Consider the following 72,089-nt stretch of genomic DNA (forward strand, 5'->3'; position numbering starts at 1 on the left):
GGCTGCTCCTCTTCTAATATCTGCCCGAAAGATTTCCTTGCAAATGTCGTTACACTGTCAACAAAACATTGTAATAACCGTGTAAATAAATAGCACTACAAAACTTTAGCGTAGTGACCAATGACTTACACATCATAATTCAGTAATGACATATAGATTCACTAGAATAAAAAGAAGGCTTAATGGCCCCCTAAACTTGCCCTTTTTTGTCATTTTGACACCTCAACTAAGCGTTTTTCCTATTGAACCCCTTAACTCATCCTCAAGTGTGTCTATCAAACCTCCTAAATCTAACTTTTTATTAGAAGCATAAATTAAAATAGGGAAATTAAGGTGGAGTAATTTTTAAACATGTGGAAAGCTATTCTTTAGGTCATGGATATGTCGGTCTCTGTTGGTTCTGCTCTTCTATTGCCAACTTAATTAATAGCTACTCTTTTTTTCCCTCGCAATTGCTGCTAATCTTAGCTAAAAGTGGCATAATTAAATTACAATATATATTAGCATGTTGCTACATTGAAGATAAAATACTATGTAAGACGGATTGCATTTGATAGACGCACTTGAGAACAAGTTCAGGAGTTCAATAGGAACAACACTTAGTTGAGGTGCCAAAATGAAAAAAGGGGCAAGTTTGGGGGGCGCATATGCATTAAGCCTAAAAAGAAACATTGACAAGAAAACTACACCATTGTAAAATGACAGCTTGACGTGAGAATCAACTCTAATGTAATATTTTCGAGCCCTCCTGGCACATCTATATAATCCATTCAGAATCCAAAAATTAAAATCAACATTTTCCTTGGTTTCCCTTTCAACTCCTAAACAACGAAAGAACAAAAGATCATTAAGAAAGATGAGTAATTTATTATCTCCTCCAGCTGGTTTTAACTTTTCTCAACTCCCTTCAAACTTGATTCCGGACGATGCGAATCCGCCATGGATGAGCAAAGGTGACAATGCATGGCAACTAGTTGCAGCCACCCTAGTGGGGTTACAAAGTGTACCAGGCCTTATAATACTGTATGGAGGTGCAGTAAAAAAGAAATGGGCAGTGAATTCAGCTTTCATGGCTTTGTATGCCTTTGCTTGTGTTCTACTTTGTTGGGTTTGCTGGGGATACAGGATGTCGTTTGGGGAAAAACTTATACCAATATGGGGGAAAGTAAACGTCGCGTTGGAACAAGATTACCTATTTCACCAAGCATTTCTGGGGAAGTTCCCTAATGCAACTATGGTTTTTTTCCAATTTGTTTTCGCGGCGATCACTTTGATTTTGATAGCGGGAGCAGTGCTCGGAAGAATGAATTTTTATGCTTGGATGCTGTTTGTTCCATTGTGGTTAACCTTTTCTTATACCTTTGGTGCATACACCATTTGGTCTACTGGTGGTCGGCTATCTGTTGCGGGTATCATTGACTATTCTGGTGGCTATGTCATCCATTTGTCTTCTGGGGTCGCTGGTTTTACCGCTGCTTATTGGGTAAGGACACAACATTTCCCCACTAATAGAAAAACCAAGATTTCCGATGGACTTTCAGTAGGAAATGTACTCTCGCTGTTTCCGACAAATTTTCCGACAAATATCTGGGATTTCTGACCGAAAGACAAACTTCCCGTTGGAAATTGATTGGTTTCTAGCAGTCTCGCGAACTCAAAAAGAATGATAAGTTTTTTATATGTGGAAGTTCTTTAACTTTAAACTTCCTTAGTAACATATTCTTATAGCCATAGAATTGTCTTGCTATGTTTTAGACCACAAACTTTAAGGGTACTTTTGATGTGCCAAAAATCCTTTTTCTTTTTTACTTCCGCTCAGTCAAACAACCCCATATATATATATATATATATATATATATATATATGAAATGAAATGAAGGGAATAACTGGGCAGGGATGAGAAGGAAGAAAATGAAAAGGGTAAACTGTAGCTCTCTATTAAAGGGTTGCCTATGATTTTATTTTTTGTTTAATATTCCAGGTGGGTCCAAGGTCAACAAAGGACAGAGAGAGATTTCCCCCAAATAACATACTTTTGATGCTGGCTGGGGCAGGACTACTGTGGATGGGGTGGACAGGGTTCAATGGAGGGGATCCATATCAAGCCGGCGTAGATGCATCCTTGGCTGTATTAAACACACATGTTGCTGCTGCTACAAGCTTGTTAACATGGCTCATTCTTGATGTCATCTTCTTTGGAAAGCCTTCCGTTATTGGTGCTGTCCAGGGCATGATCACTGGCTTAGTTGCAATCACCCCTGCTGCAGGTACCAGAACAATTTTATTTTCACTAATAAACTTTAAATATATTAAAACTAGATAAAATATTATGAAATTTTGATTGTCATAAACAGTATTATCTTTACAAAGATTAAGCCAAAAAAGAAGAAGAATAAAAAGTATATCTTGAGAATTGAAATCAAATAGAGATGGTAACTAATAGAACTTACTTTAGTATTTTCTATTTTAGAAAGAGCTATGTTGTGACAAACATCTTTCTTGCCTTTTTAAAATAACAAGTACTTTAAAACAACAATTTTCTAGCAAATGTGACAAGTATTATGGGGAATAACGTGTTTTACTTGTTTAATAATACACAAACTTGAAGTACTAGTTCTTGATAATAAATATCGTTGCATTATATTTTATTTGTTTCTAAATATGTAACTTCCATATTAGGGTCATTGTTGTCATTTCAGGCACTATATAATCAGAAGCTTAAGTTACTGTATGCTGACGATGTATAAAACATTTACATTATCAAGTTAAGTTGCCTATACTAAGAGTAACCATCTCTAACAAAATGATCTGATAACCTAGCATATGAGTAAATCGTGGTATAACATGATAAATTATATTGATCGTGTTAGTGTATACAACTTAAACCCAATATATATTTTAAACCCTTATATATGTTGATGCGTAGGTGTTGTACAAGGATGGGCAGCCATAGTCATAGGACTGTGCTCAGGCTCTATCCCATGGTTCACAATGATGGTAGTACACAAGAAGTCTGAGCTTCTTCAAAAAGTGGACGACACAATGGCTGTCTTCCATACCCACGCGGTGGCCGGATGCCTAGGAGGAATCCTCACAGGACTCTTTGCTAACCCAAAGCTATGCTACCTTTTCTACGGCAACTATAACAATTACTATGGCCTCTTATATGGTTTTCACGATGGACAAATCCACAAAGGATTCAGGCAAATGGGTCTCCAGCTTCTCGGGATTCTGTTTGTCGTGGTGTTGAACGTTGTGATGACAAGCTTGGTATGTTTAATAGTGCAGCTCTTTGTGCCACTGAGAATGTCAGAGGAAGACATGGAAATTGGAGATGAAGCTGCACATGGTGAGGAAGCTTATGCAATTTGGGGACAAGGTGATAGACTTGAGAAATCTGCTGGATTTTCAGCTTACAATGATGACACTGCTGGAGCTGCTAGGTCCACTTATAATACGTCTAGAAGTCAGGTCGAAATGGTCTAATTGAAAGTAATTTCACAATATTGGTGATGTGCTGATGCATTTCTTTTGTATTGTTCTTTTTATGTTTTGGTGTAGTTTTCTTTTGTCAAAGGGATATAACTGATGATGATGTTAAGTCATCTTTCGCACTAGCTGCAGGCTGCAAGAGTGCTTTTTGGCATTCATTAAATGTATTTCCTAAGGAAGTGATAATAATAAGAAATACAAGGTTTCAATTTCTTGTTATACAAGAATAGTGGCAAGGAAATTGCTTTGTTTGTTCACATATTATGTTTTTGTCGCTTTTATTCTTCCTGCATTTTTCCAATAAAAAGAAAGGTGAAAAGTTCAATCTAGAGATTGAATAGTTTTCCTGCCATAATGAACTCGCATTTGCAAGTCTAATTTTCCAATCACAATTTACAACTACTATCTATTGACCAAAAAAAGGGGGGCGACATAATGCATGCTCACCCTTCAGGAAGTTCATCCTAACTGTTCTGTTCCTGCTTAAGCTGTGGACTAAGACAGAATGTTGCAAACTAGATAACTTGGATGTTAAATGCGGTCAATCAACTTCAGGGAAGATCGTATAAATCTAAGGAATTAACTGAGAAGACAAGAAAAGCAGGGGCAAAAGATTGTACACGCAGATAACTAGCTAGACATTTGCACCTCTTAGCTTCGTGTTTGTTGACTCAATAATAGAAGTCTACTGCTGCGCTTTGCTAGTCCAGATCCATTTTGATTAACATCAATTTAATTTTGGTGACCAAACATGTTCACTTTGCCAAACAACGAGGATAAATTCTTGTTCGGTGTGCGAACAAAGTAGACACACGCAGAATTCTTTGGAAAGAAAAAAGAGCTACTTATAAGGAGTTGGATACTCTTAATGATGTGAGGCCTTTTGGGGAAAACCGTACGGGCTTGGCCCAAAGCGGACAATATCACATCATGTTAAGAGTATCTTTGGACCGTTTAGCCCAACAACTGGTATCAGAGCCAATGGTTTGGCGGGACGAGTATGAAGATGGGGAGTGTGGCATGGGGCCCGGCTTAGTGCCTTTGCCCGTCTATGAGCCAATTTACAACCTTTACCCGTAGCTTTGAAGACGCATACACAGCCTTTGGAATTCGGTGACCGTAAATACTCTAACGATGTGGGTGGCACATTGACACGTTGAATCTCTGACCCGTAATGAGTCATGTGGAACTTAGTTCGAGGGGGAGATTGTTGGGTGTGCGAATAAAGTACCACATTGGTAGCTGGAAAGAAAAAAGAGTTACTTATAAGGAGTTGGATACTCTTAATGATGTGAGTCGTCCGGGCTTGGCCCAAAGCGGACAATATGACATCATGTTAAGAGTATCTTTGGACCGTTTAGCCCAACAATTCTGTCATATGGAATTATAAGGATTCACTTAAGGTTTGGGGTAAACATGAGGGGTGATTTAAGCCAAAAACTCAACACAAATCTAGACAGATTTAGCAACGCTTATGTCACTTACACGTGCTCTTAGACGTATGGTCCACAAACTCATCATTTGCCTTGATATGTGGCTCCCTCAGAAGCTCGTGTGGATGAAAAACTTTACAATGGGTGAGGCATAAATATGACATGGTGTGTGAGGGAGTATTTTATTATAATTATATTGTGGGCCCCACCACTTTATGCTCTTCCTTTCTTCTTCCACGTTTTTTTGTCATTTCTATCTCCTCTTTCCTATTTTTTCTCATTTTCTTTTTTTTCATCAATTTTAAAACCAATTCTATTATACAACTCGATCAAATTTTTTAAAGATATTCTTCCGTTTTATTAATTAGCTTTTCAATTTTTTTTAAAAAATCATTTAAACTCCGTACAAGTTTAAAATAAAATAATTGACACTCCAAAACAAAAACAAAATTAATGTAAAAACTGATAACCAAAAATGAATGTAGGATATTTTTAAAAGTAAAAACAACTTAGGAAATTTATTGAAATTCTTTTTTTCCTTTTTCCTTTGGTATATATTATTCAAAGTTGCTACATTCTGTACCCGAGAAATTCAAAGTTCTAAGTGTCATCAAAGTAGACCCTGAATTTAGTGGTGTGCAAAAATCTGTTTAACCGATAAACTAAACCGAAAAAAAGTTATTGGTTTAGCAATCTATTTGGTTAATGATTTTTTAAGTTTTATGGACTACCAGCTCGATTTCAAATTTTAAGTTCTATTAACAGGAAATTTATTGGAATTCTCTTTTTTTTTTTTTTTTTTATATATATTCAATTCAAAGTTGCTACATAAGAGGTTTCTTTTATTTTTAGTATATATTCAATTCAAAGTTGCTACATTCTATACCCGAGAAATTCAAAGTCCTAAGTGTCATCAAAGTAGACCCTGAATTTAGGGGTGTGCAAAAATCGGTTTAACCGATAAACTGAACAGAAAAATGTTATTGGTTTAACAATCTATTTGGTTAATGATTTTTTAAGTTTTATGGACTACCAGCTCGATTTCAATTTTTAAGTTTTATTAATGGTTAAACTGATAACCCAATAAGGACATAGGTTCAAACACGTTACTGGTTAAACCAATTGTCTTCGAACACAATTGGTTTGGCCTTCTACATCTTTCACAGAGAAAATATCACTAAAACATACTTACTAAAGGTAATTTTAGTAAGATCTTATGTCCTCATTGGGTTATCAGTTTAACTGTTAATAGAACTTAAATTTGAAACCGAGTCGGTAGTCCATAAAACTTAAAAAATCATTAACCAAATAGATTGCTAAACAGATAACTTTTTTTCCGGTTCATTTTATCGATTAAACTGATTTTTGCACACCACTAAATTCAGGGTCTACTTTGATGACAGTTAAAACTTTGAATGAATTTCTCGGGTACAGAATGTAGCAACTTTGAATAATATATACCAAAAGAAAAAGGAAAAAAAGAATTCCAATAAATTTCCTACGGTGTTTTTACTTTTAAAAGTATCCTACATTCATTTTTGGTTATCAATTTTTACATTAATTTTTTTTTTTTTTGGACTGTCAATTATTTTCTTTTAAACTTGTACGGAGTTTAACTGATTTTTTAAGAAAAATTGAAAAGCTAAATAATAAAATGGAAGAATATCTTTTAAAAAAAAAATTGATCTGCGTATAATAGAATTGGTTTTAAAATTGATGAAAAAAAAGAAAATGAGAAAAAATAGGAAAGAGGAGAGAGAAATGACAAAAAACGTGGAAGAAAAAAGGAAGAGAAGGAAGAGCATAAAGTGGTGGGTCTCACAATATAATTGTAATAAAATACTCCCTCACACACCATGTCATATTTATGCCTCACCCATTATAAAGTTTTTCCGTGTGGATAAGGTTGTCAATCCTAGTTTTGTAGCCTAAAATTGAAATCACATTTACCACATTTAATACATAAGGAATAGCTTTCAAGAAATTGTAACTTGGTTAAATAAAAATGAATATACCAGTTGTCTTGGTGTTCTCGGTGAGTGATAGATCCTCTTGTATCGTGTGAGGGTCCAGATCCTTTGCCACATCTCTCACTTGGTCGATTTCTTGAGCACTGTACAAACTTTGGCTATAACAGTCTCAGTCTCCCAGTGAGGCTTTCACCTCTCCCAAATATATATCGGGATATATGTGCACTTCTTCTCGGAGGATCTTGCTTCAGATAACATACCCTTGTATCGTTTCTGCACATTTGCTCATAACTAATCCTTTAAGGCACTTTCAATTGCAGTATTACATTGGAATTGTTTTTGTTTAACAACGGAAACTTTAGATGTATAAAGTCCATTAGTGAAATGAATATTAGTACCATATTTTTACCTTAAACTCCTTCCTGTATGAGTCATAACTGACTTCTAATTATGTCCTTACACCTTCGTGTTACAGTTTGTCCATAAGGATTTTCTGATAACCCTAGCTACTTTATATTACTCGGCTCAAGACTTGAATAAACAAGAAACTTAATTATTTTATTACTCGGATCCATTTAAATCAAAGAGAAACGAAGAGATGGGATTAGGGGTTGGGTTAAAATGGAATTTGGGTTGGGGTATAGTGTTGACCGGTTAGAAGTAAGGTCATCTCCAACCTTGCACCATTTTTTACACCAAATGCTATTTTGGTGTAAAAAATGGTGTTTTGGAGCTCCAACCTTGCACCATTTCTTACACCATTTTGGTGTGTGAATAGTGTTGCACCAAATTTAACATATTGGTGCAAGGTGCAACACTATTCATCAACACCATTACTATTCATCAATATTTTATTATTATTTTTTAATTATATAACACTTTTAATTTAACATATTATAAATTTTAATTTTTTCATTTAGGTCCCTAATATACCTAAATATTTTTTATGTAATATCTTTATAATATTCATTTACATCTTAATTTTGGAGTGTAATTTTTATAAATTAATTTTCGTATATATTATTTTTATATAAAATTGTAAGTTAATTTTATTATAAGTTATAATTGTATAAAAAAATACCTTCACAAAAATGAAAAGTGCAAATATAAAATATAATTATTCCAGGGCCGTCACGTTTTTGGAGAAAAGAAGTGCTACATGATATATTAACTACATGTATTATACTGCATAACATGATAATCGAGGATGAGCATGATCTTAATGCACCAATTCAAGATGCTTAGAAAGGTCTAACTCCAACAGTAGAAATGGCAGTAGATGAAAATTACCGATTTGAACAATTTTTAGCTAGACACAAAAAAATTAAGAACAAAGATGCTCATTTTGCACTTCGTAATGCGTTAATAGAACATTTACGGGAGCAACATACTAATCGTGGAAGTTGAATATTTATGTAGAAATTAATTTTTTTTACCATAATGTAATATTTATTTAATTATATTTTATCAATGATTTCACTTTTATTTGAATTATCCATTAATATGTATAACGTATAATATTTTCTTACAATTTATATTATTTAAAAATTTATGGTATAAAATAATTTTATATTAAATGGTTATATAACAGAGGAATATGAATTACATGGGATTAATATGTAAAAAAAAAAAGGATTTGTTTTATGAAATAAAAAAATAAAATTTAAATAAAAGAAAATAATATAATATAGAAGAGAGAGAAGAATATAAAAGGAATATTCTTTTTTGGTGTAAAAAATAGTGTAACGCGTTGGAGTTAATTTCCACCATTTTGGTGTAAACACTGGTGTACAAGGTTGGAGATGCCCTAAGGGAATGGATTAAAATAGAGAGGATGTGTTAAATGATATGCGGGGGTTTAATTTAACGGATAATTAATGACACGTGGTAAATTTGTTATTTAAAAACTGAAATTAGCTTATAAAATTGGATGTGTAAGCCACTAGTGGTTAATGGCATGAAGGGCCAAATATGTCATGGCGGTGGCATTTTTGTAACAACTATTAACTAGTAGCATGGATAGGTCATTTCTGATAAGCTTTTATTCCTTTTATTAAAAATATTAAAAGATTGGCGACGAAATCTCTGCCGCTAAATCCACCTAATTTCTTTAAAAAGATATATAAAATATATTATAAGAGTGGCTCCTAACTAGATGCATCAAGGTATATATCAAGCAATTCTTGGTTAACCCAACAATGATCCCATCTTTCTAAAACAAGCTTATTCTTTATTTTATTTTCTATTAGTCCATATAAATTTATTGTCCCTAAATCCTAGATTTATCATGCTATAGTGGTTAACAAATTCCAAAAGAATTAATATTTTGTTGTTATTCACATGAATCCCTTAAGTTTTTCATTAGTCTTGGTTACTTCATAAAAATTACCCCGCGGCATGTTAATCATACACCATTATAGTCATGGTAAAAGGCATAAAATGCCCTTGAACTTTTAGATTTAATACAGAAATACCCTCCGTCTATCTACCTGCTCCTAAATATCCCCGACGTCAACCAATTGGACCTACTTTGCCCTTATTTTTAATGGCTCCATTTCAAAATCCAATTAATCAATTCACTTTGTTACGTGGCACCCTATCATTAGTCATCCCTATAATTAACTTAAATTAACTAATTCCCAATCCATTACCTGGATCTACCTACTAAATCCCGACCCGCTCGAATTAAATCCCATTACATCAAATGAAAACTTCTCCGAACCCATTTCATTTCCAATCAGCTCTATCTCTTCTTCCTCTTCTTATTAGGGTTCTTAGAAAATGCAATTTTCTTCTTAGTTTTCCTCAATCAATCAGGTACATTGTTGTTTGTTTCATTCTTTTTTGTTGAAATACCGGCATCCTCTTCTGTTTCTTCTCCTCAACAAGTTCAGTCATATGCATGTAAGCGCAGATTGATTGCAAGACATTTCTTGTTACGACCCCTGAGAATGGTGGACGTCGATTCTACAAATGTAGTTGTCCTGGGTCAAACTCTTGTGGTTATTAGGATTGGATCGATGATAAACTTCCACCTCACGTGTCAGTGATGACCCACAATAAAAAAATTGAGTTGGACTCGATTCGGAAGGAAAAAACCATTTGAAGAAGATCGTGATGGATATGAGTGGTATTGAAAGTCAAGAACTCAACAAAGTGTCTAGCAATGATTCAGATTTGAAGGATATGGCTGCTACTTACTAAAATTTCTGATTTGAAGAAAGTTTCTACCTTGGAGGATAAAATGTCAAACTTGGAGTTGAAGGGTGGTAATGAAAGTTCAAATTTGAAGAAAGTGGACACCTTGGAGTTGAAAGGGCATCAATTGATAAGCCGACTTCTAATTTCTTGGGTTGTTTTTGTTGGTTTTGTAGTTGCCAAGATGATGTAGTGTGATGATATTGTTTGTTTGTGTTAGATTAGTATTATGAGTTGGTTAGGTTAGTTTTATGAGATGGGTTTGTTGTCCAATGAAAGAAATCTGCAGATTTAGTAGTTTAGGAATCTGTAGGTTAATTGTAATGTAATGTTTTCCATCTTGGTGTTTTGCTTACTAATGAACAATATATGTCAAGAATTTTGCATTTTGCTCTTATTTGCTTGCGTTAAGAATTTGCATTTAGAAATATATGGTGCAACCCACAAGACACAAGTAATGTAAATCAACAACATATAAGACATCTTCATAGATGACTAGCAATAGCATTGTCTACAACCCACAAAACACTTAAACATTGTTCAACAACTAAAAGAGTACTTCATTGCCATTGACATACATGGCAACCCACAAAAACTAAGCACCCAAAAACTTTTTGGAGTGAATCAATCATCCACTTCCAAGATTGATTCACAACAAAAAACAACAAAATATGAAGTTTCATTGTGCCATTACATAGCATTGAGAAAACTGGAAAACAACTACATAATGCAACGACTTCTGCCCTAGTGCTTGCTCCTCTTTGCCTTCAATCAATCTTTTTCTCATTTTCTGCTGCCAACTGATTTCAGGTCGCACATGGTTTGCTTCTCCAAGCAAGCTTTCTTTTGCCCTAATAAATGAAGTGCATATTTTTTACTATAATATTCGCGCCTATTAGCATTTCAAAAATTCTCGTGTAATGATTTGAGAAATTAGTAGTTAATTATAAAGGTAAAACATAACAAATAGATTTTTTTTTTATTTTTTTGAATATGCTAAATTGGACAAGTAAAATTTAAAATTTATTTTTAATATAATAAACAAATAAAATGAACAGAGTAGTTTAAAAGACGAGCAATTTACTTCCTATTCTAGTTCTAAGAAAAAAGGCACTCCAATTTGATACCATGTGGATTGTGGGGTATACTTGGGTGGTATATTGACAATTATGCCCCAACTAGAAATGTTCGCATCTTCCAAAATACAGTATTGTTTTTTTCCCTATAAGATTTTAATCAAAGTAGAAAATTTGGAGAAAGATAAATTGAGACAGTGAGTGAGGTAGAAACCCTAAAGCTGCATAGCTTTTATCGCCGCTCTCGTCCTTACATAGCGTACTTCCATCTTTTTTGCTCTTTCTTTTTATGTCTAATTTTCAGGTACCCATCTTTCTCCTCTGCTCAATTTTCAGATTATATCGCCTTTTTATGCTATAATTAACTATGAATTTGTGCTATATATGTGTTTTTTTTTTTTTTTTTTTTTCAAATTGTTGTGTCTAATTGATTAGTTTTTGAGCTACTTGGCTGGTGTTAGTTGAGATTAGGTACAAGAGAAACAGTAGGGTTTTAGGTACTTTGTAGGGCTTTGGCAATGTTGATGTTATTGAGGTTTTTGGTTGCATAACTGTTGAGATTTGTCTTGGTGTTCTCGTGTTTGAAATTTATCATAATTTGTGGTTTCTGTTTGCAGATCGTTCAAATTATACCCAAAAAAAAAAAAAAAAAAAAAAAAATTAGCTAAACTGATTGAATGAAATTTAGGGATATTTATGAGGCGTTTGCCCAAATTTTTTTCCAAGTTTTTGAGTTTTTTTTCTTTTTGAAACCATATCTGTTTGAGTTAAATTTGCTCTCGTGTGACCAGGAGATCACGGGTTCAAGCCGTGTAAACAGGCTCTTGCAGAAATGCAGGGTAAGGCTGCGTACAATAGAACCTTGCAGTCCGACCCTTCCTAGGAACCGCACATAGCGGGAGCTTAGTGCACCGGGCTGCCCTTTAATTTTATCTGTTCGAGTTAAAAAAATAATATTTGTCAAGTAGAAAGTGGTTGAGGGAGTTTATCATCTAGTTCCACTCGTAAATCTTTAGAAAAAAAAAAGTAAAAGCTTCGATAATCCAAGGACATTTCATCTTCCACAAACATTTTCTGGCTCCTTAAGCTGGGTGGTGGGTCTTTACTAGATGTGTAAATGTACCCCAGTCTGTGTCGATGTAACACAGGTAAGATGGTTTCTAGTCCATTGAAGCGGTCTTCTCTCTTGGGATTTGCACTATTTCTTAGCGTTTTTGGGTAAATTTAGTGTTCCAAAGATTATAAATAATATTGGGACCAAGTGGCTCGCTTTCCTCTTGTCAACAACAACAACTTACCCAGTGTAATCCCACAAGTGGGATCCGGGGAGGGTAGAGCGTACTAGTGTTGTCGAAGCCATGCTTAAAGCGCGCTTAAACCCTGAAGCGGGGCTCAAACACATTGAGAGCTTCAACTCACTTAGTGAGCGCTTTTGTGTCGTCATCAAGGCCCTAAGACATACTTTTGCTTGCCAATAAGTGATTCCTGAAGAGGCTACACTAAACAATTGATATTTCACTTTACCCTTTTTTTTTCCAGCTTTGTTGTCCATATATTTGTTATTCGTATTTATAATTATAAAACTTGTTCTAAACGTATATATTTGTATTTTTTTTTCTATTTGTGCTGTTTTTCATTAAAGCTCACTCTTTATTGCGCTGAAAGCCTCAACAGCCGTTAGAACTTGTTGTGCTATTCTCTTTTGATAACATTGGAGTGTACGCAGACCTTACCCCTACCTTGGGAGGTAGAGAGGCTGTTTCCGATAGACCTTCGGCTCAAGAAAAACATTTCAAAGCAGGTCGGAAAAATAAATAGCGAATTTGAAAAAGCCATGGCTAAATACTATAGAAAGCCGCTCTCCTCTTGTCCTCTTTTGCAATTGGTGCTGCGTACTAACCTTGTCAAAAAAAATTGGTGCTGCGTACTAAGTTTGCTTTCTACGTGTTGTTAGATGGGCGTGAATCTAGCTGAGTATAACCTTTAGGGGGAGCAGTTTGCTCTGTGTACTTAATGATGGGACTAGTTAAGCTTTATTACTTGTTGAGTTAACACAGTTTTTTTTTTTTTTTTTTTCCTTGTTGGTGTTGGTGTCTATACTTTTTAAAGGTAATTGTTGGTTTAGCAATAAAGATTCATGCGCGTTTACTTTTTGATGGTTGGCTCTTTATGCTATTCTATATCTTTGTAAATCTTGTGTTGGCCTTATTTTTTTTTATTTTTTTTGTTTGGCACTTTTTGACCAACCTTTTTGTGATGATTGCATACTGCGAAAGACTTCAAGCATATCTTTTGGTAGAGGATGCGTGGTTTGTTGAATTTAACCTTATGTTACTGGATATATGTCTTTAATTTTGTTGTTATTAGGTGAAGTTAAAACTGTTGTTAGTTTCACCAGATATTATAACAGCCAGCCTTCTTATTTGTTCTTTTTGGTTTTTGTTTGTATCAAGTAAATGAATTTTGTTTTAATAGAGCACAGTATAGTCAAGTCTGAAGTGAACAAGTTTGCACCAGCTATACAAGCTCCCCTTAAACTCAACTTTCCTTTTCATAGCTCAAGTGGAATTGCAACCTTCTTTATAGCTCATGCTCTTACTCCCCTAATTCTTATTTGAAGATATACCTACCAGCCTGAGGTTGTGAAGTAACAAGTTCCATAAACATGAGTAAGAAGAAACCACAGGTGTTCCTTGATGTTTCTATCGATGGTGACCCAGTTGAAAGAATGGTTTTTGAGGTATCAAGCTGTCAACTAGCTGGCTTTGTTATCCCTAAAAATATTTATTAGAACTCAGAGACATACTTACAGTTGACTCCCCTTGATTCCTCTTATTTGCAGCTTTTCACTGATGTTGCTCCAAAAACCGCAGAAAACTTTCGTGCACTTTGTACAGGTGACAAACATAAGAGTGCTGCTCATGTATCACATATTAGTCTAAGTTTTTTATATTGGTTTTCTAGTTACATTTTATTCTGTGACCTTTTATCCTGCCCGTATTCCGCTGAATTCTTCCCTTTAACATACTTTCGACCTGCATTCAGACCTTATTTGTATTTCCTTGACTTGTGGTTCCATAACATGACTTTGGGTTAGTGCTGCAAAATATGTGGATAAGTGATAAACTCTATCAGACAGATAGAATGGGGAGTTGGGGACTCACTTTGAGTAATTCTTAGTTCTTCTCTCTTTTTGAAGATCCAAAGTTGTTTTTTTTGGTGCCAAATTGTTACATACCATTAGATATTGAATATCTGTGAATCTTTCTTGCTGTCTCTGAATTTTCTCTTAATTGTGCTAGAATACTTTCTTTTATGATGCTTGCCCATGATAAAGTAACTACCCTTGACATGAGAAGAAGTATAAGTACTGTACTTTAAAAAAGGACAAAAAAAGAGGATAGATAATGAACTTCCTGGAAATATTTTGTAAGCTAAGTGGCAACTCCAAGTAAAAAGAAAATGTACACTCACCAGCAAACAGTTTATGGATAAAGAATTACTTGCAGTGCAGGTGACAGGTACATAAAGTCTACTAGATGTTAACTCTCTTCATGGAAGTTTGTCAGCTCAGTTTTAATACTTATTTCCTAGGATTTTTTTTTATAGAGAAGTGGTTCAGGTCACCTTAACAACTTCCTTTGCTGGGGTATTGGCTGGTTGCTGTTGGCTGTTGGTTCAAGGTGCCAGGGTTGTTAGTTCCTTATAGATAATTTGGTGACATGACTAGTTATCCAGTGGGGACTGATCTTTGTCTTCTTCCTTTTCATAGATGGTTTATCCATCTGCATGTTAAGTGCTGTGGTATCCTCAACTGATATAGGAAGAAATTGTTATTCTTCAGGGGAGAAAGGACTCAGCTCTAAGACAGGAAAACCATTGCATTATAAAGGAACCTTCTTCCATCGCATTGTCAAGGGATCTGTGGCTCAGGTATGTTTGTAGGTTCTGGGTAAAATGGTTATTGACATGTAGTTTGAATGTGCACCATTGCACAGTTACCTTAAAAAAGTGCTCCATTACACAGCTCTTAGCTTTGTGGTTGAGCACGGGTAAGAAGAGGCGTTTCTTTTAGTCAGATATCCTTTTTTATGCTGTAGGATGCAGGGCTGATGGTCACGACTGCATTTCTTGTGATGTAGTTTTAAGGTTGTGCTACCTGAGTTGTTTGTCCTCTGTATTGATGAGCTTCGGCATATTATAAGGCTCGTTTTCATGTACTTTTATAATTGTTAACTTATTGTTTTTCCCTTCTCTATTTCAGGCTGGTGACTTGCTGAGACAAGATGGTATGCCCCTGATCAACATACTACATTAAGTTTTGTGTATACTCAGCTGTTGGTCAGCTAAAATGCAGTGTTTGTTTGTCTAATCTTAGTTGAAGCTTAAGTCCTAATTTTGGGTTTAGTTTTGACCATTTATGTTTTTGCCCTAATAAGAATCTGTAGGCTCCCCAGACCCCCCTTGTGGGACTATACTGGGTATGTCCTTGTAAGAATCTGTTGGTGAAATGAGATCAGCAAAATTGAGGTACCTGCATGCAGACAAAGACAATGCGTTTTTTTGGCGTAGTCTTTCTACTAATTGTAAATTGTGTTGCCTTTTGTTGAGTTGAAAATGATCCTCATATGCATATTTTAAAATGTAAGAATTTCTCGACTCAGTCAACAAATTTTGCAAGGCTGAAGGAAACTGCAACAGGTTCTGGTTAAAGTTCCGGAGTTAATGTGCCTACTTCTTTGCAGGGAACTATGGGGAAAGTATCTATGGAGGAAAGTTTCCAGGTGAGACCTCTTTTATTGTTTCCACCTTTATTTTGGAATTTGCCGCATATCTTATGACTGCTTGATGATTGTCTCATTTACTGAATGAATGCCCTACTATTTTTGGGAGACTAAGATATAATGAATAGTAAATCAAAACGCAAACAACAGTGTGTATTCCTTTTAGCAAAAAATTATCTTGAAAGAAAATGGGTTTCCTTTTGTATTGCCTGTGAAGGTTGGGGCTGACTTTGATCTAATTCTACGCTGCTTGGGAGCTTCAATCTATTGGTATTGGACATTGTTCCTCTCAGATAATGGTAGGGGACATGAATGCTATGTTGCCTGTGCTTTTGTCGATATTGTTTTTGGTTTTCTAATTTATAATAGTTTGAGAATTCGAAATTTAAATTGCAGTTCTTTTTTTTCCTAGAGATTTAAGCCTTGTTTTGATTGTTCTGTGTGGTTCATTTTGTTCAGAACAATCCCAGGGAAATCTATTATAACTTTACTGCAGAACTGAGGTAATTGGTTATCAGATCAGACCAGTATTCAGCTGTATGGTAGAATTTCTGATTTATTTACCTAGAAAAAATGTCATGAGGGCAAAAATGCGGATTGGCAAAACTTGGCAATTTCTATTGTAGAAAAAAGCCTGTTTGTACTTTTATGGGTAATAATACTACCGTAATCTGTATATAGACATCTTATGTTCGCTGTATATTGACACCTCAATTATTCTCTCGGTCTAGGTAATCTTCTTACAGAAGAATCTTTTGGAAAGATTCAGTAATGGATCCTTTTTATCAATTTCTACATACACAGCTTCACAGGCAATTGTAGTAGGTTATGTTACTTTTGGAAATAATGGCTAGGGAGAGGGCATACTTTACAAATTAAAACTATCTTGTTGGTCTCAGTTTTATAGTTCATGGTATAGTGCACTTCATATGTAATTACTTCTCCGTCAATTGTATAAATGAAATGTGTCTAGCATCACCTTTTGGAGGTGCATTATTTGCAGGGCCCTCTAGATTTATTACTTTATGTGACATCTTGAACTAATTAAATCAATTTCTTGAGAGAAAACTGTAACAAGTGAAATCAATTGAATATTTCAGATGAGTCGCCGAAGATAAAACATGATTCCCAAGGCCTACTATCTATGGCGATTGCTGATCGTGATGCACGTGGTTCTATATTTGCCATCACCTTTCAGGCTGACCATCATCTTGACAGGTTTGTTATAATTTCTCAACAAATTATAGTGCCTCTTGTAGATGCTGATTGTAATTTCCTACTCTGCTGGAAGTTTGCTTTTATGGATTGCTGCATTAACCTTTTCTTTACAGGAAATGTGTTGTCTTTGGGAAACTTATTGATGGCCTTGAAGTCCTTAAGAAGATTGAGAATGTGGGAAATGAAGAGGGAAAGCCTGATGTAACTGTGAAGATAATCAATTGCGGCGAGCTACCTGATGGTGAGACTTCTGAAGTTTCATTGCTCTTGGAAGTTTGCTTTGAAACACTCCTTTACTGTTGTTTTCCCCTGTAGTTTTTGTTGATTGAAAAGTCTGCCGGTTATGAGGCTTTATTGATTTTACTTCTCCTTGTGCAGATAAGAGAAAGCTAAATAAATTGAAAAATGGGAAGCACAAAAAATCCTCCAAAGAGAGAAGGAAAAAGAGGAGGAGATACTATACATCAGAATCAGAGAGCTCTACAGATAGTGATACCGAGTCTTCTGAGTCTGATAGTGATTCTGACTCAGATGTATCTTCTGATTCTGAACTTAGCTCATCAAGTGATGATAAACGGAGGAAGAGAAAGAGATCTAAAAGAGACAGGCATAGACGTGCTAAAAGAAAGGAGAAGCGACGTGAGAAAAGGCGCAAAAGGCGTGATAAGAAATCAAAACGCAAATCAAAAAGGTTTCTCTTCAGCATTCTATCCTTTGTCCCATACTTTGTTAAGTTGTGCAGTTCCATATGTTCAATAATGGGTAATAACAATTGGAATATTTTCATTATCTCCGAAGATAATGATTTTGTGCCATCTCTTAAATATGTGGGTGAATTTAAGAGGCTAAAGTTCTTTTTCTTCTTTTCTTTACAATATTCTTTTACAGGGCATCAGAGAGTCTTTCAGAAAGTGAGAGTGGACGTGAAAATAGTTCAGAGGATAATGGTTTAAGACGAGTTTCCGAAGGGAAGCACAAAAGTATGGAAAAGAAAACAGGTATTTCGAAGAACCTTGTAATTATGCCCTCAGTAACATAGACATACTCCTAGATCATATTGGGTTCAGGAGTCAATTCTGTAGTCTGTATATGTGATTCAGAATTTACTCTTTTGGATGCATGAAAACTCTCTCAACTTGGGAGCCGTAAAAGATGAGAACCTGAATTTGACATGCTTTTGAATCTCATGCATTTTCATAAGATGGTTCCATCCAGTATAATTGCAGCAATAGGCCATGGGCAAGAACGTAGTTAATTAACTGTAGAAAAATTTGTGTAGTTGTACAATCAGAATAATAATTTTCCGACTGATTGTTAAAGTTTATCTGTAGCATTAAAAAAATACTCACAAGCAAGCAAGTGTAAGGTTACTTCAAATAACAAGCGTAACTGCATGATTCCTCAGAATCATTGTATTTGCTAAGTCTTATTTGAAACTTTTCCAAGTCAACGTTCTGTGTTAAGTGTGTGCAGTTGCATTCTTTGAATTTGTTTCACAACAGGCGAGGTTTCAATCCTATTATGAGTGAACATTTTAATTCAGGAGGGGGGCAGTCTGCAGTTAATCTTTTTGAGTTATTGACACTGTTGTTCGATCTTCTTTTATATACACCTATGATATCAGCAACTGACCAGCAAATTCCATCACGTCACTTTGTGATTTTCATGAAAATTAGATAATTTCTGGAGCTCTCCTTTCTCTCTGTTTCTCGGTGTCCTTTCGTGTCCTTCACTTGTTGCTGTCAAGTCTTGATTTCTCTATTTTTCTTAACTCTCTGACGTTTTATAAGATTGTTTCCGGTTTTGTACAGTTCTTTCTTTGATGGTACTACTTATGATTCTTCATCTCCATCAAAAAGCTTTTATTGTACACACTTTCTAGTAGATGGATTATGTACTGAAAATCTGTTATTTGCAGAATTTTGGCATTTACAATGTGCAAGTAACATTTAATCTATACTGGTCATATTGCAATCTTCTTTATTCTTTGAAAAATCTATATGATGTAAATCTATATGATGTAACTTGCTTGTGGGTAACTGGTTTGCGGACACTTTGCAGAAGGAAATCATTCTCCTTCGCTTGAGGAGGGAGAAGCATTTTCTCTTCATCACAAGAAAGAGGCAACTGACATTTTTGAAGTAGAGGAGGTAGAATTTCCCAAGGAAAACGGAGAGCGTCAAAGCAATAATACCAAAGTGGAAAATAGATCTGATAAAGCTGTTGATAGGCAGCCTGATGTAGTAGATGATCACCCGGGCAAATCGAGGTTTATTCTTCATTTCTCATTGCTATTCACTTATTCTTTATGCTTAATGGTTCTTGCATATTCAGAATTTTATTAGAAGTCAATGCAGGAGCAGGAGTATAAGTCCCAAAAGGACCATGAGTAGGAGTATGAGCATTAGTCCTCGGAGGAGTTTAAGCAGAAGTCGAAGTGTTAGCCCGAAACGCAGTGTGAGCAGGAGCCCAAGTGTTAGATCCAGACGTAGTGTAAGCAGAAGTCCAAGTGGCAGTGGAAGCCCTCGTCGCGTTTCACAGAGGAGGAGCAACAGCATGGTTAAGAGTGGCAGTGGTAGTCCCGCAAGAAGCATTAGTAGAAGCCCAGTGAGAGGCAAGAGGGGAGGAAATGTCAGCGTGAGTCCTCCAGTGAAAGCTCATTCACGACGAAGGAGCAGCAGAAGTCCCTCAGCATCTCCTAGAAGGCGACTTACCCCAAGTCCAAGTCCACCCAGAACCTCATCAAGGAAATCATTGAGATCAAAAAGTCGAACACCAGTTAGATCTTATAGGAGTCCAAGTGGAAGCCCTGTTAGGCCTTCTCGAAGGAGCCCAAGCAGAAGTCCTGTTAGGTCTTCACGGAGGAGTGCAAGCAGAAGTTCAGGTAGGGTTCCTTCTAGGCTTAGGCCTTCTGCAAGGAGTCCTAGCAGAAGCCCTGTTAAGTCTTCTCGACGGAGTGTAAGCAGAAGTTCAGGTAGGGTTCCTTCTAGGCGAAGCCCAAGCCGAAGTCCAGTTAGGGCTCCTAGCAGAAACAATCGACGCAGCTATTCAAGAAGTCCTGGTAGTGTCGGTCGTAGGGCAAGATCTCCTGTACGTGGGAGGAGCTCTTCAAGAAGCCCTTCGGTGGATGGATCTCCCAAGCGCGTCAGGAGGGGAAGGGGCTTTAGTGAGCGTTACTCTTACGTCCGTAGATACAGGAGTCGGTCTCCTGATCGGTCCCCTGTTAGGCCATTCCGTTATGGTCATAATGAGCGTGACAGGTGAACATCACATGCCTTTCTTAATATTTACAGGAAACTAAAATGGAATTTTTTTCTCATTAATATACATATTAACCTGTGGCTTTTTTTGGAAGATATTCGAGATACAGAAGATCACCTCGGCGTTACAGGAGTCCGCCTAGAGGAAGAACGCCGCCCAGGTATGGTGTTTCTGTTCATCTGCTATTTTTGTTAGATTTATCTGTCTGGGATGCTAATCTGTGACTGCCTAAATGCAGATACAGAGGCAGAAGAAGCCGCAGCCGCAGCCCCTCTCGTAGTCCCGTGCGTTACCGAGCTCGTCGTTATAGTCGAAGCCCCGTACAAAGTCGTTCTCCTGTGGGCAGATACCGCAGGTCACCATCAGCTGAGCGGCGTAAATCACCTTCTCGGAGCAGAAGCCGATCAGAGTCAAGATCATCTGGGGGGTCACGATCACCAAAGCAGGCCAGCAGAGATAAGTCAGTATCATCCTCGGCGAGTCCCCCTGGGAAGGCAGGTCTAGTTTCCTATGGAGATGGATCTCCTGATTCGGGATAGGTAGTAGAACCATATATGTAGTTGCTGGGTAGTACTCTGGACATACTTATTTGGGTTTTCACCATTTTGCGACTATGGCTTGGACATTTTGAAATATTTCCCCTGTAGTGGGGCGTGGACGACGTGTTGGATATTTAATACTTGTGTGTTTGGTTTGTCTGATTTATGCCTTGAATAATTTGTTATGCACTGCTAGTAGAATGGGTGTAGGGAGTAATGTTCACGCTGTTCGCTTACAAAATATTGGATGATATTCATCATGCAATATATCTTGGATTCCTTCACGGAGGAATTCTCGGTTTGACATGACTATTTTGGAAGTCATTTGTTGGTTTTGCTTGGCCTTGACATCTTTCATGGCTTGAATTTGCAGCAGCAGAACTTCTATTCGCGCTCATGGAACTTTTTCACCCATTGATATTCTGCGTCCTTCTCTCTTTTTCCTTCAGATATATTTTAAGTAAATCTTGTCTTGCCTTTTTTAATCTGTGGGAATGATAATCTTTAATGTTCTAAGGAGAACTGGGAATGTCATTTCAGCTCGCTGGCTACTGCATTTAGCAGCAGCACAAAAATATTTTGATGCCACTGCCTTGCAATTCTGTATGAATTTGTAAATATCAGACCCATATGTGTGATTACACTGGGTAAGGCTGATGTTTTGAGCTGAAGGCAGAGCTGTTTTGCTTTCTACTTTGGGCGGGGGAAGCTAGGGGGTGTTTGGTAAATATCTCAAGTGATTATAAGCTAAGTTAGCCAAAAGCAATAAGTTGGTCGTTGTTTAACTTGTGACTTTTCGGCTTATAAGTACTTTTGATTCGACCAAACTTCATGTTATTTTATTCTTAATATTTTTGTTAGTTCACAAAATACCCTTTTCATAATAAAACCTGAACTTATTCAATGTTCGTTCTTTTCTATAAAATTTAAGGGTATTTTGGTTATTTTACCAATTAAAACATTTTTATTTATCAAATACATTAAGTGCTTATTTTTAATTTCGACACTTTTATTGGAACATGTAACTATTTAATTATAAAATCAATTCAACACTTAAAGATTTTATCTATTTACAATAAACTAATTCAAATGGGCGCACTCAAAACTTATCAATCATTTATAATCATCTAACCTTAAACATTCTCTTAGTTTTGTGCTTTGTGTTGGGATGGGAGGGAAGAAAGGCACTGATATTATTTCAATATCTACAAACTAGGTAAGCTCAGGTTGAGAGATGTAATTTCGTTTCCCCTAAGATACTTGCTGCTGGTCTCAAACGTTGGAAGGGTATTTATTTTGGTTTCTATGTCACGAACTTTATTTTTGCTTTTCTTTCTGTACATGCTTTTAAAATTATCTTGGTTTCACTTGGTTGGGGTGACGCCTGAACGAAAGAAAACTCCACATACCGGAAAAGAAATTGACCTTATTCCTAGAACGGAATATAGACATTGGTACAACAGGAGGCTCGAGAGTTCCAAATTGGAACTTTTGTATTTTTCTAAAGATTTGTCTTATGTTCCAACTCCCAATAGGTGGGGTGTTTGTTCTCTAATCAAATATAAACCCTGAAAAATGTGGGGTTTGGTGTTTGGTCGCCAAGTTGTCTATTGCTTGTTTATGGATTTAACAACAGTTTAAGGGTGTGTTTGGTATGGTCCAATTTTCTCATGTTCGTTTGGTTGAAATTTTTGGAAACATTTTCTTTAGGACAAGAAGTTCTTGAAAAATGGGGAAAATGACTTTCCTAATCAAAGTAGGAAAAACAAGTCCACAGTGGCATTTCACTAACCACCAACCAACCCACCCCCCAACCACTCCCACAACCCCGTGCACACCCTCCCAAAACCAATCCCACAACCCCACGCACCACCCCCTCCAAAAAAATTCTTTTTCAAAAAAGTTTCAAGGCCTTTTTTTTTGGTGGGGATTTTCTACGCACCCCCCCCCCCCCCCCCAAGTCTCGAATTCTCTACTTCATATTTAATTTTACTTTTATAAAAAAATTATAATGTTGGAAAGTTTGTGTGGTTAAATTTGGTGTGGGGTGGGAGCCAGCAGATGGGTAAGAAATTTTTTCTCATTTTTCATAAATTTTTTATAAAAGTAAAATAAAATATATACAATAGAAAATTTGCGAGGAGGTGGGTGGGTGGGGGGTTAAATGGAGCGGTGGTGTGGGTAGGGGTGAGTGAAGATGAAGTGTGTATTGTGGGTGGGTGCTTGGGGTGGGGTGGGTGTGGGGGTTGGTGTGGTATGGAGGAGTGGGGTTGGGGTGGTGTTGGTGGGGCTTGGGTGGGTATTTTCCGAAAATGTTTTCTACCAACCAACCGAACATGAGAAAATAAGTAAGAAATTCACTTATGTTCCACTACTCAACCGAACATGAGAAAATAATTGGAAATTCACTTATTTTCTACTATCCAACCGAAGGTGAGAAAATAAATAGAAATTCGCTTATTTTTCAAAAACACATTTTCCGTGAAAAACATTTTCCTCCATACCGAACACACCTTAAATGGTTGCCTTATTCGGAAGTATCCATATCTATTTTCAACATCTCGTAGCTTTTTGACTCCGTCTTGAAGATCTCTTCAACTACATTTCAATCGCTGCTTAATGAAATTCTATGAGCATTTGATTGGATTCTCTCCACTGTTTATGTCTGTTTGACGACCTATTCTTTTTCTCCAGAAATGCAAGAAACACATTTACTAATTCAAATATTTTAGAATGTTTCACATACTTAAACAAGGATAATTCGCTTCGTTCTTCCTAAGTTAAGTGTGGCATACTATTTTAACGAGTACAAATTTATTAAACTTTTGATATCCAAGATTTAACATACTAAATGAATTCTTCGACCTATTTTAACGAGTACTAATTAATTGAAAGCACCTTTTATCTTTTCCAACTCCCTGACGTTTAGAAGCAGCGGCTGGTTGCTGAGGATTGAAAAAAACACTAGAAGGAAAATTGCTGGTTTTGAATCCACTATACCACAAGCTAATCAGGCTTTGCCTGATAAGGTAATGAATTTAGTAGACTTCCGTGTTTCTCAAGTTTGTAAAAGTTATCACTTCCAGAAGGTTTTTAATGCTTTGGTCCTTGAAAACGACCGAGGTGCAACAACAAACATCAATCAGGCACTATTACTAGCTAGTTGGTGTCGTCTATATAAGCATCCGTTTATATTGTTTGTTTGTTCATAACTACATTCGTCTTGGTTCTTGCAGATTATGATTTTTTTTATTTTTTTAAGATACCTGGCTCCTTTAGAGCACCTTCAATTGTTATAATATAGCATGTTCAAGCATATATATGTAGAGATATACATATATGATGTGGCCAAAGACCTCACTAATTTTTTCCTCTAGTGTGTATGTTACTTGTATCCTCCATGACCCTTCCTAGTTTTGTTCAATTTTATATGAACATACATCCATTGTAAATATTTGTATACCTATTGTGAATATGCTATTTCACCACGCAAAATAATTTTGATGCCACTGTCTTGCAATTTTGATATGAAAAAGTAAATTGTTTTTAGCTGAAGGCAAAGCTTTCTACTTTGGGAAGGTACCCCGAAGTGTTTATAGGTTAAAATCAGTCAAAAGCAATAAGTTGGTCCTCCCTAACTTATGGCCTTCAGCTTATAAGTACTTTTGATTTGACCAAATTCTTTACTATTTTATCCTTAATATTATTATTAGTTTTCCAAATACCCTGCCAAAATAAAATCCCGTACTTCCCCTTCGCCTCTTATTCATCGTTCCTCCTTTTCTTTACAAAGATACTTTTAAATTTGTGGGTATTTTGATAATTTTAACTGTTAAACAATATATCAGCATTTTTATTTATCAAATATATTGATTGCTTATTTTTAGCTTAACGTACTTATCTGAATATTTAATTGTTTATTAATAAAATCAGTTTCAACATTTGAAATATTTTTTTGCCCTTAAAGCTTTTATTATCTATTAAGAATCAACTAATTCAAAGGGTCTCAATGCTAGTTCTGAGCTTTGTGTTGGGATGGAAGAAAGGCACACAAGCTATTTCGATATTCACAAACTAGGTTAGTTGAGAGACATAATATCATTTCCCCTAAGATACTTGTTGGTCTCAACATTGGAAGGGTATTTGTTTTCTATGTCTCATGACCAAAAAAAAAAAAAAATCCCGTTGTCTCGGCTTTTATTTTTGCTTTTCTTTCTGTACATGTTTTCAAAATTAAATTAGTTTCACTTCGTTGGGATAACAAAAAATTCCAAATCGGAACTTCTTTTTTTGATTTGTCGATGTCCCAATAGGTGGGGTGTTTTTTCTCTAATCAAATATGAACCATGAAAAAATGGATGGCCACTTGTTGGCAAGTTGTTTCTTGCTTGTTCATGAATTCAGCAGCAGTTTAAATGGTTACCTTATTAGGCAATATCCATATCTATTTTCACTGCTTGATGAAATTAAATAAGCGTTTGATTGGCTTCACTATTTCTGTCTGTTTGACGGCCTATACACATTTACTAATTCAAACATTTTAAAATGTTTTACATAATTAAACAAGGTAATTTATTTAACGAGTGCTAATTTAGTAATATATTGACATCCAAGATTTAGCATACTAAATCAATCCTTCAACATACTTAAAAACTAAAAGAAAAACTCAAATATGCAAGCTCAAAATCTTTAATTTTAGGTAGTCTGGCATCAGAGGGGCGAAGGGCAACATTTGATGATCCGAAGATTAGTGAGAGTATTAATTGATATTAATTAACATTAGTAAGTGTAATTTAGTAAAACAAACATTTGATCAATGCTTTTTAAGAGGAGTGTAAAATGCGTAGTGGACAAGTGAAAAGAAACGAAGAAGTAATACGTAGCTGCTCAAGCGTTCATATAAAAATATATCTCGTAATATGGCCTCTCAATCCAACACAAATTGTAAGCAAGTCCAAAGTAACATACTCTACTATTATTTCGCTTTTTGTTAGAATATGACAAAATCTATACTTAGTTTCGATGCCCGGATTTTCAATTTATATATGATGTATGGAAGCCAGTTATTATTCCCTAACAATACATACATAAACTAGGTCGAGAAAATCAGAATGAATGGAATAAAACAAAACTATCAGAAAACAAATGAAACTAGGTCGAGAAAATCAGAATGAATGGAATAAAACAAAACTATCAGAAAACAAATGAAACTAGGTCAAGAAAACTAGAACGAAAAGGACAATGAACAAAACTATCCGAAAACAGATAATCATCATCTGTCCCTTGACGCTGGCCTTCTTCATTACCATGGCGACCTTTTTCTACACCAAGTTGTGGTTTCCGCATGATCAGAATACTACTAACAGTTATAAATGTTCATAGAGGATGTCGCTCAAACAAATGGAGAGAATTTTGAAAACTAGAGAAGCACTGGCAATCACCTGAACAAAATCAAGACGATTAGATGTACTGTCCATCTCTATGCCCAATTCATTTACGATCTTGTCCTGCAAGGAACATATGTTGATTTAACTACATTTTCCTCCAAAGGAGTTTCAATAGAAGATTGAGAAAATTAGTAAAGCTGCTGCATTTGTTAAGTACCAAGAAATTCAAGCAACCGATTAAGCAGGTTACACTAGTAGTAACTAAATCTCACATGTGCAAGAAGTTCATCATGCATGGTGAGCCCGATATCTCCAATTCTAACTACACTAGCACTAAGCTCGTCTAGCTCATCATCCTGTTGCCTGCACAGGGCATCCATTTTGTTGTCAGACGTGCCCCAGAAAGTAGCTGCAATCTACTCCCATGGCTAAATAAAGAAAACAGGATTTCTGAAAGTTTACATGATGACTGAGAATAAATAAAAATGAAAACCATGAGAACGCCATAGTACAATATCAAATAGAAGATTCTGCCACATAGTCCATAGTGTAGGAAATCAATCCGTAATCTGTATTGATGTATGAAAGTCCTTATATACAAAGTAGGTATAATGATACTAGGCTAAATTATAGGACCTAATTACAATACATAAGGAAGGGAATATTTACATAAGGAAGGGAATATAGGGAATATTTACATAGTCTATCACACCCCCGCAGTCGAAGCGGGAGGTTGTCGTACGCTTAGACTGTCTCTGAAATCATCAAAGAGCACGCGCGGAAGACCTTTAGTGAAGATATCTGCGATCTGGTAACGGGACGGGACGTGAAGAACACGAACTTCGCCACGGGCAACTTTCTCGCGTACGAAATGTATGTCCATCTCACATATGTTTAGTGCGTTGGTGCTCGAACCGGATTACACCGATAGGTATATGGCACTAACGTTATCACAATAAACCAATGTGGTGTCCTGGATGGGACGGCGGAGCTCCAAGAGGTTGCGAAGCCAACGGGACTCGAGAGACGACATTAGCGACGCCACGATATTCGGCCTCGGCACTCGACTTGGACAAGGTAGGTTGCGTTTGGATGACCGTGAGAGGAGGTTATCTCGAGGAAGACACGATAACCGAGAAGTTGATCGGCGAGTGTGCGGACAACCACCCCAATCGCGTACGTATAAGAGACAGAGAGCGACGGAGGATTTGTACGGATGGAGACCAAACTCGATAGTACCTTGAATGTATCGGATTACGCGTTTAAGAGCATGCGTATGGGCAACCTTAGGATCGTACAGTGAAGGCATACTTGTTGAACCGCGTAGGAGATGTACGGTGCTTGTGAATGTGGAGTGCGTAAGCGCGCCAATCTTACGATATTGGGTGGGATCGTATGAGGCGAGGGCCGGCCGCGGCACCGTTTGGAGTTGGTGTCGGCCGTACGTCGAGCGGGCTTACGGTCGTGCCCGCACGCTCTATAATATACCGCCGTAATTCTTCGAGAGAGAAACGTGCCATGTGAAGTCCGGTAACGACGTACCCGGAAAATAGTGAGAGGGCCCAAATCCTTCGTAGCAAATTCGGCACTGGAGAGACACGATGGATTTCCGAGAGCATCCGAGGAAGTCATGTGAGAATAATATCGTCAACATATAGCGAGAATGTAAGCAATGTCGAACCTCGGCAATAAATAAAGAGAGAGTGATCGGATCGGCTGCTGTGAAAAACCAATGGTGGAGACATAGTCTGTGAAAGCGTAGGAACCACGCACGGGAGCTTGCTTAAGTCCGTACAACGACTTCCAAGAGACGGAGACATGATGGGGATGCTTGGGATCCTTAAACCCAATAGGCCGATGCATATAAACCGTCTCGTTGAGATTGCGTGTAGAGAAAGCATTCGACGTCCAACCGATTTAATGGGCCAAGAGGTGTGCAAGTGCGCAATGCTCAAGACGGTGCGAATAGTAGGCTGGTTTGACAACCGGATCGAAAGTCTCGTCGCAATCAACTCCAACTCGTCGAGACACCTCCATCACGTACAAGACGGGCTTTGTGCCGCTCAAAAGAACCATCGATTTCTTTTTATGACGACAAATCCACGTAGAACGAATAAGATTCACGTCGGGGGACGTGGAACCAACTCCCCCGCGTCTTATTATTAGTTAAGAACGTTATATTCATCAACCGTAGCGACTTTCCAATTGTGGTCATTTAGAACGCGCGGGATTTCGCGGGATAGGCGAGATGGAGAGAAGGGTTGGAAGTATTAAGGTTGAATGGTTGTTTGGGTTTGAAGATCCCGCGTTGGCCACAGTAACCGTGCGGGAGGGGGTTCTTTGGCGGTGACGGGTGGGGCGGTGGGGGTTAGGGACTGGCAGGGCAACGACGGGTGGGGCGGTGGGGTTTAGGGACGCGGCGATCACGGGGCGGAGCCGACGGTGGGAGGGGCTGTTTGGCGTGTCCGGCTGAGGCGGCGACGGGTGAGGGGTGGACCAGGAACGACGGGAGGAGTAGGTGGAGACGAGAAAATGCAAGGTATACGGGGAAATTCCATGGTCCCCGAAATTCATAGGAAGATGGGGTGGGGGAGTGCGGTTTGGAGAAGGAAATTGAGTTTCGTCAAAGATGACATGCCGTGAGATGATGATTTTGTTGGTGGACAAATCATAACACTTATCCTCTATGATTCAACGGATAGCCCAAAAAGACACACGGGGTGGATCTCGCAGAACTTATGAATAGTCGTAGACGGAAAAGAGGATAGCATAGACACTAAAAACCGGAGATGAGAATAGGAGGGGGTTCGTTGATAAAGAACTTGCGTCGGTGATTTGTGCCTAAGGACTTTGGTAGGAAGTATATTGAGGAGGTATGTGGCCATTTGGAGAGCATGATGCCAAAAAGAGGGGGGACGGAGGAGTGGACAAGAAGAGTGCGCACTATGTTGTTAATGGATTTAATTTTTCGTTCGCTTTGCCATTTTGAGGAGATGTATGGGGGCAAGAAAACCGAAAATTTATACCATTTGAGGCGCAAAAAGATTGAAAATGCCCATTTGCGAATTCCCGCCCATTGTCACATTGAATGTTTTTAATGTCTCTTTCGAATTGAGTTCGTATTAACGCCTTAAAAGATAGAAAAGTGGAATACACTTGAGACTTGTTAGAGATAGGAAAAGTCCAAAGAAAATTACTATAATCATCAAGAAAGAAAACGTAATAGCGGTGCCCATTAGAACTTAAAATAGGAGATGTCCATAAATCACTATGAATGATGTCAAATGGCATAGTAGTAAACGACAACGAATCATAAAATGGCAATTTAACATGTTTCCCAAAGGACAAGAGGTGCGAAAAGAAGTACGGGCCTATTACATTCAATTAAGGCATTACTACGAAGAGAACTAAGGATAGCTTTTCCGGATGGCGAGGCGGGAATGCCACAAGCTAGGTGATGCGGCAAGGAAGGTGGATGGTGGAGTGGACCATTCCGTGGCATTGAGAGGATACAATTCCCGGTCTTGCTCTCACATCTCATTGTACGGCTCCCCCGTCGGTAAATCCTTCACGAAAACCCAAGAGGATCAAACTCGACGAAACATTATTATCCTTAGTGAATTTACGTACGGAAACAAGGTTTTTGATGAGTTTTTGGAGCATGCGAACATTTCGGAGACGTAATTGAGCATTAGGTGGGGGAAGGGATGTATGACCATAACCTCGAATTGGAATAGTGCTTTACCGTTACCAACAATAATGCCGAAATTATTGCTCAAATTAAAATAAGACGTGAGAGTACTGAGTTGGCGGTCGTGTGTGGAAGTCGCCCGGTGTCCGTAGCACGGTGTCATCGGTTGATGCATGGATAGAGTGTGCGTAGGCCGCACGTCTGTCGGAGTGTATCCCAGAGTTAGGAGGAACGTGCGTGGCATAGGCTGCCGGCCGAGGCGGGGACCGCGCGAAGAATGCCGGCCCCGGCCGCGACGTGGCGGGTCGCTGGCCGCTGCCGGCTGTTGTCTCGTCGGATACGGGCGAGGGGGCGTGTGCCTCTTTGGGCGGCCGAGCGGACGATGGTAGCCCCCGGCGGTGGTGTCCGTCGGCCACCCCGACGGGCCTGCCATCGGATCGCACCTCGGCCGCGGCCGCTCGCCTCCGCGGTTGGCGTTGTTGTTGTTATTTTTGCCAACATTGGTTAGAATTCTGCCACGATTATTATCACGACGGTTAGCGGAATTATTGTTACCGCCGGCGGTGGAGAGAGCATCATTATCAAAGAGAGCGCGGGGTTGGAATCACGGGGCACGTTCCTTGGGCGCCGCGTCTTCGAGCTTGAGTCCGGAGCACGGCCGGAGAAAGAAGGCAAAACATCTTTTGTTGAATGGTGGTGACAAAGTGTGCATACGTCTCCCGTGTAAGCGGCGAGGAAGTCGCGGGGACCGACGTTGATCGGACACGGGCGACCCGACATTGGCAAGGCGATCCATGAGAGACTTGAGCCTATTGTAATAGGCCATAACGAGCCGAAGTCGGCCATTTTTGTGGTGGTGAATTCGGTTTCAGGTACGCCGCCGAAGTGAGTGTTTATTATCTTGGAAAAGTTGAGCAACGCGATTCCAAGCCTCTCTCGGCAACATCATCCGCCACGAGAATAGAGGTAAGAATGTCATGGGAGACGGTGGCGTATATCCGTTGAAGGACCGCCGCATCTGAGGCGTTTCCGAGTGGAAGGTTAGCGGCCTTTGTTGCGTCATACGCGGTGAGTTCGGCGGTGTCGATGGGTGGTATGATGTGTTCGAGGACGAGCGAACGCGGGCTAGGACTTTGAAAAGGGTCGCCCGTTCGTGATAATGGCCGGTTTCCATGTCTAGAGTGATTGGGATTAAGGATTTCACATTCGTGACGGTTAAAAAGCGAATGAAAATTTTTGTTGTCGGCCATGGAAGGGGAGAAGAGGAAGGAGGAAAGGGACGGCTAGGGTTAGGGTTAGAAGAGAGAGAGGTGGACGGCTAGGGTTTTGGAAGGAAACCTAGTACGATACCATGTAGGAAATCAATCCGTAATCCGTATTGATGTATGAAAGTCCTTATATACAAAGTAGGTATAATGATACTAGGCTAAATTATAGGACCTAATTACAATACATAAGGAAGGGAATATTTACATAAGGAAGGGAATATAGGGAATATTTACATAGTCTATCACATAGTTAATTAACGTCTTGCATAATTTAGTAGGTATTAATGAAGTTGAGCAGACAATTTCAGAAAGCTAAAAGGACAAAGGCAGACTGGTTATGATTATGACATAAAGATCTTGGGGACGTTGATGATACATAAAGAAAACAGGCTTTCTGAAAGTTTACATGATGACTGAGAATAAATAAAATTGAAAACCATGAGAACGCCAAACAGCTATCCCCAACTTGAGTTTTACATAGAGGACTATGTGAGATTTAAGTGTGGAGGTAACACTTTTTGTGCTTAGTCCCAGTCTAGGAAAAAAATTAAATTATTGGATGGCTGTGTTCTTTTTTTTGGTTGGTCTCAGTGAAATAACGTGGGTGTGCTATGTAAATAATAATGAAACAATTTTTTACGAGCTCTTTAGCAAGAGCTCAGCTAGGAGTAGTTTCTGCTTCTAGTCGACTTAAATATTATTATCAGGATGCATAATATATGTTAAATGTTTTTTTTTGAAAATGGTAACTTGTATATTTAAAAGAGGCCCTAGGACAGTGCCAGAACAATAGATACAGTCACACAGAGAAATAAGGCAGCAGATCCAACTATGAAATCCTAACCGCTACAAAGCACCTATCAGATCTACTAAGGATATACCTCCTCCACAAAACATTCTTTACACCAAAAATGAAGAAGAAAAAAGCTCTTCATCTTAAAATTCTGTACAGAGCTACTTCTTCCTTCAAAAATTCTTAAATCTCTTAATTTCCAAACTCTCCACATAAGGGATTTAAGTCACTATTATCTATATGTATCCCACCCGTCCCAAAGCCTACACTACAACCTTATAAAAATCCTACATGATCTCAACCCAAAGACTCCTACATTAGTGGAGAACCACATGATAATCAAGATTATGGCAAATTCTGGTAGCTGGAGCTACTTCTTTGTTGAGAGTGAGCGGATTTTTCTATCTTTTTTTGTTCTATATCGATATGAGAAGGCATTTCCTCACAAAATATAAATGGATCAACTGCATGCAACACTTTCCGTGACAACTACTACGCCTCAATCTCAACATTTTCAATGAGATTGGATTATCGATCAGTATAAACATGATATTTGAGGAAATAAATGCAAGGAAGATTACCTCATAAGAAGCAATTGTCTATCTGATTCTGATGATATGAAGTCATCATTATCTCGGGCAGAGTATGCATCAGATCGCTCATTCTGATCAGAATCTGGCAGTCTCAACAGTTCATTAAGATTAGATGTACTTGTCCCATTTGACTCCTTTACTACTGCTTTCCTCATGCTTCCTACCTAATTAAATTAGCTCTTTTATTTTAAGGAAAAAAGGAGAATATATATATATATATATGGCATCAACAGCTATACTTGAGCACGGGCATTGCTGGTCCATCTTCTTCTTTTATCAAGCTCGATATGAACAATACCATACCAAGAAGCAGATCTCGTTGCAACAACAATTGTTTTGTCCAATTCATCCACCTTCTCATCAAGAAAACAGGAACTTAGTATCGATAAAAGGATATGAAGTTAGTTAAAGGTGCAGAAGATCAATATCGAATCACATCCCCAGAGAAAAGATCGACAGATTTGTCAGTACAGATTCATAACCCGAGCTTAAGAGTTAAGACAGGTGCAACACATTAAAGAAGCTAATTTTTTTTTTCCAAGACTATTAGAATATTACTAGATAGTAGAAGATGAACTTAGAGATTCTTGAATTTGCTCCTTGACAATATCAAAGGGATCTTGAGCTGAAGACATGTTCTCACCAATAGTACAATGTTTACCTGCACAAATCATATAATTGTGAATATAGGCATCAAAACAAAGCAGTAGTTGTAACAATTCTACTCAAACGAGAAAGTTTGATCCACGAAATCGAAGAATAAAAGCTTAAAGTTGTCTTAGAAATAGTACAAAATGAGATGTGCCAAAATAGTGAAAAGAAGCAAGCTTTACTTACGGTATTTTATATCATTTGAAATTATCAAAATTCAAACTAAATAAACGCAGCGTCGCCAGAGAATGGACCGGAGAGAAGTTTGAAATAGGCCATTAACGCAAAAACAGAAAGAGAACATGAAATTGGGCTGATATACAATAAAGGCCTATGTGCAGTACATATTTAGGCTTTTCTCTATAGCCCAAATACAATCAATCAAGTGAAAATTACATCACAGGTCAAGCTTTTAAAGTTTGACACATAAATAGCACAGCTTTTAAAGTTTTTCAAAAATAACACCATATATATATATATTATGCTTTCTCTCTCATCCTATAACTCCAAAATTCATCCGTGTATAGCTTTCAAATTGAATTTCCCTTTCACCCTCAAATTCACTCTATCCCCCTCAAACCCACTACTATATGCTTTAGGATAAAAATTGATGGTGCTTTTGGTGGAGTTTTAATAGCAAAAATTTATGAACAACGATAATTTTAAGGAATTAGTCCCTCCCCAACCCGCCCTAAACCCCTTTCTCTCGCTAAAATAAGTATCCCAAAAGTCATAAATTCTTCTATGCTTTTACTATTGACATGGAGAAAATGAAATTTTTGTGTGAAAGAAGCAAGAGCATTCTATACAGTGGCGGAGCTAGGAATCTGACTAAGGGTGTTCAAACTTATAAAGTAATTTTTTTTTTCAATGAGTGTGGTTTTGAGTTTTCACTGAAAATTTTAGTTGAGTAATTAAAAAGCAAGTCAAACGTACTTTGATTTTGAATAAAGCTAGTAAAATTATTTGTGCTTCACGCGGTGTGAAAACAAAAGAAATTTAAAATAATACTCTTATTTCAGTCTAGCAATTTCAAGTAATTTAAAATAATACTTTTATAAATTTAGCAGAGCACTTTCAAGTATATATATATATATAAATTAGTACATATTAATGAAATCTAGAATATAAATATTTTTTGTTTTGGCTTATTTTAAACACTTTTTAACTTAATTTAAGCTGTTTTTTATTTTTGTCAAACACTCAAATAAGTTAAAAATGGCTTATAAGCTGGTTTGACCAACTTATAAGCCAATTCAAACAGGCTGTTAGAAAGATTATAGATCGTTAAAAAGGGAATTGGCAATGTAAATTGGCCTTTGAGTTGACAACCTAGATATAATTCGAAAGAAATGCAATGCTTGTCAAACAAGCTTTGCTTTTCAGTAAAAATAAAAATGCTTAACACAACTGTTTCAGCAAGGAATCGAACTCATGGCCCCAGCCTCACTTTGAACACCCTTCACTGTTAAGCTACAACTCACAATTGTTTCAAGGGTGTTCATTACTCGGTATATAACAAGATATTACAAAATTTTACCATATATCCAACATAATTTTTCGGCGAAGGGTGTTCGGCTGAACAACCTTGCTATAGTGTGGCTCCGCCCCTGATTCTATAAAAGATCGTAGTTTGCATGTTTAAATCTTAAGTTGTTGCATTTGATTTCTCATAATTCTTCATTTTTCTCAATTGGTTATTGTATCTTGGTACTTCTTTTTCTGTTCTTTCTGAACTCATGTATATATCAAAATGTATATTACTAATATAGCAGTAATATTATGAGTATAATAATATCTACTAATTATACTAGTAATACTATGAGTATAATGATAGTTATACTTGAAATATACTATATATATTACCTATTCAAAATACACCATGAATATTTCTCTAAATAAAAATGCATAAATAAACATAAACACATATATATATATATTATACCATTATTATACCATATATAAACACATATAGAAGTCATTCTAATGTATCTTTTGGAAGGAACATAAAACATAATCAAACTATAGCTGACACGATTTATAAACTATAGTTGACACGATTTGTAATTTCAATAATGTTGCTAAACTTTTGTAAATATTTTAAAATAACGCACAATTATGTTTTTTCCCCATAAATCAACTGGCCCATTTGATGCATTCAACTCTAGATTTTTTTTTGGGGGCAATTCGCAGGAATGCCCTTTTTTTGGGGCGGTCTTTAATTTTTTTCCCATTAAATTGGTGGTCTTTAATTTTTTTTCCTTCGTTAGAACCCTTGGTTTCGGGTTCGAACCCCCGCTCATTTAAAAATATTAAAAAAAAATTGCAAAGCAAAGTTTCTACCTAAATGACTTTCATGTTGTTTTGCGTATTCTCAGCATGGAAAGTCGGCAACTCATCCATGCCACCGCTTGATTTTTCAATCGACCCACTTACGTCATCATGCACAACCATCACTGCTTGCAATTTTACAAACATCAAGCATTTAGAAAACAGAAATTCAAAAAGCAGCAAAAGCGACTTGAAAGTTCTGCCTTAAGGCAGAGTTTTGAAAGCAAAATACTGCCTTGCGATTTTTTTTTTTTACTGAGCTAGGATTCAAACCCAGAACCTTTAAGTATTAGGTGAAGGGCAAAAATTAAAGACCACTAAGGGCAAAAAATTAAAGACCACCCCAAAAGAAGGCCAATCCACGCAAAAAAAAAAAAAAGAAAAAAAAAAAGATTTTTTGTAGAATTTTGGCTGGGAGATACCAACTGAGTGAATGATTGCCATGAAATCAACAAATTTTATATTAATGGCAAGATCATGCTCATATTGGTATTTCTAATTCAAAATTTGGCAAACCTATAACAACAACAACATATCCAGTGAAATCCCACAAGGGTGGTATGAGAAGGGAGAGTGTACGTGTAACACCTCGTGCATTCCGGCTAAAGTTCGACTCATAAGACGGGGGTATAATGGAATCAATATGATGAGTATAGGAAGTGTTTTGAAAACAAATCAAGTCATAAGAAGAGTATTTGGGCAAAGCAAAGTCGAAAGCCTTTCTACGGAGCATGTTTTTAAGTGAGTTAGTAGAAGGGCTTACTTCAAGCGACTATAATTCCTCTATTAATTGAGAATTTGGGAAAACTTTCTTGATGGGTCAAACGGACATCTGTACAAAAAGTTATCGCCATTTTACTGAAGGGTCGCAGAGCAGGCTAGTGAAATACTGCCTGTAAATACGGATCATATTTTGAAATACGGTCCATATCTTGGGGCCGTGTTTAGTGAAAAAATCAGCTTCGACATTCTGTTTTGTGCCATGATAAAATACGGACTGTATTTATGATCCATATTTCTCCGCCGCAATTAAGTATAGATACACCAGTTCAGTCTTCAAATTCTATTTTTTCATTCCTTCAAGCCCTAGAACGAAATTCCTCTTCTCCCATCAATCCAAGACATTAAGATAAGCCATTCCAAGTCAGTTCTAACATGTATTCATGTAATCTAATTAGGAAATCATTGTTCCTAAGTTAGGGTTTTCAAGAAAAACCGATCTCAAGGCTCAAGGTTTAAGCTTTTGGAATTCCATTACGAGTTTTGGAGTGTTTACAGGTATGTAAGGTTTCGATCTACGTGTGGGAACATCATTGTTCTTCCTCACGCCAAGTTCTTCCATGATTATTCGAAAGTTTTCCAAAAACTAGGGTTCTAGACATGTTCATAATAACCCTAAGTACATGTGCCATGATATACCATGTTTGTATTGATAATTTGTTATTGTATTTTTGATATTCAATTTTGGTTATTGAGAATCTGTCTGTAATCTATGAAAACCCATACTTTGCATTCCATGGGTTCTTACATGCAAGATATGAACTATTATGCTTATTTTCATGAAAATCCTACATGTCTCCATGTTTTCATGCAAGTTATATTATGTATCTATGTTCATGTTAAACTATAATTATAAACCATGTTACAAGTCATGTTTATGAAATTCATGGGCTTCTAAGCCAACTATATCCATGTTCATGTTTTGGGAGTAGTACAGATTACAGAGATGGCTCAGATAGCTTGAAACTACGTTTACCAAAGATAGGATAAAGATCGCTCTGCCCAGTTAGGACAATACCTTTATGTTTACCCATTGCGGATTGTTGGATCCATTCATGTTCATGTTCATGTCTTGTACCTCGGTAAGGTACATGATGGCTTAGCTGGTCAGGCAGAGATCTGACGCCACATACTTACGTGGTGGTTATATGTCGGTTATACTAAGGCTCTCCCACTTAAAATGTTTTACTCATAATATATATATATATATATATATATATATATATTCATGTCAGATGATACTCTTGTTCATGTTCAGCATACATTTTCAGCTCTATGATTTGATGTTCCATGTTTATTGCCTTCAGTTGCTTTACATACCAGTACAGTTCAAGTGTATTGACGTCCCCTTTTATTGCCTGGGGGCCTACATTTCACGATGCAGGTATTGATTTACAGGACGACGGATCTGCTCATTAGGATATCGCTCGTATCAGCTTTTGGTAAGCCCCATCTCATTCAGGGTTTAGTCGTTATTTATACTTTATGTTAGTTTTGCAGTTAAGGTATGCCGAGGGACTTATCCCGATAAACAGTTTAGCAGTCAGACTCATGTCAGAGGTTTCATAGACTAGTCCAGTTATGTCATGTCAGACGTTCAGAGTTGTATAACCGGTATTGGCTCATTATTTATTACGTTTTCAGACTATTCCGCATTCATGATAAATTATTATTTTCAGACTTATGATTATTAATCCCCATGTTTATTATAAGTCATGCATGTTTTATTGTGTTCCGCATCAGCTTATGCCCCGTGTTGATTCAGCAGGTCATGTGGTTCGCTCGGTCACACGCAGTCAGGCACGGAGTGCCGTGTTACGCTCAGGCCATGGTTCGGGGGGTGATAGTACGCAGACCTTACCCCTACCTTAGGAGGGAGGTGTAGAGGTTGTTTCCGATAGACCCTCGCCTCAGAAAAACCTATAAGTGTTTCAAGCTTATGATGAAATGAAACCAAAAAAAAAAAAAAAAAGGAGAACGAAACATACGGTCCTCCCCAATTAATTTGCTACATTGGTGAAGTCCCTCGTCTTTTTCTCGCATAAAGTCCTAGTACACGGTAAGTATTTCAAGCTTCAAACATTACATAAATTAATCAAAACTCTCTCAACTTACAGGGCTACAAGAGCACACGATTCTTCCACCATCCCACTCGAACAAAAGGCATACATCATCAACGAGCATGATGATGTTCTCCATCATTGATGTTTGAAGGTCGAAGGTTTGAAATTTAAAATCCAAAAAGGTGTTGTTAAATCGAATGGATTTGGTTAGAGTAGCTTGGAGACATATTTAGAAACTAAATCTGAATTGAAGTTCATTTGGAGAAGATTTTGTGTGATTTGGTTCATATATTAGTGGTTATCTCAGTTTTATATTTGTGTATATCCTTATGTATATCCCTGCATATTTACATGTATATAAGTATATACCCCGTTGTATACCCATGCATTTATGTATATGTTTGCATATTCATAACAAAGTTTGTGTCCTAACACTGATAAAAATCATATACAATGTGATATACACATATTGTAGGTGTTTATTACAAATGTAATAGTTATATAAATGGGTATGAACCAATATACACAGGGATATACATGCTACTGCCATGAAATGTCTGAATTCGTTAGGTTGAATATTTTGGTGAATGAGTGCGATTTTCTTAGACGACTCTGCATTTTCTTGGTCAAGCACTACTTGCTGCTAAAAATGTTTTTCAAATTGATTAGTTAAACACAAACTGCTCATCACCAAAAGTATTTTTTTGAAAAGTACTTTTCAATAGGCTAATTTTAAAAGCTTGGCCGACCAAATTATAAGTGTATTTTGTCAAAACTCAAAAAAGCACTTTGGGAAGAAACTACTTTTCTCAGCTTTTAAAACATAATTTTTGCTTTTTTACTCAAAGACCCTTTTTCTTCTCCTAAAAGCTTGGCCAAACATCTTAACTTTGATTTTTTTTTTTTTTTTTAATTTTAAATAAGCACTTTTGACCTCGGAAAAACTTGGCCAAACAGACTACTAGTAACTCCAATGAAAGTGTAATTAGTTTTTGAGTATTCACTATGATATTACTTAGGAACATTCCTCACAAACAAACTAAATTCTATTATTCGGTGCACGATTTTCTTTTCATGCTAAACATATCTATCAAAAAATAAAGTTCACCATATTTATCCTCACAAGTCACATCGTCACAACCATTAAATTTAGTACATTAGAACCCACATGCATATTTAAAAGTAATCCAGAAAGAGCATGATATTGCAAAAGTTGTGTGACAAATACATGGTTAGTTCCAGAGCCCTAATTATTATGTTCATGTAAAATTTGAAACACTAACCATAATTACATTTTATCCAATGTGAATGTAGCTTATTTAATTATTGAGGGTATAAACATTTTTTTAGCGTTTTTCTTTACATTCGTACATTTGTAATAGAATAAATATATACTACTATTTAATAAGTAGATATTTTGTAAAATAGTTATTATGGTGATCTTATTTGTGAAAGTTTCACGATTGAATTGGTTTAAATCTAAGATAACTAAGGAATTTACGATGGCTGAATCGATTGGTTACTTGAAATTCTACTTTGTTAGTGAAAGTTTGATACTATTCCTCACGTTATATTCTCTTTTCATTTCTCCGGTTCTCCCCTATATAATTTTTTTCCTTTAAAATGACAACTAATCCTTTAATGTGAAAAATTAGGAGTGGGAATAACTTTGACGTTCCAAAATTATTTTTAGAGCGTGTTTTTCCATCATAATAGAAAGAATTTTAAAAGCTATCACAAAATTCACTTCTTTATCTCCGGTATTTTTTATTCGGAAAAGGGCCAAAAATACCCTTGAACTATTGAAAATGGTGCAAAAATACCCTCCATCCACCTTTCAGCCCCCAAATACCCTTACCATCCACCGATTGGGTCTAAAATACCCTTATTGCTAACAGAATATTCTCATTAAACACGTGGCATTTTTCTATTGGTTGGCTTATAAAATTAATTAAACTAATTGACCGGGTAACCCAAGTGCCCCCCACCCCCTGACCCCCCTCCCCCCACGCCCCCGCCCCCGTGAAATTTTTTTTTTTTTTGAAAAAAAAGTTGACTTTTTTTTTGCACCCCACCCCGCACCCTACCCCTCCCCCGCACCCCTACCCCCTCCCTCGCACCCCTACCCCCCCTCCCCGACGCAAAAAAAATTAATATTTTTGAAAAAAAAAGTTTTGACGTTTTTTTTGGGTTTTTTTAGCTGGGAGGGGAGGGAGGCGTAGGGTGCGGGGTTTGGGGGGTGGGGGGAGGGGGAGGGTGCGGGGTGGGAAAAGGGATAAAAAGAAGAAAATGAAAAAGTAAACCAAGTACTCAAGTACTCATTTTGTAGCAATAGCAAGTAGTACATGCTATTACTGTACAATTAGCTTGCAACTATTTATCCAAGATTACTTTTTCATAAACTATAAATCGGTATACATTTTCCAGTACTTTTGCAGTATTGCAATTTTTTTTCCCCAACTGCAGTATTACGATTTAATTACTAAAATTCAATAAAACTTTAAGAACATCCCCCATAACCGAATCCTAATTTCTCACCAGCAACATCATACACAATCTCCAATGTCTGTTGTTGTATATTCCCAAAAATTCCAATACTATCATCATCTCCATTTCCAGCAAAAGCCAAGCAAACCTGAGAAGCACCATTTGCTATAAAAATACCATTTGGGTCCAAGTTCACATTAGTTTTACCATTGAAGTTGAAACTGATTTTCGGAATACTAATGGAAGTGTTGTTGCTTAAATCATAACATGTGTCAAGCAAAGATAGGTCCGGTGCCCTGGGGTACTTGGTCATGAATTGCCGGAAAGTTGACCGCAAATTATCGTACGCTGTTGAGGGTAATCTGGTAATTACCGTACCAGAATCTATAATTGTTCCGGCATTCTTAAATACCATTGGACTTATCGATAACGCTTTCCCACCAACGGTAATACCTAACACATCAATGAAGTAAAATGATGCTCCTTGTGAAGGAACGAATTGTGTGAACTGGATGGTTGATTTTACCCCCGTGTTTTTACCGAAGGTTAAATGACCATTTGACCCTCTCCTAGTTGGAAGGCAATAAGAGAAGTATTTCCCGAATTTCTGAGCTGTTTGTGAAACAATGGATAATGGGTCGCGGCCTAACCCGATTAACCCTGCGGTTTTACCGAATAACCCTTTGTTGTTTTGTCCACAACCGAACATAAACCCATCAAACACATCATTTGGTGTTAAAGTTAACTTGTCTTTAGCGAAGAATCCAATGGAGAATGACGAGTCACCGTACTGGAGGCCGTAAATGCATTTAGAAGAAGAGCAACCCGGGTTGTTTCCAGTAGCAGATTTAAGACCCGAACAAGCAGTGTCGCTACAGGAAATGTTGGAATATGTCGTAGATAATGATGGGTTGAAAATTGGTTGTTGTTGAGCGTAACAAGATTTAACACATGGTTGGCATTGTGTCCATGTTAGGTCACTACCTGTGTCGAAAACGAGGGAAAGGTCCTTTTTTGGGGTACCAATTCCGAGGGTAACAATGTAATTTCCAGTGCCGAGAGCATTACCGGGCTGGGCCGGGAGATTTGCCTTTGAGTCTTTTACTCTCTTGGACTTCTTGTTGGAAGATTTGTCTTTCTTTCTGAAGAGGTCGTAGTTTTGGGCTGTGATGCGGGCTTGGATTGAGTCTACTCGGGCTTGATCGTGGGCCAAGATTTCTGTGAGGGTTGGGGCTTTTTTTGCTCCCTTTTGGTTTAGTTGAGAACATGGGCCATGCCTGTTGACGATTTCCAATGATGCCCCTCCTGTTTTACCTGGAAAAAAAAAAGGGAATTAAATTTATGAATCAAATAAACTAAACCAATAATTAAGATAAGTACGGATCAAAGTTTCAAGAAATGCAGATACACACAATATGTCTAAACTCAACAAAAGCTAGAGCAAACATATAATAACATATTCTAAAGTGTAACCAATCATCGGTTCTATATTGACTCATTTATACAATAATACTCTTTTTGTTCCATTTTATGTCAATTTTCTTTTTAATCTGTTTAAAAAATAAATTTATCTATAATTTAAACTTAAAACTTTTTATTTAACCATGTATGATATGTTGTTGTAACACCATAAAAATGTCACGTGATGTTATAACCCATGTTCGAAGAGTCAAATATTATCACATAAAATGAAATGATCTGGAGTACCTTTTGCAGGTAGAGGAAAAGTTCAATAATAATTAAAAGACAAGCATGAGTATCAAAATTTAAGCTGGAGTTATTGTGCATATCAAATCAAGTTTACATACACCGTAATTGAATATCATTCAAAATCTGAGATAGAGTATACTAGTTGTTAAATCAAATGAAAATCTAAAAGGTGGTCATATAAAAGTTAGGGAATATGTGCAATAATTTTCCCTAAAAATTTTTTAAGTACACCCGAGTCATTAATCAAAATTACTTCGAAGTAATCATTTTTGTTTGGCTAAATAAAGACAAGACAATGGTTTTCAGATGTCATCATTTGCTGCAAAAAAAATTGATTTGTCCATACAGCTGTCCCTTACTCATTCTTCATGTTTGGTTTTGACAACTATAGGCCAAAATAGTGTGCTTTCTGATTATGGTGGAAATACTAGTAGTGTATAATATGAAAAAAAAAAAAAATGAAATTATTTTCTCTCTCTCTCTCTCTGTTGTGTCTACCATCAAAACAAAAAAAGGAATTTACGGAGCAAGTGATTCCTTAAATAAGTTGGCTGGAATATGTCATAATCAGTCTAGTCTCCGAATAATTTAATGCATTTATGAAGATCTATGTACTTCTCAAGTTTAAATAAATGAAATAGACACACACATACACACTCTATTTCATTTATTTGTATATATATATTGACGAAAAGTGAACATTTCAATTAATGAAAGGTAAATTATGGTTAATTAGATATTATAATGATCAAAATTAGAATTTGTCTCTATGTCATGAACTAAAAGCACAAATTTCCTTAATTATTGGGCTATAGGGTAGAAGGACGCTATATATGTATGAGTACAGAACAATAATGAAACTTAATTTTTTCTTAAAAATACAAACAGAGAAGGAAGGATAAACGATTAAGGAAATAAGTCAAATATGTTGCTAATGGGGACTTATAAATTCAAATTAATAAGCTTTCAGCCTTTCCAAACAAAGAATCTCAATTTATAAGTAAAACAGATGGCCTAAAAACTTGTAATAGAGTTTGCATGTTCTGGAATTCACATGATCACTCCGCAGTCCGCATTCATATTTTCTTATTGAAAATTTTGACTGGTAGTTAGGTTGTATTTTGGATAACTCTTCACCAATTTATTTTTTTCTTCTTTAACTTATTTTATCTTCACTGTTAGGGAGTTATCTCTATTCTCTTTTCTTTTCTTTTTAAACTTTTCTGAAACTTGCATGACAAGGTGGAGCTCGAAATAATCGATATTAAAGTGAGTCAATAAATAAAATAACATAATAAATCATGAATATGAAAACATCAATAATTGCGAAGTAACGTGATAAATTGCAGGTGGCAAATTTAGTACTGAAAGCTAGATCCTTTTAAAGCGGCATAAGTAGGATTATAATTTACAACTTACCAATAATTTTGCAACTTTTTGAACACTATTGTGAATTTATAGGTAACTCTGGGGAATAACTCTTTTTTATTTTAAAAAAAATATTTGTTGGCAAAACTTTGGTCCCCATCATAAATGCAACTTCTTATAGTAATAGTAATTTCAGTTCGAACCATGTTATATGCTAGGTACATTTGTTCTTTTTTCTTCAAATCCTTCTATTACATTTAGTGAAAACAAGTGAAAATGTAGGAGCTGTATTCAATCATGTGGATAATTGCTTTTACTTTCAACCCCACAACTTTTTGAAAAGAGAATATCATCCGTTGGTTGACCTCCTTTTCTCACCACAACCCTACGCCATCCAAATTTCACCCCAAAACAACAAATAAACAAAGAAAAAAAAGAAAAAAAAACTAAAGTAGGTTGATGTGAAATAATATTCCATCCATTTCATTTTATACAATAGTGTTTGTTCGAACATGAAACTTATTTTTTTTTTTTTTTTTTTGATATATACCAAAAGTTACTTTTAAATTATGATCTTAATCATATCATGACATTTATACAAACATGATAATGAAAATTTTAAATTAAAAGATTTCAAACAAAAAAGGTGTGCAGTTTTTGCAAGAGATTAAAAAAATTGCCATATAAAATAGACAGAGGGGAAGTAGAATTTCCCCTCGCCTTCTTCCCTCATCCAAGAAAAGTCAAGGATGAAGATTTAAAATGAAAATGGTGATAGCAATATACAACATTAATACACAAACATATGTGGACATATATACTTTATTCACACTTACACATAACTCTATGTGAACTTACGAATCTACATTAATTTTGTTGTCTCTATTTGAGTTAGAGTGCGGCCTTTCTTCGGATTCTGCAGGAAGCAGAGTGCTTCGTGTATGGGCTGCCATTTGAGTTATAGTATGCAAAAAGTAAGTATTATGAGAATAAAAGGAGAGTTAATTAGTTACCTTTTCTAGCCGGGTTGCAAGAAGAGGAAGGAAGCAGAGAGCTGAGCTCGAGAGTATGGAAATGGGATTCTATGGTTTTTCTTCCTTCCAAAGCATGGCTTTTCTCCAAAGAGAATGAAAGCAAAATGAGAAGAAAAGAAGAAGAGAAGAACAAAAAGTAAGAGGAAGAACAACTTGGAGTGGCCATTATTTTAACAATAATTTGGTTTTGACAAGAAGCCCTTTCATCCTGCTTATTATATAGAGTTTTTGGACCCTCCACAAAGACACCTCAATTTTCTTTTCTTTATTTTTCTATATAATTATATTATATTCTGGCGTGGGGGTGGGGTGTGGTTTTTTTTTTTTTTTTTTTTTTTTGGATGGTGGGGTTGTTCCTATTATTAGAGAAATATAGTATAGATTGTGAAATTGGTAAATCTAGGTAATTTTGCATCTAATAAGACGTCAAGGATCTTAATGACATAAAAATGAAAGGCAAAGCTACCCTTCGTTCAATTATTAAAACAATTATCTAATTCAGATAATTATTAAGTGGATTAATTAAATATATGTACATGTTATATTTATGAAAGGACTTAGCTTAGCTAGTTTCCTTGCGTGGGAATAAAATTTAATAATTCTAGAGTGAGGAACATAAAACACTAACGAAGTTTCCTTGCTAGACACAATCAATTATATGATTTTGTACCCATGTGGAAGGCTTTTCTAAATCTTTTCTTAACGGTGGTAAAAAAAAAATTGATCATTTTTCGATTTGCGTCTAACGTCACGCGGGGTCATGTCTATTTTCTTTGTATCGTTTCAATTTTATCTAATGTCCGCAAAGAAACTTTAACATGTGATACAATTTGAAATTAATTCAAATGAAACTCTTAGCTAGCGATTAATTATGTCTGTAAAAGTTTCTTGCAAATGGCACATCAAAGCCTATGTTGTGTCTCAGACTAAAGTTGGTTCGAATATCCGAACCCAACTACAAATAGTTGAATTAGAACCATCGATGTGAACCATTTTTAAAATTTCTTCCTTTAATTGATCTGGAAATTGTATACTTTAATAATTAGAGAAACGAACTTAAGGAAAAAGAGTTGTTAAGCCTCTATAAAAAAAAACAGTTGGCAAATATGAACGATGGACAAAATGTGAAAACTTTTCCAAAAAAAACAGTTGGCAAATATGAACGATGGACAAAATGTGAAAACTTTTCCAAAGAATCACCAAATCATTTATCCACCAACCAATAATAGATACCTGGCCAATCAATCACTTTGTTTCATGTTTTGCTCTTTCTTACACTTTTTTGTCTTTTCTATTGGGGACAGTGTGGAGGGGTAGGGCACACCTTTTGTTTGTTTCCCTTTAGGAGGGAACCTATTAGAATTTACATGGATAAAAATTTAAATAAAATTAATTCAAAGTAATTTTCTCGTTGTAAAGAATTGATTTTGTTCAATTAATCCTCGATAGGTCACCGGAAGGTAAAGTTTACATTGTAAAGCTTTACTCGAATTCAATATTTAAACTAAATCATATCTACTTATTATGATTAGATATTTAGTGAGGTAAATTTATATCTTAATTAATCATGATTACATGGGAATAATTATATGCAAACATATGTCATGCCGTGTTTTTCTAGCCTCTTAAATTTGTCTAAATCTATTTTTTCATTCAAAAAGCCTTCAATCAATTTATTCAAAATATTTTTACCCTTAGGGTTAATATCATTTTTGGTCCCTCAGATATTGATAAAATGTGATTTTGGTCGTTATAATTGTCACGCCCCGAACCATGGCCTGGGCGTAACACGGCACTCGGTGCCTTGCTGCATGTGACCGAGCGAACCACATGACTTGATGAGTCTACATGGGACATGAACTGATGCGGAATATAAAGTAAACATGCATGAATTGTGAAAACATGGAATTCAATAATCATAAGTCTGAAAATATTATTATTATTATTATTATTATTATATCATGAATGCGGAATTATGGTAATGTAGCCATTAAGGCCAACTCAATTGAACATGACAACTGACTAATCTATGAAACCTCTGACACGAATACGTAACTTAAAACGTTCACGAATGACAAGGCCCTCGTGATACCTTAAATGCATAACTAACATAAATAGAAGTAAAGACACAACCCCGAATGAGATGGGGCTCACCAAAAGCTGATACGAGCAATGTCCTAACAAGCAAATCTGTTGTCCTGTCAATCAATACCTGCATCGTGAAATGCAGGCCCCGGCAATAGAAAGGGACGTCAAGACTTTGAATGTAACTTTTGGTATGTAAAGCAACCGAATGAAATAACATGGGACATGAAATAATAATGATAAGAACTGAAAGTGAAACTGAAACCTGGTCATGAACATGAATACATATATATATATATATATATATATATATATATATATAAAACATGGTAAAAATATCATAAGTAGGGAGAGCAATAACTTATAACCGATACATGATATATAACGGTGCATGCGTCCCGCGACGTAACACTCCACACCTTACCAGGGAACATGAGATTTAATAAAATATGAAAGGATCCAAAATCATTATGAGAGATGTGTCGGGACATGGGTGGAGCGATCCTCATCCTACCGATAAGTGAGATTTAAATAATAATAAAAACGTAGTTTCGAGCTATAGTTGTCGAAGCCTTCCTCGGTAATTGTTAACTCCCAAAAACATGAACATGTAAAATAAGTGGCATGAAATGACTTGTCGCCCATGGTTTTCATGAATATAACTTGCTTGTGCATGGATATCATGAATTATAGCTTGCTTGCATGAACTTGTAAAACATGTATTATTTTCTTGAAAATAGCATAATATATCATAAACTAGCATGCATGAACCCATGGAATGAGATATATGGGTTTTTCATAGATTACGGACGGATTCTTAATAATCATAAAGAAATATTAAGAACTCAATGATGGAATCATAACAATTCATACATACTATAATCATGGACATGGACCTAGGGTTATCATGAGCATGGTATAGAAACCCTAGTTTTCGCAGAGAATCATAATTTATGGATTATGAGGCGTGGGGAAGAACAATGATGTTTCCACACGTAGATAGTAACTCTACATACCTTAATCGCTCCAAAACTTGAAGAAAAGTCTGAATCCTTGAAGAAGAATTCCAAAAGCTTTGAATTTGGAAACCTTGAGAGGATTTTCACTGATTTTCGTAGCTACTGTTCGTGGCTCAAAGGGTACTGTTTCGGACCTCCAAATCCAATCTCCACCGTTCATATTTTAGACTTATGTGTTATTAACACTCAGTTAAAATTTGGGCTTGATCCAACGGTTAGATTATCGGGAAACACCAAATTAATATGGCTAGTTGGAATGAAACTCAACAGAAAAATGCTAGAGTTTTCTCCAACCTTCTTTACAACTCTTGATTTTTATAGGGTAACGGGATGGATGGATTTATTCTAGTCTTTATAAATGATAAATCTTGTAGAATACAAAGGTTCTTCATTAAAATATTTACCTTGGAGGAAACCTTAGGAAACTAGATTGCCAAACTAAATTCTTGAAGGTTTCTTGATTTTTCTTGATTGCAAGAATGAGTTTCTTGAAAGATTGAAGTGTCTAGGTTCTTTAGGGATGGAGGTAGAGAGAAAAAGAATAGTCTCTTAGGGTTTAGAATAGTGTTAGGGATGTTTTGACTTCATACAATAATAAAATAAGGAGTCCCACCGAGTAGGAAAAGGCTAAAAAACGTAACCCAAAATCGAAAATTCTGCTAACCAAAGGATAGTAAAACAGGCATAACTCTTAGCATAGAGCTCCGTTTGAGCTCCATAAGATACTGTTGGAAATCTATTCCAAAGGGCTACAACTTTCATGCTTTATGTTTTCTCAAATTATCAACTAATCAACGAGTTACGGGTGCCCGAAGTAGGCTGGTCAACCACTTTCGTAATACGTACAAACTTTCAAATTTTTCTCTAAAACTCTAACGTTACGAGCCTAACATGAGTTCGAAGATACGAGGTGTTACAATATCTCCCCCTTGGGATCATTCGTTCTCGAATGATGGGTCTTGGTTAGGTATGGGACTGGTCATGGCATGAATACATGAACGTGATGAAAATGACATGAAACATAAGAGCTTGACATGATTACATGAAAACATGGTCATGGATCATGAGAACTGAATACGTGATTACATATAACATGTACATAGGAACATGAAACTGAGTAGCGCCTACATGAACTAGAATCATGAAATCATTGTCCTCGATTTATAAATAGTGATTAAGAGTTACTACTGACTCTAGAGTTTACGAAAATTATGGCAGGACTTCCTTCGTAATTCGGACTCTCATGACATTTCTCAAACGCCTGTCAGCCAACTAAAGTATCACATAAACCTCACAGGGTATCTTAATATGTATGATACGTCATAATCTTAATTACTGAATCTTGAATGTGGCTAACAAGAATACCGAAATGTTCGAACACATGATTATTGGTCAATGATTACATGATTACTATACATGAGGTTTGGAAGAGAATTTGTAGGCATGAATGGCATGAGTCGGGAAAATAGGCACGAACATGACATGATTACTCGGACGTGGGGAGCACGACGTGGGACATAAATGCGTACGAAGACCGGCTGGCATGAAAACATGAGTGCTAAACTTTTATAAGATACAAACACGTGTAAACATGGACATCAACATGATATCTGAATGTCGAAAACATGATTGTTACAACATGAAGGTTGAATACTGAGCGCAGGTAGGATCTGAACACTTAGAGACTTGATCATAGATGTTCATGTGTTACCACGATAGACATACGAGATAAGAGTACGAGTTAGGCTCTGAATGTAAGTGCAACTCCGTGCGAATGAGATAGAGTTGAGTCATGTACTAGGAATATGATTCCAACATAGGTATTCATAAAGCTCTAGTGTAGGCATGACATGAATACATCAAATCTGAGTAGGATACTTTTGAGATAAGTACTTTGAGATAAGTACCATAGAATACCTGAAGGGATCTCACTTTGAACTTGGAACATACCTTATTTCGAACCTTACCTTGTTCGCTCTGAAATATAGATATGAATATCTTGGATTACCTTGCTTATTATTGTAAGCGAATCATTAAGGAGTGAGAGAAAGGGATCATTCATACGAATCAGACATTTCATCTTAGAAGATAGACGTGGCATGGGTACGTCGGATCAAGAACATAACATGGAACATGTATACATGGAAATGGGACTAATATGGCATAAGACATGAATACATGAGTAGCATGGCATGGGGCATGAGAAACACGGCGTTTACATAAGTACTTCGAAGCTACATACCCTGACATTTGGACATTAGGTCATGAATACTGAAGTGTGAATAAGACATAAGTGTGACTTGCATGGAGTATAAGTTGTAGGCTTCACTCTTGAGTACTTAGAGAGACATAGGGATGGATAAGATATCACTTTTGGAACTTAGCTGTACTTACAGAATGGGACATGGTTAAACATAGTTTACTCTTATTACTGTAAGTCTACACCCTCATTATAAAATAAGACTCATGAAGGAAAGGATCATAGGCATGAATGCTTCGTTCGTCAAGCACCTAAGGCATAAGTAGAAAGTTACCTTGAACTTAAACAGGGCATAGGTACTTCGGAAAAGAAAATGGCATCCTTTGTGCCAAAGCTACGAGCCGCTTTTAAAACAAGAGCGTGAGGAACATAAGCATGAGTTACGTAGAATCGTGGGTAGGACATCCATCTTGACTTACTCTTATCATAACCTACTAACCCCACTGTTATGCTATTTCTATATGTGGATGCTCAAAGAAGTCGGTCGTGGGCACGAGTACGTGAGAACGTAAGTAGCATATCTTTGGAGTTGAAATAAATCATTTACCTAAGGCATTTTTCCCTTGTTCAAGGACCAGGTGGGCATTCCATAGGATTCTTAGTCTTTCAACTATTGTGTTACCTTCTCCTCAAACATTATCAAAATCAACATCATATTCGGAAAGCACTTAGAAGCTAGAACGTGGTCATGGGTATAAAAGCACGATAGATACGTGAGACACGAATGCAGTCGTTAACCTTGGACATGAGTACAACCTGATGTGAGAAACATGAAAGAACATTCCCTTGCATAGCTTACTATCGTATGGAGTCTTAATTCTTGTATCTTAAACATGGAGTGTAAAGCTTTAACAAGGGCATAAGATAGGTATGCTAGGCATGTGTAGAGTACGTTTGGGCATTGGTACTACATAGTGCATGAATTATTCTGGAATTGGAAACGTTACACCCTTAAAACCCGCTATTTGATCTAGAACTTTATCTCATAACATAAGTACCTAGTACTTGATCTCAACGGGTATAACAAAAATCGTCTTCTACGCACCTTATCTTGGCTACATGAAACTGTGATCTTCTGACATTATACTCTGATGCCTATCAACTTATGAAACACAACATCTATATCGACACCTTATCATATTATCTCCCCCTTAGTTCAAAAGTAGACGTCTAAAGCCTGTGGATCCCTTAAGCTAGTGATAAGTGGTCATCTTGTGGTTCCGCTAATTTCCTCTAAAATACTGACGACTCATTTATATAGCTTACTTCAAGCAAGTCATACTTAGTGGGAAAATTGTATTACTTAAATGAATGGGTTTCTAATGTACATAACTGGCATAACCTGGCTTTGTCGCCTTGGGAAAACTCTTTTACGATAATTCTTAAAGGCTCTTCTTCCGTAGCTTGCTCTCTTACGCTTAGATGGTTTTCTTTCACCCATGTCTATACCTCGAATTTAACTTAAACCCTTTGGGTTCTAACGCGCCTTCTGTGTATTTAGACGGTTGCCCACTCACTAGTATTAACTTGACTAAGTAACCCAAATCATACTTCTACTAACTCTGCTGAAAATTTCTAATTCACTGTATCTACTCAAACTTACTTATTAAACTCGTTACCACTTGCTAGTATCATATTCTCTAATTCTTCTCTGAGTACTAAAGTGAAACATAAGGTTATTTCTAACTTTTCCTCCTCATCTGACTCTATTCTTGGATTGAATACTATCTTTTTGAACTATAGACATAGATCACACTTAAGGAAATTTCATCTGTCTCAAACGAGAAATTGGAACAACTAACCCCCCACTTTCAAAATTATACCATACTATACACATCAGGGATAAAATACTTAATAACATAACCCTAAGAGGGGAACCGTCATATCTTTTTATCTCATAGAAATATTTGCTTCTTGTAGTAACTTACTAACGTCATACTCTCTAGATCTGATTTGAATAAGCTTAAATAATATAAAACTATCGCTAGAAATTTAATATCATCTGCTCGTGGTTAACTTCATAACATGTTACCTTGTAGGGTCTTAAATCTGAACTGTCATCCTTATACTATAACTCCATGGTCAAAGAACCCAAATAAACTTACTATGTAAGGTAAATAGCCTACATGTACTACCATACCGAAACTTCTCAAAAAAAAAAAAATGGTATTACCGTCTGTTAAACACACCAGGCCCATTTGGCGAGTCTTGGTCTTAAATTTCCTTCTCATCGCTTACGCATTCGATACGTCCGATAGAAAAAGAATGTCACTTACTGCTCTAAGCTTCGTGGCACGAGTTAGAATAATTTCTGATGACTCTATCTGAAAGCAACATATCGATAATGATTAGATTTACATCTCCCTCATCCGTTGAGACAAGGCGTATTCGGTAGAATGGGAAACAATGCACGAGCTCAATTGATTTCTGATAACATAGCTCTATTGCACGATCTAGATTTGAAAGAAGTGAGACAATCCTAGGTGTCTTGGTGGTCAACTATTTATATGTGTGGCGCGCACACACATATAAAGTGGTACGGCCCCACCGGACACGTTTCATAGACTCCCTAAGACACTTGAACCTAGGCTCTGATACCAAGTTTTGTCACGCCCCGAACCATGGCCTGGGCGTAACACGACACTCGATGCCTTGCTGCATGTGACCGAGCGAACCACATGACTTGCTGAGTCTACATGGGACATGAACTGATGCGGAATATAAAGTAAACATGCATGAATTGTGAAAACATGGAATTCAATAATCATAAGTCTGAAAATATTATTATTATTATATCATGAATGCAGAATTATGGTAATGTAGCCATTAAGGCCAACTCAATTGAACATGACAACTGACTAGTCTATGAAACCTTCCGACACGAAGTCTACATGAAGCGTTCACAGGACAAAAGGCCCCGGCATACCTTAAATGCATAACTAACATAAATAGAAGTAAAGACACAACCACGAATGAGATGGGGCTCACCAAAAGCCGATACGAGCAATGTCCTAACAAGCAAATATGTTGTCTGTCAATCAATACACCGCATCGTGAAATGCAGGCCCCGGCAATAGAAAGGGGACGTCAAAGACTTTGAATGTCTCGGTATGTAAAGCAACTGAATGAAATAACATGGGACATGAAATAATAATGATAAGAACTGAAAGTGAAACTGAAACCTGGTCATGAACATGAATACATATATATATATATATATATATATATATATATATATATATATATATATATATATATATATATATATATATATATAACATGGTAAAAATATCATAAGTAGGAAGCGATAACTTATAACCGATACATGGTCATCGGTCATGCGTCCCGCCGCCGTAACACACTTTCAGTCCTTTGCCAGGGAACATGAGATTTAATAAAATATGAAAGGATCCAGTCATTATGAGAAATCATGAAAACTTGAATATTAGCTCTTTTCCTTTTGGTTTTTTCCCTTATCTTTTTTGGATTGTTTTTTTGGGAAAATGACACTATAGGTCCTACTCAACATATGCAGTTTATCTTGATTTCGAAATACAAAATTGGTAAGCTTAGTGGAAGCTGTGTAGGGATAAAGTTGTTTGTTGCCTACTTATTTGAACGTAATCCTGCATTAGCTATTTGTCTTATTCCCCGGCCTTAGGTATGATCAGGGAAGAAATTGAGTCGAACTTTCTCTAAATTTCATCATTTTTAATTATCATGCTTATTGGGCTAATTTCTAATTTGTCTATAGACAATTGTGACCAATTATTGGGTTTGGATTAAAACATGTCTTCATCTCAACTGATTTGAGTTTGATTGGTTCATCTGCACTTAGAACCAAGGGTCTATCGAAAACAACCTTTCTATCCTCACAAGGTAGGAATAAGGCTGCCTACACATCACACTCCCCAGACCCTACTTGTGAATTACACTAGATATGTTATTGTTATTGTTGTTGTTGTTGGTTCATCTCACTTATTAGGGTCAATTTGGAAATCAATGTGTAATTACTAAGATATCAATTACACACTTTATTAATTATTTGGTATAGTAATTTCAATGATTCGTTTATCATAACGTAATTATAATATAATTATCAAAATCATGTTTGTTTGCAGGTGTTACATGCATGGTTGACTATTCTTTTATTTTATCAAAGTTAATCATAAAAATTAATATTTTTTTTATATAAACTTGTAAATAAGTTTTAGTATGTGAAGACAATATGTGTATATAAGAAATATTGAAAATGGAAAAATAAATAATATGAAACATCTTTTGGATGTAATTACCCCCTATTCCGTGGTCCCGTGAGATATGAAGAGGGTAATTGCTCCCCCTCAATTACATTCAATCTTATGTTGATCAAGTACTAATTACTTAATTAGACAAATATGCCAAACTATGCAATTATACTCAATTACACCCAATGATAAGATGTACACCCAATGATAAGATGTACTTCGAAAATCCCGAACAACTCAGTAATCAATAACAAGTTTTAGTTTCTTGGTTTCGCCCTTTACTCATGATTATGTGGATTAAAGTTCTTGTAATTTTAATTACAGGCAATTATAGTCTGAAAAATGAACTTCGCCTCAATTATTTGAGTTAGTAAAAAATGATAGGGAGATCAGGTTTATGGCGTGTTAAAAATATTTTGTAGTTACATGACTCATTTCACAAATCTTTATGTTAAGATGTATGAGATCGGTAATATAAAATAAGAGATATATTTATACAGTCGTTTTCTTTGATTCAAATTATCAATGATCGTAGGAGATAATTTTCTCGCTAGCAAAATATTTTAGCTTATAATATATGGTGTTATATGACCTATTATAAAAATGTTCTTATGATTATACGGCCCATTTCCTGGGAGATTTTTATGTTAAAATATAGCAAATCCTAATATTTTAAAATACAAAAAACTTTGTTGAATTATTCTTTTTTGCTCAAATTATACTGATTATGTTTTTTATCATTTCATCTATATTTGTTGTCTGTCTAAGGTTGACCGATTCAACCAAGTGTGATGGCCAGAAGGGGATGGAGAACCGAATATTGGAAAAGGACCGTTCAATTTGAGAGTCATCAGCGCCTGTAGAAAATAAATAGTAACATAGAGGGTGTATTTGGTAGGAAATAAAATATTTTTTTGAAAATTTGGTAATTTCTTATTTATGTTTTAGTGTTTGATAAGTAAATAAAAATATTATCTTAAAATTATCTAATATATACTTTGACAAAATTCTATGAGGATGAAAGTAGGATGGTGTGGATGAGGTGAACGTGGAGGGGCGGGGGTGAGGTGGGGTATTGAGGATCTTAGGAGACAATAGACATTGAATGTTACTTATAATTTTTTTTTTTTCTCTTCTACTTTATTCCTATTAAAAAAGTCATAGTTAAAAAATATTTTGATCAACTAAATATTCCTTCGCATGAATCAAGCCCAACAGCGATGTGGAGAGACGGAAAGGCTGCAGTAGCCACAACTCAGGCAGCAGGTTTAGGTTAGTGGACGGTGGACCAGAAAAAGTACACATTGAAGATACAGTTACATGTCTTAGAATACTCAATAATAAGCAGCTTCTTAATGGAACTAGACTTCTAAGTCAATGATAAATTGCAAAAAGAAAAAAAGGGAAAATGAATGAAGAAAATCATCAAGTTGCTCATATAGTCGATCACAAACAGTCAAGTGCACCTCCCTTCTTTTAATTCAACTAGTCGGTGGCACACCTACCCACTAACAAGTCACGGCATCTAGAAAGGAAAAATGCTGGAGGTTTAGTTTTCATTTTTGGTTTTGAGTTGAATTGTCAATTATTTAATTTATTCCAAATTAAGTTCACGTGACATTATGAAATAAGTTGGATAGCTTCTTTGAATTATTTATATCGCATTTTCTAGTTGAATTTGTGTTCTCAACTTCTACATCTTGGAAAAGGTTAAGGAACAAACCGGTGCCTGTGACTTAGTCTGCTAGGCATGTGTAGCACCCTCATAGTCAATTCAATTTTTTTTTTTTTTTTTTTTTTTAAAATGTGGAGCGTGTTACATATGAAGCTACAACAAATGACATCACTGTGTATGAAAATGTCATAGTTTGGTTTCCCGGTTATGTGTGCATGTTGCCCTTACAGCATACTTTGGTAAATCATTATTAGGTTGAGGATCCTAAAGGATCGCAATGAAAATTTTGGTGTTTGCCTGCTCGTTAAGAGCTAAGAACTATGTTTATAAATTATAAAATCCAGCTACACAGCCATAGATATGTTCAGGTTCTTGTTTAAGAAGTCTTGTGTACTGAGGAGAGTCAACATATTAGATTTTATATCAAAGACTTAAGTATAAAAATAATATTAATTTCAGCTAATACCTCTAATCAAACACGGAATAAGTTAATCCCCAAAATTTATATCGGAATAACTCACCCAATCCTTTAACCAAACGTCTCCCTAGTGTATGAAGATAGGGTTCCATGTCAGTTTCATCTCGTAATTATTTTCTATTAATAAAATGACTTGTCTAACATCCAAGATTGTTATTCTTCAAAAGTACTTCCCTAAAAAATATGTTGATAAGCATGCTTCTTAAAATAAACAATCACTTAAAAGTCTGGCCAAACAAACTCTCTCGGTAGGTACTGTAATTCCTTATTATATGGAGTTATAAACATTAGTGCTTGGAGTTAGCTTCCTCTAGCTGGGATTACGTTGCAAGAGTTCCTACGGCTACCATAAAATAAAACACTTAGAGGGTGTTTGGATGAGCTTATTTCTATAAGCTGGTTGCAGCTTATAAGCTGAAAAAAATAAGTTGGGGTAGTCCAACTACCCCAACTTATTTTTTTTGGCTTATAATTTTTTCACTTATAAAGCTCTTTAGATAAAAGTTAAGTCAAATGGGCCCAATTATTTTTTGAGCATTTTAAGCACAAAATGATTTTAATTTGGTAAAACACTCAAAAAACAAAAGCGAACATAAAGGCCAATCCAAACGGGCTCTTAATTGATGGGAGCAAATGGGCAGTGGGCCTAACTCTCATGTCGCTGTCGTGCTTTCTCACAAGTCGTTAATAATGAATGCCTCATGGAATCTTGCTTCTAGCCCACAAAACCTTAAGAAAAAGTTAGAATCTCAAAGACACTAAAATTTGTTCCCCTTTATGAATATTCGTTGATTAGCAATTTAGGCGTAACATCATCTTCTTATTGTTATCAAGAAAAGAAAGGATTGTCCCTTGTCTCTTTTAATTGATTTATATGTCCTGCCATGAATTGCGTTACAAATTTTTTACCCCTTTCACACCCTAGAGAATGATGTTGAAAGGTGAAAATGAAAGAAAGTTGTTCATGGTTGGAGTTTATTGGATTGGATTACTTATTAGGTCTTTGTTTATTTCTATTCAATTAAGGCTAACAAGCAGTGCCGATCCAAAATGTTTACTAAGGAGATTCAAAATATAAAGAAGCAAGCATACAAAGAAGCCAAGGAGGATCGACTTTAATATCTACTATATATACATAAAAATAATATTAACCTCATGTATTGTTTTTTTTTACGATGGGGGATCAGATCATGAACCTCCTTGTCGTATATACCCTAGCTTTGCACATTGCTACAAGACATAATTAATCTTTAAGTTTTCAGTAACGAGTTTGGTTCCTTCCGGTCTCTACTTTTAGGAACAATTCTACTTGGTAAGTTCCCATAAAATGAAAGAAAAAGAAAATTAACTTTGAATGATTTTGTGCAAGTTGCAAAATTGAGGGTAAATGTTACATGAGTAACATTTTATAGTTAAGGTTTCAAGAAAAGAAATCTAGTGATAATATTGCTTTTTTAACAAAATCAGGTCTTGATAACTCAAAACAAGCAAAGAACATAAAATTAGATACTTCGAATGATTGACTACTAAAGGCATTTCCATGTGCTTAGTTGAATTGACAGAAATAATATGTGAAACCAAACTTTAAGTCAAGACTTTGTCACATTATTTTACGCGTCGAATATAAATGACTTGGAATTTGGAATTCTGTTTTTTTTTTTTTTTTTTTTTTTTTTTTTTCAATTTTATTTTTGATCTTAAGTATGCTTAGGTTATCACGAGATAGTAATAAGAACATGGAATGATCAGGATAATCTGACATGCACACAACAATAGTGGATGACATCTTAGGACTGTGTTAATAATGTAAATGAACGAACAGAAAATGAAAACTAAGCCTAGACTTAATTATTATAACTAAAGAGGAATATTAACAAGTATTATTCATTGATTTTATGTCAAAAAGAAAATTAGGAAAAAGACTTCCTTAGACTTGCACCAAATTAGTAAATACATGACATTTGTCATTCTTTTTCACTTAAATATAGATCAATTAAGAAGTATTTCATAAACAGTGTGAAGTAAATTCTAAGAAAAATTCAATTTACTTATTTATAGTTTAAAAACATACAGTAGCATTATATTACAGTGTCATCATAATATGGAAAAACAATTATTGCAACTGGTAGAACAAATTTTTAAAAAGTCATAGTAATGTTTCACGAAAAAGAAAAAAAAAATGATAAAACAAAACTCACCTCAAGCTTTAACTGGTCTTCTTCTCAAAGTTAGATTATTAGTTTTTCTATTTCTTTTTTCCAATATGAGAGTACTATTATTTTTGAGTAAACTCATTGGCAAGACCTACAGTTCAGTTGACTGATTGACTGTTTGCTTCACTACAAAAAGCAATGAAATTGCGTATGACAACTAATATCCAATTATGTATGTTATGTTAATCAGTGCGTAAGCATTACTGGCCTTTTGTTTGTCCTTTTACTACCAATCAATGTCCATTTCAGTGGGTTAACGCGGTTTCTTGAGTGCACATTGCATCCTTTGTTGCTTGCTGGGACTGTTCGCAAGTTGCATTTTCGATTAATCAGCTGATTTACAGTGGAAAATCAGTTTTTTCCTTTTTGGTTTGTCTTTCCGTATTCAAAACCCACCGATTCGACCGATACAGATTTTTGCATCGCATTTAGTATGATTGTATAAGAGTTAGGGAAATTTTGATAGTTTTTACAACTTGTGAGGTTTTTAGGTTTATGAGAAAAAAATACAACTTATGAAATCCAAATTGCATGTCCAAATAAAACTTCAACTTCAAATCAACCTGATTTCAAATCATGTCCAAACGGGGCCTAAAAATAATTTTCTTTTAATATATATGTAGACCATTAGATCCCCTTAGCATGATGAGAAAAAATCTGGTATAATAGTAAAATGGTATTCAAGTTCCCAATTATGATATCCTTTTAATGATTTTAATTCTCTTATGTAAATTCCTAATTCATTAAAAATAGAATTTAAAATTCAAACCCAAATTATTTAGAAAAATTTACTTGTCATAACTATCTCTGAGAGGTATTTATTGATAATAACTACTATTTAATTTATTTATATTTTAGTAGCTACAGTGATTTTCTAATTTACATATCGTAACTATACCAAATATACTATATCAAGCTTCTCCCTTACCTCTCTCTTTTCTTTCCCTCTCTGTTCAGCCCCATACTCATCTTTATCATCCTCTCCCTCCATCAAAACCCTAGCCCTTAAATCAGAAAACCCTAATTTCCACTTTCTCTCTTCTCTCTACCTCAATATTCACCATGCCTAAGAAGCGAAAAAGCAGAGCTTCCGAATCCACACAACAACAAGTTGAAGAACCACAAACATTAAACAAGAACCTGATGTTGAACAAGAAGAATAAGAAAACAATGTCATAGAAGAAGAAACGGTACATGTAGAAGACGGAGAAGAACCAGATCCCGAAGACGAGAACCTTAAAGCGGCAACGATTAGATCCGCCACCCACCTTCGAGTCACCGGCGGAAATTCTTCCACCGGCGAGCAAATCTTTGAGTGATTGGATCTGAGGCTTGTATTCGTTTTTGAAAACTGGAGACAATATCAAATAGAGCAAATACACCTACTCTTCATTCTCCTTTTGTATCTTAGATCTGAGTATATTTAAGTGTATTCCATGGCTTCTTCTCCTTCTTGTATCTTAAATTTGAGTGTATTCATCCTTTTTTTTCAGTGTAAATGTTAGTTTAATATGTTTGGCTGATTGTATTTTTGGGCAAACTAGATGTATTTGACTATGTGTGTTGTTTGAATGATCTATATACGTATGTTTGTATACAATTTTTCGAGTAAATACAGTGTATCTGAAATTTTGTATTTGAATTTTTCTTGCTTGTATACAATTCACCCGTCATTGGTTGACACACCCGAAATACACTCTGTAGCAGTGAAATACTAACCGACGACAGCTCTAATACATTAAAATCCAATTGAGAACATTCAACATTTACAACTTTCGGCTCTGACTTTGCTGGTCGGAGCTTGAATACATTCAAATACAGCCAAATTAAAACAAAAGGATACATCAATAAATAAATACACTGGAATACACAGCTCCTTCGTGTATTTAAATAAAATGGAATACAATTATTTTGAATACACATGTATTCAAAGAAATTAAGTTTGCATGTATTCAAATACATGTGACGTCAAATAAGATTGGATACAATTAAATAGTGTATTCAAATACACTCAAATACAGTGAATTGCCCTAAATTAGCTATGAAATGTAAATACATAAAATGCAGCTAAGATAGTTAAAAGCTCTTAAAAGATAGTGGTTTATGTAAGTTGCCCAACTAGAGTGACTTTTCCTTGTATTCTTTTCCTTATCTGCTTTTATTGGAGCATGTATTGTTTGATAAAATGCTCTTGCTCATTAATTTAAAAAATAGTAAAAATTCTAATTACAACTACAATTGTCGAAGAAAATGAAGTATCGAACTACAAATACCATAATCAGGAAAATTACAATCAGAAACTCCAGAATTTAAACTTTTAAAAATTCTCGTAAAATAACGTATTCATATTTGTACACCAAATATCTTTTTATCTTATATTTGCAACAAGTTATATAAAATAATGTCTTAATTGTAGGTGATTCTATGATTTTACTTGTTACATAATTATAAAGAAATTTGCACTTTTAGTCCCATAATATCGACAAATTATGTTATTGGTCCTTGTGATTTTAGGTTAAGCACTCTCAACATTTAATTAGTTGATATATTTACTTTTGCTCCCTCTGACAGTGAATCTTCGTAAGTTTATCCAATAATTAAGTTCTAAACCATTTAATTTTTAATGTGTTATGTTAGTCTATATTCGAGAATAATATATATAGTTCTAATAGTCTAAATATCGCTTATTTTATATATACAGGGACCAAAAACACGCATTCTATTTAATTGAAGAGCAAATCTTAGCTACATATATATGACAAGAACTAAAATCAAAATCTATCAAAAATCTTAGGACCAAAAGTAATATTATCCCTATATCACAATTTGTTCTTTTCCTTACGGCTATATTTTCAAGTATATGTGCCACAACCCACAAAGTATTAGCTTTTCTTTACATTAGATAGAAAATAATACAAGTACACAAGTGTTTTACACCCCTCATAAATGATGATGTTTATTCTTTAGGGTTTCTGCAAATGATATAGACCAAAATGTGGATTAAATAATTATGTTAATAATGGGTACCAACTATATACGTTTTGATGAAATTTAAATTCCTACAGACATATTTCGTAGTCGTAGACAGATTATTCTAAACATCACCCGTACTAGTGTAGGTCCAACTCCATTTAATTGTTAAGTTCATTTTCAACAAATATTAGTTTTACTTTTTTCAAAACTTTGTCCTTATCTTCCAAAATAATACGGTCATTGCCCACTTGGTCAGTGGAATGACAAAAGGAAAGAACCTTCTACCTAAAAGTTAGTTACGTACAATTTATCCCTAATGCACCATTCAGTTGTGCCAGCATGTGAGCTCTTACATGTCATATTCCCGTAAACATTACGATATACTCAACATTTTTCTTCAGTAACTAAGCCTGGCTATCGGGCCGGTTAAAATCGGTATATCGGTTTAACGGTTGCGGAAACTATAGTATACCGGATTGGTTACGGTTTCAAAAACATTAACCGTTAACCAGTTAATCGGCACCAACCAGTTGGCCGACTGCTTAATCGGTAATTTAATATTTTTTTTTAATTACTGGACATTATAGCCTTTATTGGGCCGTTGCTCAACGGTCCAAATTGATGATATGGTCGTTGGCAACGGCCAAAATTGAAATTTTGGCCCCCCTCCATCCCCCAACCTCCCAAACTTTTATTTTTAACACTTTAACCCCTTTCCTACTCCTATATAAATCCCTCTCCATTTTATTTTCATCCATACCAATTTTCTTTTCTCAAATTCTCTCAATCATTAGCTACTTTAAAATTACAAGTTCTCTCAAATTCTCAATTATTAGCTATTTTATATTTTGCAATTATACAAAAACAAAGTGTTGGTGGAGTTGGTGGATTTGCAAGTCTAGCTGCCTTCAATTCAACATTTATTTTGGCGGAATTTATTTCGGCAATTTGCTACCTTCGTTCCAACTCTATTTTTAATTTTCGCAATTTAATTTTAGCGATTTATTTTCTTGCGATTTAATTATGTCTAAGAGAGTTAGAAGAGATGACAATAGTGGGGGGAGGGGAACTATGGAGGAAACATTTGTGCTGGAAACGGAAGCGAATATGTGTTTGTAGGCACTGAAATTTAGTCGGATTTAAATCCATAAATTAATTTGGATCATATTCTAAATTCGAGATGTATTGGTCCAAACAAATATTATGGGCTAATATAATCGGATTAATTGATTAAGTCCAATTGTTATGGATTTAATTGAAAGACTAATTCAATTGGGCTAGTTGATCTTGTCGGATTTCACATGAAGAGCCCACTTTATTAGCCCAAGGTCCATGCCACGTATCAAGTGACGTGACACGCCAAGTCAAGTCGAGGACCAATAAAATCGTGTCACGTGCATAAGTGACACAACATGTCAAGTCAATAGAAGAACCAATCAAATGTCGCCAAGGGTTCAAATGACATGGTTCAACCAATCATATACAAATCCTAGCTCTCCCCTGTAACTATAAATAGGGGTCTTCACAAAGCCAAAGAGAAAAAGAAAAATACATAGAGAAGCTTTCATCCGCAAGTCTTTTGCATACTAAGAAGTCTTTGCTCCTAGTGGTGAGCCGCAAGTTTTCATACCTCAACGTTTGTGATTAAAGCTCGACTCCGCATTCGTAGTGAAATCACAACCACAAGTAATCCGTCCATTCAAGAACAAGCAAAGCCCTTGATTGACGGTCGTATCGTGAGGAGAAGAATCAGAGGATTACATACTTTTATTTAAGATTTCATGAAGATTGTAACTCCCGCACAAATTATTGAAATCAATTATTATTCTTTGTCGTTATTTTTCTTGTCTTGATTATTATTTTCATGAATGAAAGATTAGTCGTTACAAATTTGGCACGCCCAGTGGGACAATCTTTACCTCTCATCTCTTCTCTCATCGAACTTCAAAAACATTAAGATGGCTTACAGAAGGTCAACTCGAAATCCGCATCCGCAAAAACTATTAGATCCAAATTCTTTGTTGTTGTTGAAAACATCATAGATGTTACTGAGGGGAGCATCAGACCTGTCACAAGGAACCAAGCCAAATTCCTAGGGCAACGAGTTCCGCAAGCACAACCTGAATCTGCTGTCGTCTTTTGTTCGTCTTCAAAAGGCGTGAGATCTTCCGTAAATACCGCAGAAAAAGGGGAGAATGTCGCCAAAATAGTCGAGAGGGTTCTTGTCCAACTTAGTTTATCTAAGTCCAAGAAATCCTTCAAGCAAGCTGACGATGATGTCTTGAGCACTGGATCTACTCCGCATAACATGTTCGCATCTTATGTTCGCGAAAATCCGTGTTATTATTCTTCATCTATGATGGTGACGCATGCGATGATGACCAATGCTTCAACTGTTGTAGAACAACTCGCGAGCTTGACGAAGGAAATTGGAGACTTGACAAAATATGTGCAAGATCAAGATAATCGAATTGTCAAGTTGAAAGACAAGTTTAATAGTGTGATGGAATGGGATTCGAGTCATGCCCCCGGAAAATGTCCGCAAGCACAAGAAAGGATTTATTCTCCTGCAAAACAAGTGGAACATGCTTCAGAAATCCAAGTTTCCTCTGAAGGGATGATTCCAATCGATCAAATAAAGGAGTTCATCATAGGGACCATCAAGGATAAATATGATATTTTCGCAAAATCATCCCTTACATACGCGAAGCCATACACTGCAAGGATTGATAGCTTGAAGATGCCTGCCGGTTATCAACCCCCCAAAATTTCAGCAGTTTGATGGTAAGGGAAATCCGAAGCAACATGTGGCACACTTCATTGAAACATGCAACACTGGAACATATGGTGATTACCTTGCCAAACGGTTTATACATTCACTTAAAGTTATGCTTTTGATTGGTACACCGACCTTGACTCTGGTTCCATTGATAGTTGGGAGCAAATGGAGCAAGAGTTTCTCAACCACTTCTATAGCACAAGACGCACCGTAAGCATGGTGGAACTTATAAACACTCGCCTGCGGAAGGAAGAACTAGTTATTGACTTCATCAACCGACAGAGGCATGTAAGTCTAAACTACAAAAATAGACTTAGCGAAGCTTCGGGAATAGAGATGTGCATTCAAGGTATGCATTGGGGCCTTCGTTACATATTGCAAGGAATAAAGCCCAATACATTTGGAGAGTTAGCAACCAATGCGCATGCTATGGAATTAAGTATGGGTACAAGTGGAGATCAATGGTTTCCTGTCTATGAGCCCCACGAAGATGTAGCTATAGAAGAACTCCATAGTAGGGGAAAGTTTAGATCTGAAGATGAAATTGACGAGTCCATGTATGTTAAAACACTACTCAACGCATGAGCCTAAACTGCAAGTTGAAGCGCTCCTCGACGCATGAGCCTAAACTACAAGTTCAAATGCTCCTTGACACACGAGTCTAAACTGTATGTCACGAGCTTTTCAAATCTAGGCTAAATTCTCAAGTCGTAAAGCTTATCAAATTCGAGCCAAATCTATAAGTTGTGACACTCCTTAAATTCGAGCAAAATATTCAAGTTTCAAAGCTCTTCAACTACTAGCCAAATCTTCAAGTTGTGAAGCTCCTCTAATTCGAGATAAATCTTCAAGTGATGAAGCTCTTCAAATACTAGCCAAATCTTCAAGTTATGAAACTCCTAAAATTCGAGATAAATCTTCAAGTTGCAAATCTCCTCAAATTCGAGCCAAATCTTCAAGTTGTGAAGCTCTTCGAATACGAGATAAATCTTCAAGTTGTGAAGCTCTTTAAATATGAGCCGAATCTTCAAGTTATGAAGCTCCTCTATGAGCCGAATCTTCAAGTTGTGAAGCTCCTCAAATTCAAGCCAAATCTTCAAGTTGTGAAGCTCTTCAAAATCAAGCAGAGTCTTGAAGTTACAAAGTTCCATGAAAATGAGCTAAATCTTCAAGTTGAACACTCCTCGACGGATGAAAATAAACTACATGTTACTCCTAGACCGCATGAGTTTAAATTGTGTAAGACCCAAAAAAAGTCCACTGGGTTGAAAACCTCAAAAGGGACGGCCTAGGAAAAAGTTAGGACAAACAAAAAAATTCCGCTAGGTTGGAAACCTCGAAAGGGGTGGCCTAGGCAAAAGTTAGGACACAAAAAAAAAACTCATTTTTATGAACTATGAAACGACTTGATCCTCCTCACCGTGGTACGTAGGCGCTTAGAGTTTTATTCTGAGTTCAGTCACGTGAAAAAAAAAATTATTTTCTGAACTACGAAATGACTTGATCCTCTTCACTGAGGTACATATGCGCTTAGAGTATTATTTCAAGTTCAGTCACATGAGTAAAAAAAAAAAAATAGCACGGCATTATGTGATCAACACTTGAATTCTTTCAGCAAAGAGCCATACATAGCTGAAAAGAAGAAAACAATTCGCAACAAGTATAAACAGTATGTTATTGGTTCGTTCTAGAAAGGATTTGATACATCAATGATTCAAAGGAAATGATGAAAATATCTATACATCATCCTACTCGAAGAATCTAAGCTATTCATGATGGCATTTGAAGTCGAAGATGATTGCAACTCGTCTTAAATGCCTCTGTCAAGTTGGCGTTATTTCTTCAAAAGATGACGCCACTGCACAAAGTTTGTGAAGTTGAATCCTGCGTGAATTAGGTCTCCATCTTCTACGTCGTTCTAGCACTAGTAATTTGAGTTATGGAGGACCAAGTGATGCATGATTCAATAGCTTCTAGCTAAAGTTATGATTTTTTTTTTCGTAGCAAGCGCGGCTGGATGAAGAAACAAATATTTTATGGAGATGCGCCAAGTATTTGCTCGTCGAAGAACTACTACAAGCCAAACTCGCCAAGTCGCAAATATAATATGCACCCCATACTTGCTCTCCAAACTACGAGAAGAGGATGCTCCATGTGCTTCCCTCCTCAAGGTTGGAATTTTCCACGTGTAGTCTTCGTCAAGACAAAGAGGAGGATGCTTCATGTGCTTCATCGCCAAACAAAAAAATTGGCAAGTGGAAAGGCGTCAAGTACGGTTCGTCACCAAAACCAGATAACTTTAGAAATTTATCTGCACAAAATCGGAATGATTTTGGCTTTGATTTTCGTAAATGTTGTGCTTCCATGAGTTTTCTATCGAACCGCTCAGACATCTCGAAATTTCGATGCTCCTATGTCGAGTTATGAATTTTTTGCCATAAATGCGCAAAGCTGAAGAGTTGAGCATGGCAGAATTTGAGCTAACTTTCAAATATTATCTGTACAAATCTATAAAGCTTTTGGCTGTGATTTTTATGCAGATTATAGATTTGGGAGTTTCCTTTCCAACAGAACAGAAAATCTCGTCATTTCGGCACTCCTACTCCGAGTTATGAACTTTCTACTACGAAGGCGCAAAGCTGAAGAATTGAGCAAGGCAGAATTCGAGATAACTTTCAAATATTTTTACGTACAAATCCATAAAGATTTTGGCCTTAATTTTTATATAGATTATAGATTTGGGAGTTCTTTTTCCAATGGAACAGGAATCATCATTTTGGCGCTCCTACTCCGAGTTATGAATTTTCTACCACCGAGGCACAAAGCTAAAGAATCAGGCAAAGCAGAACGTGAGCTAAATTCAGAAAATTATCTGTACAAATCCAGAAATCTTTTGGTCGTGATTTTTTTTATAGGATATAGTTCTGTGAGGTCTCTTTTCAATGGAACAAGAACTCGTGATCTTGCTGCTTCTACTCCGAGTTATGATTTTTTATACTACAGACGCACAAAACTATGAAGCAGACGTGTCAGATTTAGAAATTGATTTCAGAAGTTAATTCTGATCAATATGGAAGGAATTTCGATCCAAAATTTTGACATATTGCAAATCATTGAGTTCTGATTCTGTTCCATTGAGTGGTATACAATTCGGACACTCTTAGTTCTGGATATGAACTTTTCAGCGAGAGTGCGCAAAACTGAAACGCAAACATGGCAGACATATGAACCACATTTAAGAAATTACTGTGGAAAATCTGGAAGGATTTTTGCCATGAAATTTATAGAATTTGCAAATCTCTGAGTTTAGTTTCCAATGGCGCAGGCGGCTCGCAATTCGGAAGCTCCAAGCTCGGGATATGAAGTTTTCAGCAAGACTGCAGGAAGTTGTGGGGGCAACGTGCGAGACTGCCTTCGAGATCTGACTTTCTAGAAACAAGCAGCTTGTTATTTCATCGCTCCTACATCAAGAAACAAATATTTTTGCGGAGATGCGCCATATGCTCGCTCGCAAAGGATGGAATATGGTTGATGTGTCGGCATCACCAATGATGGAATACGGTTGCTTGGAGCTAATGATGGAATACGGTTGTTGTGCCGCTAATGAGGGAGTATAATCGTTTTGTCGGAATGTGGTTGTCGTGGCGCCAATGGAACGAAGTTTCTTGGTTCTATATGGATCAACGCGTGCGGTGCTAATTGCACAGAGCTTCCTGGTTCTATACGGATCAACGCCCACGGTGCTAACTGCACAGCGTATTTTTGGTTCTATACGAATCAACACCAGTGGTACGAAGCTTCAGTTTTGCATGACGGACATCAGGAGAAGCACAACATTCTAGTTCAACATGGAAGATGTAGGTGCCGATAACACGAAACTTTGACTTGCGGCCAAGTTCGATCTTGAACATCAATCTCCATTACTTCAGATGGTTGTGAAACACAGAGTAAATGATGCAGTGGCGACCAGAACCTACAGATGAAACGATTCGACAGATAGCTCTCCACCAAGTGAGAAGACGCCGATCACCGGAGATTGAACCCCCAAGGCAAGAACTCTTGCGTTCGGATTTCATTGGTCGCTCAATATCTATAGATGAGGATGCGGACGCCTACTACATTTTGCTGGTGTCCATATTCAGTGAGCCAAATGCAGAGGAGAGGAATAGCAATGTTACTCAAAATTTAGAGGAGGTTCGCCCTTTTTTACCTGCAGCGTCAGAACTCCAAAGTCAAAAGTTAAGTAATGCTACCTGAAAACTGGAAGCCCGTCCTCATCTCCGGGTAATATGGCCATAATCAATTGAATCAATCTCTCAGCATGAATGATTTCATGATTCATAGCTGCTCCAGTGGTTCGTAGAAAGTCGAAACATGCCATGTTCACATCAGCATCTCCATAACATAGAAGTGTACATGCAGACAAAACAGATGAGGTCTCAACGAGTCCTTCAACATATTGCGGTCACGAAAGTGCATCATATTTGTTGTAAATTGAAGCCGTATAGATGCGCCTGACAGCCTACAAAAGAAATTAAAAAGGATAGGTAAGGTTCGTAGAGCATGGCCAAAGCCAAGCAAGTAAATTTAGATTTTGCGGCCGATTAAAAAAAAATACCTTAGATAATATGGAAGCAATTTGAATGTGTTTTTCGTATATGACATAGCCCTACGATTCTGCTTCCTGACACCGTGAACCGTTCGTGATTCTGATATTCCTAAGTCAAGATATTAAATTTTTCGTCAGGATGCACAAAACTAATAAACTAGCGAACCAGAATTCAAAGTCTGATTCTCGATTAATATCTGAGAAATTTGGTCGCAGTTTTTGCGTATGATGTAGCTCTACGAGTCTAGTTTATGAAACATCAAGCGGATTATGATTTCAACCTTCCCACATCAAGATATGAATTTTCTACCACAGACGTGTAGAACTATGAAGAAAGTGACGAAAATTCAAATTGAAAGAAAATTACCTGATAGAGATGGGTTCAAACTAGCTCGACGGTGTTACAAATTGATGCTCAATAACCATGAGAAGATGAGGTATTTACATGTGTCCAACACAGAGAAATCCTTGTTCTAGTTGGAACCAAATTAGGGAAAATTTAGGCTTATACATGGAAAGTTTAAACTTATGGAAAGTTCATATGTTCTCCTAATAAAATAACAAAAAATACCATGCAAATATGGAAAGTTTGGAAAGTATGGAAAATATGGGAAGCATGAAAATATGGACGTGTGGGCTGCTGGAAAAAATGGGCTATTTGAAATGAAATCATAACTTGAGCTAGCCTAAACTAGCAAAGGTAGAAACAAAAGAAAGGAAGCTACAGGGATTTATTTTAATACCGTTTTGTAGTTTATGACCCAAAACAAAATTATGATACTTCTAAAGTCTTGATAACATTCGCTGATAAAGGACTTGATTTCCTCGACTATCAAATGACAAAGGAATACCATACGATATTTCCCGTCAGCTGAAAACACCTCAAAGTGGGAAATGAGTTGGCAAATGTTCGAAAGTCGAGTGGACCTCTTGCAAATTAGAGAATGCTACCACATAAAAAAACTTGTCAATGATCAAATTGCAGCGCCATCGAAGAACTTGAACGTAATTATTGTCAAGTTTCAAATATTTTGTCCATGCCACGTATCAAAAAAAAAAAAAAACGTTCGCTTCATGAATGCTTCAAGTCTCGTCTCTAAAAGGCCTAACAAGTCATACACATCAACAAGCCTTGAAGCAGGGGGCATTTGTAGGCACTGAAGTCAGATTTAAATCCACAAATTAATTTGGATCATATTCTAAATTCGAGATGTATTGGTCTAAACAAATATTATGGGCTAATATAATCGGATTAATTGATTAAGTCCAATTGTTATGGATTTAATTGAAAGACTAATTCAATTGGGCTAGTCGATCTTGTCGGACTTCACATGATGAGCCCACTCTATTAGCCCAAGGTCCATGCCATGTATCAAGTGACGTGGCACACTAAATCAAGTCGAGAACCAATAAAATCGTGTCACGTGCATAAGTAACACAACATGTCAAGTCAATAGAAGAACCAATCAAATGTCGTCAAGTGTTCAAATGACATGGTTCAACCAATCATATACAAACCCTAGCTCTCCCCTGCAACTATAAATAGGGGTCTTCACAAAGCCAAAAGAGAAAAAGAAAAATACATAGAGAAGCTCTCATGCATACTAAGAAGTCTTCGCTCCTAGTGGCGAGCCGCATGTTTCCATACCTTTACGTTTGTGATTAAAGCTCGGCTCCGCAGTCATAGTGAAATCTCAACAACAAGTAATCCATCCATTCAAGAACAAGCAAAGCCCTTGATTGACGACCGTATCATGAGGAGAAGAATCGAGGACTACATCTTTTTTATTTAGATTTCATAAAGATTGTAACTTGACAAATTCTTGAAATCAAATATTATTCTTTGTCGCTATTTTTATTGTCTCGATTATTATTTTCAGGAATGAAAGATTAGTCGTTACAGTGTTATCAAGTTGACATTAATCAAAATAATCCACTTTTAGATCATGAAGCATTAGAACACCGATTTTGCCCAACCTATAATGAAGTTGTTGATGATAATGACGAAACATCATTACCGGAAAATCCGATAGGAGATACACAACAAGCAGAACAATCACAAACACAACAAAAACCGACAAAAAATCCTACGTCAACCTCTAAAGTTTGGAAATTTATGACTAGAGATAGAGAGAAAGAAATAATCACATGTAATATATGTCAAAAAGTATTTCAATCAAGTGTAGGAACAATAAGGATGGGGGAACGGGCTCACTAAGGACTCATTTGTTGGGTCAACATAAGGATGTTTGGGTAGAGGGAGCGGGTTCCATAGGGGGTACTCAACGAACAATAGACCCACATACCGAAAAAAAATTTAGTTGCAACAAAAAAAAAAAAAAAGACCGTGTAGAGATAGCTAAATGGTAGCTTATGATTGTTTACCATTTTCCTTTCCTTCGGGGCCGGGTTTTGCTACTTATATTTAACGTAATTATAATCCGATGTTTGAGGGTATTCCTAGAAGTACTTGTAGAGCGATTTTTCTAAAAAATATAGATTTTATTTGCGCCAAGTACTTAATTCTTTAAATTGTAATGTTTTTCTTACCGCCGATATTGGTCTTAGTGTTAATAAGTTAGAAATTTTTGCTATTACATGTCATTGGATAGATGATAATTGGG

General features: G+C 36.2%; 4 protein-coding genes across 10 annotated transcripts; 2 read left to right on the forward strand and 2 right to left on the reverse strand.

Moving 5' to 3' along the window:
* The first annotated feature begins 854 nt into the window (after positions 1-854).
* On the forward strand, positions 855-3,701 carry LOC132069258 (ammonium transporter 2 member 5-like). The gene is made up of 3 exons (XM_059462665.1): positions 855-1,483; positions 1,982-2,267; positions 2,927-3,701. Exons 1-3 carry the CDS (start codon positions 857-859, stop codon positions 3,484-3,486), a joined length of 1,473 nt encoding a protein of 490 aa, XP_059318648.1. The 5' UTR covers positions 855-856; the 3' UTR covers positions 3,487-3,701.
* A 7,611-nt stretch (positions 3,702-11,312) lies between these two features.
* On the forward strand, positions 11,313-21,283 carry LOC132029756 (peptidyl-prolyl cis-trans isomerase CYP95). 7 transcript variants are annotated; one of them, XM_059419096.1, is made up of 14 exons: positions 11,313-11,473; positions 13,790-13,909; positions 14,012-14,066; positions 15,014-15,102; positions 15,434-15,458; positions 15,915-15,953; positions 17,054-17,171; positions 17,285-17,412; positions 17,550-17,862; positions 18,060-18,169; positions 19,233-19,440; positions 19,517-20,431; positions 20,527-20,592; positions 20,671-21,283. In XM_059419096.1, exons 2-14 carry the CDS (start codon positions 13,835-13,837, stop codon positions 20,969-20,971), a joined length of 2,442 nt encoding a protein of 813 aa, XP_059275079.1. In that variant the 5' UTR covers positions 11,313-11,473; positions 13,790-13,834; the 3' UTR covers positions 20,972-21,283. The 7 variants fall into 7 exon arrangements, with proteins under 7 accessions (XP_059275079.1, XP_059275080.1, XP_059275081.1 ...); XM_059419097.1 differs by having other exon boundaries at positions 19,529-20,431; XM_059419098.1 differs by having other exon boundaries at positions 19,535-20,431.
* A 4,648-nt stretch (positions 21,284-25,931) lies between these two features.
* On the reverse strand, positions 25,932-33,142 carry LOC132069259 (syntaxin-61-like). The gene is made up of 4 exons (XM_059462666.1): positions 32,692-33,142; positions 26,631-26,721; positions 26,413-26,478; positions 25,932-26,292 (listed from the first exon to the last, which is right to left on the reverse strand). Exons 1-4 carry the CDS (start codon positions 32,856-32,858, stop codon positions 26,182-26,184), a joined length of 435 nt encoding a protein of 144 aa, XP_059318649.1. The 5' UTR covers positions 32,859-33,142; the 3' UTR covers positions 25,932-26,181.
* A 7,676-nt stretch (positions 33,143-40,818) lies between these two features.
* On the reverse strand, positions 40,819-45,322 carry LOC132029757 (aspartyl protease family protein At5g10770-like). The gene is made up of 2 exons (XM_059419103.1): positions 45,107-45,322; positions 40,819-42,329 (listed from the first exon to the last, which is right to left on the reverse strand). The coding sequence occupies exons 1-2, from the start codon at positions 45,291-45,293 to the stop codon at positions 41,029-41,031; spliced, it is 1,488 nt and encodes a 495-aa protein (XP_059275086.1). The 5' UTR covers positions 45,294-45,322; the 3' UTR covers positions 40,819-41,028.
* Positions 45,323-72,089: the final 26,767 nt, after the last annotated feature.

This window comes from Lycium ferocissimum, chromosome 9 (assembly GCF_029784015.1).
Source record: "Lycium ferocissimum isolate CSIRO_LF1 chromosome 9, AGI_CSIRO_Lferr_CH_V1, whole genome shotgun sequence".
Taxonomy (NCBI): Eukaryota; Viridiplantae; Streptophyta; class Magnoliopsida; order Solanales; family Solanaceae; genus Lycium; species Lycium ferocissimum.

Excerpts from the sequence above, each read along its gene's own strand:
- LOC132069258 (XM_059462665.1), top strand. The coding sequence starts at position 857 with ATGAGTAATTTATTATCTCCTCCAGCTGGTTTTAACTTTTCTCAACTC. Across the intron at positions 1,484-1,981 it reads GTTTTACCGCTGCTTATTGG|GTGGGTCCAAGGTCAACAAA; the intron begins GTAAGGACACAA and ends TTAATATTCCAG. Across the intron at positions 2,268-2,926 it reads TGCAATCACCCCTGCTGCAG|GTGTTGTACAAGGATGGGCA; the intron begins GTACCAGAACAA and ends GTTGATGCGTAG.
- LOC132029756 (XM_059419096.1), top strand. The coding sequence starts at position 13,835 with ATGAGTAAGAAGAAACCACAGGTGTTCCTTGATGTTTCTATCGATGGT. Across the intron at positions 15,954-17,053 it reads CTATGGAGGAAAGTTTCCAG|ATGAGTCGCCGAAGATAAAA; the intron begins GTGAGACCTCTT and ends TGAATATTTCAG. Across the intron at positions 19,441-19,516 it reads GATCACCCGGGCAAATCGAG|AAGTCAATGCAGGAGCAGGA; the intron begins GTTTATTCTTCA and ends GAATTTTATTAG.
- LOC132069259 (XM_059462666.1), bottom strand. The coding sequence starts at position 32,858 with ATGAGGAAAGCAGTAGTAAAGGAGTCAAATGGGACAAGTACATCTAAT. Across the intron at positions 26,479-26,630 it reads ATGATGAACTTCTTGCACAT|GACAAGATCGTAAATGAATT; the intron begins GTGAGATTTAGT and ends TGTTCCTTGCAG. Across the intron at positions 26,293-26,412 it reads ATCGTCTTGATTTTGTTCAG|AAAAAGGTCGCCATGGTAAT; the intron begins GTGATTGCCAGT and ends AACTTGGTGTAG.
- LOC132029757 (XM_059419103.1), bottom strand. The coding sequence starts at position 45,293 with ATGGCCACTCCAAGTTGTTCTTCCTCTTACTTTTTGTTCTTCTCTTCT. Across the intron at positions 42,330-45,106 it reads TTGCAACCCGGCTAGAAAAG|GTAAAACAGGAGGGGCATCA; the intron begins GTAACTAATTAA and ends TTTTTTTTCCAG.